At 41.9% G+C, this 72,089-nt stretch overlaps 1 protein-coding gene and 1 long non-coding RNA gene across 3 annotated transcripts; one reads left to right on the top strand and one right to left on the bottom strand.

The window, feature by feature from the left end:
• The first annotated feature begins 534 nt into the window (after positions 1–534).
• LOC106038448 (uncharacterized) lies at positions 535–12,235 on the top strand. Its single transcript, XR_001208615.3, has 6 exons — positions 535–2,152; positions 4,907–5,044; positions 6,765–6,881; positions 7,204–7,334; positions 7,634–7,834; positions 10,291–12,235. It is a non-coding gene; the product is annotated as an uncharacterized lncRNA (long non-coding RNA).
• Positions 12,236–35,391: 23,156 nt separating this feature from the next.
• On the bottom strand, positions 35,392–50,871 carry MED30 (mediator complex subunit 30). 2 transcript variants are annotated; one of them, XM_048071317.2, is made up of 5 exons: positions 50,794–50,871; positions 50,496–50,691; positions 49,127–49,285; positions 45,088–45,198; positions 35,392–35,631 (listed from the first exon to the last, which is right to left on the bottom strand). In XM_048071317.2, exons 2-5 carry the CDS (start codon positions 50,667–50,669, stop codon positions 35,536–35,538), a joined length of 540 nt encoding a protein of 179 aa, XP_047927274.1. In that variant the 5' UTR covers positions 50,670–50,691; positions 50,794–50,871; the 3' UTR covers positions 35,392–35,535. The 2 variants fall into 2 exon arrangements, with proteins under 2 accessions (XP_047927274.1, XP_013040504.2); XM_013185050.3 differs by lacking the exon at positions 35,392–35,631 and adding an exon at positions 35,638–43,237.
• Between the last annotated feature and the right edge of the window lie 21,218 nt (positions 50,872–72,089).

Genomic DNA, 72,089 nt, shown 5'->3' with positions numbered 1-72,089 from the left:
CTCTCACGTGGAAGCCGAGCCACAGAAAATGTTAAAAAGCAACAAAATCCTCAGTAGGAATTTGATATGAAGGGAGGGCATCTAAGCTTGCTGGTGCACTCATAGATTTTTTCAGGCACGCATCCAGTATTAGACTCAGACTCTTAATTTCCTTTAGGCTATGATTTCATGTGGCTTAGTTTATTCATAGGTACCCGAAGAGTTTGAAAATCTCATATAAATCCAGAAACTTCATAATGACCCCAGACATGTCCATAAAGCAAGCAAGCTCTGGAAAAGTAATAGCAACCATAGTAGCTGCGGATAACTTCCTTCAAGTCCTGCCTTCAGAGCACGCAGCCAGACAGGGTTAGCGTGGTCATGCAGTGCATAGGATATGTAGGATATATACATCAGGCCCTTTTACAGACTTGTGGTGACTCCAAGGTCTCCTGCGCTCTTCATTCCCACACCAGCCAGCTGTAAGTGGGCTGCGCAGTGTAATACGAGGTGTCAGAGATAAGCCAGGTTTCAGCTCCTCCAAATCGCTGCCAATGTGCAGCCACTGTTGTGCTGCTGACAAGTTCTCCCTGGTTCCTTGGCCCGGTTACAACTTGGGTAGCTACAACCTGCCTACTTAGAGTCTCCCCAGAGTTCCTGTTGGCAGCGTTCGTCTTTTTCCACTTCTTGTCCTAATGTAGTTGGGTTATCTCGCTGCGCGTTGTTAAATGCTACCGCTACCCATACCAGAGGTGGCTGCACGTCGGGTTTGGGTGAAGCGATCTCCCGTGAGGGCAGCCTGATCTCCCAGGCTTCACTCCTGTGAATAATCCACAGCCACACAATCAGGCTTCCAGAAGTCCAGCTCCACCCAAGGGCAATACGCTCGCAAGAGTAACATTGCTCGAGTGCCATGGAGATTTACGTGTGCATCTACACAACATCCTTACTGCAAAAGTGGAGCCTTTGTTTACATTTTCTGTTTTCAATTGACTTGAAAATAAACAGAACATTTGGGGGGAAAAAAGTGAGAAACTGAAAAGATTTGCCTTGTTTGTTCCGAAACTACCAAAAGCCTGGGGCTTTGAACGCTCTTGTAAACTGAGCAATGATCGCTGCCTTTCAGCTCAGGTGGAGTCCGGTGGAAGCCAAAATTAAAAATGCAGCCCACTGTGTAAATAAATTAAAGCCACAGCAAACACTCTGCTGTCCCTGTGCGTTTTGCACAGGCCTACATGCACACACTTAGATCCTCTCTGGAGATGGGGGGAATTGCTCTCTCGAGGTGCCCACCTCTCGTCATGCATCACAGACGAGTTGCTTAGCCCAGACACCGTGGAAGACATGGTCTGGTAAATGTTTTTTTTTACCAAACTGGTAAACCAGACACATTAGCATTTTGCATTTGTTTAGAAAATATTTTCGCAAAGCGCTTGGTCAGCATTCTCACAGGATCTAAGGGAGGGAGGATGGATTATCCTCAGGGCCACCTTTTGCTTCGCTGTGACTACGGGGGAAGACCTGACAAGTTGCTTCAGAAAGCTTTTAGAGGCGGAGGTAGGTAAGGCACCCCCTGCCCACTGCCTCACACCCAGCAAAGACTCCACTGCTCCTCTTGCACCAACCCAGGGAAGGAAATGAGGCTTGTGTTGGCCACAACGGGAACGGCAGCAAGATCTCCTTTTGAAAGGACTGTGCCATAGTGAAGGGTCCTGGTGCTGAGGTTGTTAAGGTAGGAAACTTTAGGGTAGGAAACTCTACAACTGTAGACCACTAGCAGGACTAGCAGACACTTGCTGGGCAGTATTTTCTTACTGTTATTAGAACGTTGGTTTTTTTTAGAGATACAGACACCAAAGCAAAGAGAGCGTTGTGCTTTGTCATACATCAGACTACACCTTTGTCTTCCTTCATGGGTCCATAACTACTCCCTCTGTCTCTCACTCTTCCTTCCCAAGGTAAATAGGAAGGAGCAGCTTTTATTCTTCACTTGGCAGGATGGAGTACAACCACCCTACCTGAGTAAAGAGTGGCAAAGACATCTAAATTTTCTGCGTGTGATGTAAATTAGAATCTTGATTTTTGCTTCTTGAGCAACAACACGCATCAGTCTCTCCCACCAGGAAATAGACACGATCTGTATGCACATATTTAAAAATCACACAACTTTAAGGTACGTTGTACATGGTGAGTTACACATGAATTTGTTTTCAGATGCAGTCAATATCCGTACTGGCAGGAGATTTTTAGGTTTTGATATACTGCTCTGATGATTGCCTATGTAGGGTGAAATGCATCCTTAAACACTGCACTGTCAAAGTAATATCCACAAATCATTCAGCGCCCATCACTGGCAGATAGTAAATATTTTATACCATATTGAAAAATAATATTTCTTCTTCTTAAGTATTGCTCATGTGTTCCCTTTGGGCAACTCTCAGAATAGCCTTTTGGGATTCATAAAAAACAAATAGTTCCCTTTATGCTTTTAAAGCTTTCGTCACATGGGCTCCCCAAAGCACTTCCATGGCAGCAATCCTAGTCACTTAGTTTGAAAGATGAATATATTAGGGGGCACAGAGAAGGAGTAAAGATTTTTTTTTTCTCTGTTCCTGCATAAAGATGTCACCTATGCCATGTGCACAGGACTGCCACTTGCATGGATGGCAACTCTGCAGGGATGCCAGAGAGGAATGGCCTTGCTTTGGGAAGACGCTTCAAAGCAGCATACAAAGAAAATGATCTGTGTGCCTGGGGAAGGCCATGAGGCTCAAGAGAAAGACTATTAAACGAAAATACTATCTTTTTTTTTTTTTTTCCTATGCTGTTGTTATTTCCTATATCCTGATCCATCTTTTCACTGCAGTGGTTGCATCTGAATTGAAATTATTGGTTTTGCTGATAATTTTTGCGTTAGATGACAGATACCCCGTGCATCATACTAGATCATACTGGCACTGAATGAGATTTTTCCAGTGACATTCAGGCTGCCCCCTGGGCGCTTCTGTCTTGCCCACATTTCGGGCTGAATGTTAGGACTGCATTGCTCAGCTTGGGGTTGCTCGCTGTAACAAGCAATGCCTGCCTTGTCAATCCCAAACCTGACAGTGTATTTAGTTCTGCCACTCCTCATGACCCGTGTGCTTAACAAGTCTGTTAAAACCTGCGGGCAGCTTGGCTCTGTGTTATCACATCACCGGTAGGTCCCAAAAGATGAGCTGGGGATACCTGCTGGAGAGCAAGCATTTGCTTATGACAGCCTGGCCGGACACCACGCGGCGGTGGGGCTGCACGGAGGTGTCTCACTCAGCTGGGCTTTTCTTCTTAACGTCTGAAAAATGCTAAGCTCGGTGTGGATGCACTACCAAGGCAGATATTAAATATCACCGTAGAAAATTAATAGGGTTCTGCAGGTGGAGAAGAGAAGATCACCAGCCCACAAATAATCCCTCCTGCCTCTGAAACGCTTCCCCTCCAGCGGCGGTGCAGGCTGACGTTGCCTGGGCAGTCCCTGCTCTTCGTGGGCTGGGGAGGAGGGAGCCAGCTGAGCCGTCTGCACGCTGCAGCCCTCATAAAGCTAAAAAATGGCACCAGAGCTGCGTGCTTCTAGCTGCTGCTACTGATGAGGCTGGCCCAGGTTTCGTTTGCAGTGCCTATGGTTTTGAGAAACAGCAGTGTGTCATTATGTCCCTGGAAGCTGGAGATTATAAAGGGGAGAACAGAAGAAATAATAATAATAATAATAATAATAATAATAATAATAATAATAATAATAATAATAATAATAATAATAATAATAATGTGGCTTCCGGAACCGTGTTTGTTAAAGCAGTCTGATATTCTGCCCTTGAGCTATTCCTCCAAACAAAATCTCCAGCATGTATTCTTCCCTTTCAAACATTTAATGGAGTGTTGAGCCAGCAAGACAGCTGGGAAGTTCGAGTTTCTGACTGCACAATGGCAGCAGTGTCTATGCTGTCAAAATTAACTCTGCATTTTTTCCTGCTCATGCTGGAAAGAAAAGATCTTTCCAACCTTTGAAAAATGTGCTGTGTGCTCAGAGTTTTTATATTCGTCCTCTAGTTTAGCTCAAACGAAGCTGGTTCAAACATTAAGTTGTAATATTATTCAGATAGCCAGTGTTATTCAAACATCGATCACATGAAGGTATATTTTAAACAACTGATCACAGGGTGTGTGGAAGGAGAAGCAGTGGGGTTCACTTCTTGGCTAATGAGGGGATGGGCACTGCATCAAAACCTGGAAAGAAACATCAACCCAGTCCTACAGATACATTCAAATAAAGCTGCCACAGTATCTGCTGTTACTGGCATTTACCAGGTGAATTCTGCTCTGGGTTGCACTGACCCAAGGAATTTAATCATGCTCTGTGGGTTTTTGCAGCTGAGTTTTTATTACACACTGATTTTTTGTACACGCCTAATTGCTGTTGAACCGTGGGTTTTGTGATCCTTTTATCAGCCAATGCACAAACTGCGTCAAAACATCTGACACGCGAAGTGGCAGGTTTTCACTTGAGCTGCTGGGCAAAGGAGGCTTGTACGGGGTCTCCTCAATACCCATTCTGACCTCTCTGTCTTTGGTGGTAATAGCACATGTTCAGCGTGAGCCCGGTTTTTAATATATGTGACCCCCTTGAGGATCTGCCCCAAAAATCTCAGGCTTCTCTGTGATGGAAAGCGATGTTTTTCTCTTTAAGGAAAGGAGGGAGGCAGGTAAGGAAGGAGCGAGAACTATGCTCCTTGGGTAGGGAAGGCAAATGTAAATGCAAGATGCCATTTATCATTATTTGATATATAGCAAAATACAGTAATTTCATTTAGCAGCAGGTTTTAAGAAGATTAAACATGCTAGGAAAATTGTTTTAAAATAACAATGTAACAGGATATTGTAAATTATTTTGCAGTAGGCTGTCATGCCATGTCACCATAATTCTTCAATATTTAATTAAAAACCACAACAACTTAATATTCAAGTCCTGTCAAGAAAACTAATTGGATACAGAGACCAGCTGCTGGAGAAGTTTGGATGTCAACTCCAAATGGTAATGTGAGTGGCTTGCACTGGCTTGTGGGTACACATTTAAAATACTCGATCACCACAGAATTACAGAAAATGCTGTGTTTTTATTATGAAGTCTTGACATTTTAGCCAGAGAGATTAATCTTTAATGACAAGATACACAAATCCTGTTTAATTAGAGGCTGATCTTTTTACGGCAATTCTCACTTTAGCATTTTGTGATAGGAAGCTCTCTCTTGGAAGAGCTGGTGCCTGCAGGTATCTGTGGATCTAGGTACACCTGCACAACCTTCAGCTCCCCCCCATCTCTGAGATTAAGCTATTTTACAGTAGGGATGGATATTTCAAACCATTAGCCCCCTGTTTAGCATTTTAAACCTTGCTCTGTGATGAGAGACCCCTAGATCAGCCTACGTGGCTGCAGAGAGCTGAGCTTGGGAACTGCAGGACCCAGGGCAGAAACGTTCCTGTTCTCTCCATTGGAGTGGGGCCAGCCCCATTGGCCAGGTTTTATGCTAAATAATGAAAGCCCTGACATTAAATGTATCACAATGAATTACATGCCTATTCAGGGCGATATTTTATAGCTCCACAGTCTCAGAGCTATGTATGCTTTTTAAAAAATAAGCTTTAAATTACAAGCGCTCCGAACAGCTCATTTAAACTCACCCGTACTGGGTATTGCAAGGTATCTGTATTTCAGTGTTTATCAGAAAACAGAACACTGTTTGCAAATTGCTCAGGAATAGGAAAAAAGGTTTAAAATGATGGAAACTGGCATAATAAGGATTTATAAATATTGTGTTAGTGGAGCAAGTAAGCTATGTAATTCTCCTACCTTTGCAGCATTATAAAATGCCCACAATAAAAGACACTCTCTTTTCTAGTAAATTGTTATGATTTTTTTTTTTCTCTCATTGATTTATACTGAAGTGCTGAACTCCAACGCTTTCATTGCCAGCGAGCAATTAAGATGAAAGCACTGTCCTTTCTGAGAACAGCATTCATCCAGGTGATGGGGAGATCTGACACTATGTTTTGGTCTTTTACTCAACACTTGTTTGCAAAACAATAGAAGGGAACTGTACTTGATTTCATTGCCTTAAAATTAACAAAGGGGAAAAAAAAAAGAGAGAGAGAGAAAAAAGGCTGGAAAAATTTATCTTGTAGAGAGATGAGAAATGGGCTTTTCAGGGAGCCAATGTCATGCAGTATGGAAGCTAATAAAACAAATGCGGAGTCTATGCAAATTCTGTGCGTTAGGCAAATTAGAGGCAGTTGAATTAATCCTGAATAAGTGACCAGCGCTTGTGCTGCTTCTGCCTGGGTTCTCCAGCTGCCTCTGATTTCTGGTTATGCTCTCCTTGCTGCCTAAGCAGATTCTTTTATGGCTTGATCCTGTGAGCACCTGAAGTGCTTGCAGGCATTAAGACTTGCTCTCAGCTCCTCTGAGACACTCAAGGACTTCAGCCTGGGCCCCGGGGGGCCTGGGTCTGGCCCTGGGGCATGCTGCGTGCCCTACTGAGCTGTGTGGGCAGGTTTTTGGCCCTGCAGCTCCCATCCAGCAGCTGGGAGATGCATGAACCTGTGCAGTGGAGGAGTGAGGGCAGCAGAAGCAGCTTGCCTGGCTGAGCACTTCATGAGCATCCTCTGGAAAGCAACACGGGGCAAGCTGCTATACCGAGTGGGTGACACGCTGGGTGGTACATTTTTTCACATTTCGTCACATTTTGTCTTGACAGTGCTTGGGCAGGGTCTGTCTGCAGCCCAGTGACCTGACTGCCATGGAGGGAGAGCAGCTCCAAGGATATTCCCAGCTGTGAATCCTCCTGTGCCATCCCTGTTCCCCACCGTGCAGGGTGAGCCCCCATGGGACTGGGCAACGAGCATCCTCTGAGCTCGTATCACGTATTATATTCACTGGAGGAAGAACGAGATCCTTCCAGGCTTGGATTTGACATCAGGTGGTGAACACCTCATTCTTGTAAAGCTTGTTCTGCCATAGAGAACAGCGTTCCTCTGTGCAAGATTAGTGTACGTCTTCCACATGTAACTCCTGCTAATTTAATGAATTATTTAGCAGCGCCACGCTCACAGGCTTGTGCCAACACGATAATAGAATTTCGTATCGGCTATAGGCATAGCCAGATGTTCACAATTTTTCTCCCTCTTTCCGCACAGATTTTATGCAAATTGCAGGAAAAGCAGCACTGCCATCACCACCGTCTCCCTTAATAAATCCCGTAATGGACTCCACGCCTCTACATCGCAGCCCACGAGGGACAAGCTGCCCTGTGCGAGCCTCGGTCTTTGTGAGTTAGAGATGCTTAGAGGTGGGGAGGAAGGGGCCTCCAGGGGCCATTTCGTCACTTGCCCATGCATGCTGGTGTAAATCGTGTGTAACTGCAGCTCTGCATTTACACGAAGGCGGTGTCGGGGGAGAACCAGGGCTCAGCGACCTCAGGAAGAATTAGATAAAGCTGCAAAGCTGAGGGGTGATCAGGAGGTGATGACAGAAGCATGGCAGGAAATTCTGAGCTGCAGCATGTGACTATTTTACAGAGCCCTTTTTCCTTTTATTTTTTATTTATATATTTTTTTTGTTTCCTAGGGATTTTTTTTTCCAGTGCTGGTACAATTTTATGGAATAGCTACAAAGAGAAGAGCTGGCCTCGCTCTCCCTGTTTCCACTACTCCGTCCCCTCCTTGGAGGATTTACTTGTGAATTACACTTCCAGAGCTGAGAAGAGATTCAAGCTGCGTGGTCGCAGTTATACCGAGCAGGGGACAGGGGCCAGCAGGACTGAAGTTGGTGGGTTTTGGTGTTGGGGCTGCTTCCACACAGCCGTGCTCCCTGCTTTGCCTTCTGAATGGCTGCAGAGCGGGACGGTGCAGCTGCAGCCAGAGCAGTTGTGGCCCAGGGCTGCTCAGCAGCTCATAATGGCATCCCCGCTTTGCAAAGTAATTAAATACGAGCTTTACTCGCAACAACTTCATCGCAGCACTTAAACTTGAGCACACGCTTAAATGTTTTCCTGAGATGGGTCCTTGGTTTGATAGCATTTTGTACAGGAGGTCAAAGTTAATAAGCGTCAGGCCCGCTGCACGACAGTGGGGGAATTACCCATTTGCAGAGATCTAGAAATGTCATTTATAATTCAAGTCTTTCCAGGGAAGGATAATTGTTCCATTTTGCATCGCTGTACAGGAGAAAACAAAAGTGGGTTATGTGTTTATGTGCTCTGCGCTTTTTGGTTTTATGTAGCTTTGCTTTATAAATTGCTCCAGGTTTTCAGAGGATTGAAATCCACCCGATGCCGTAAAATGCTGCCTATAAAGTCTCGCGTGCTGCCGTAGCCACTGGCTTTTGTGGAAATGCGCTCGCTCCAGACTTTCTCTGTGGTGCTGGTCACACTAAGTGCCTATTAATTACATGCTAACTTCATACCGCAGCGCAGGGGCTGGTGATGGATGGTCCCAGGCCAGCGGGATCCGTGCTCGCCGGTCACTCCAATCGCCTTGCCAACGCGGCTGCGTTTCTGTTTGCTCAGTTAATGAGGATCAGCGTTATGAAACACATGGCACGGATTCAGTATACATTACCAGTTAATAGAGATAATTGAGTGGAAGGAAAACTAGTTTCTGATGTCACAAAACGTCTCCTGTGATAAAGTGTTTGGGATATAATGGTTAACATTTCATTTAGCGCTTACGGAGATTGGTGTACGGGTTAATACGGATTGTTTGTGAAATTACAACGACATCATGATTGCTTGCAGATACTTTCCTGTTAGGTTGGGTGAAGCCTTCCTCTTCATTTTTCTTGTCCATCTAATCTTACAAATTCTCCAAACAGGCCATCAGACATCTGGTGCCAGGATTTGAGTATCTATTTTTCTGTCTCCATATCTAGAGTCCTGAAAAGATAACAAATTTTTCCTTTTTTCATTTTCTTTTCCCAGAAACCTAAGCACTGACATCAGTGGGAGCTGAAGACTGAGTGATATTACAAATTAGGCAGCTTAACTATGCTATAGCACATATGCATGTAGCAGATCAATAGAGAAGGGCCAAGAATTCATACCCAAAATATTTAACATAATTTCTGGACTTGATAATAGCACTATAGTTCCTGTAGTGCATTGTGCAGATTTTCGTTGGCACCTATTGACACTCATCTTCGTCACTATTAAAAATCTTGGCCCGGGTTTGGGAAAGCAGCTGGCAAACTACAATTGTTTACCTGGTTGTTTGACCACCCATCTTCTGATTTAATAACTTTCATCAATATGTATTTTTATTTTGGAAAAAACACACTCAACTGAGACAGCATTTTGCCACTTTCTTCAGAAAGTCCTCGTATCAGTTTAAACTGAAAAGATTTGTTTACTTGCAGGTATATTTACTTTTCTGGCATGGAGAACCTTGAGAATAAGAGGAAAATAAGAATACATTGGGGGACATAAACAGTACTTTCCTCTTTATATATAGAAATAAATAATGTCTGTGAATCCTCTAGCCTCCTACTTGAGTAGACTAAAACCCTAGAAGCTTCTTATATGCACTGGCTGACTAAAAATAGAGAGCATATATCACATTATCATTCATACAAAAACTGCCTGCACAGACTGTGTAGACCCCAAGCTGCTGCAGGCAGGGAGAATATTTTGTGGCAGTAACAGTGTATGTAGCTGTGCTCTTCCCTTGTTTTTCCTCAGAAATAGGGCCTTGGACAAGTTGCCCCTTCAGGCTGATGTGTTATGACCAACATTAGCTTCTAAAGCCTGAAAACTCAAGTTGCTAGTCAAGATGCTGGCAATTACTTCAGCAGTGGTAGCATTTTTTGAAGTACTAATCAAAACTACGGAGAAAGAAAATGTGCGAGACTAGAAAATAAAGCAGTTAAACTTTTGGCTTCGTACACTTCATGCGGTGTATGTTGCTTCATTTTGTGCACTGGCAGGCGAGTGCACGCCGTGGAGGTGTCCTGGTAGCCAAACAGGTGCTGCTGAAAGCACCTCTGTGAGCCTCCAGACTGCTGGCACATGTTAGTTGGGTGATGGAGGGACTAAGGAGGCCTCCGGAGGAAAAGAAAGGTGATTTGTTATACTGGGTAGAAAAATAACGAGGAAGTAGTTTTCTGGGGAGGGGAGTTCCAGGATGTGGACTGGGGCACCCACTGGGAATCACACGTGGTGTAGCCCAGCCTGAGAAGATGATGTGAGCTGGACTTCCTGATGTTGTGTTTAACATCTTCATTTTCTGCAGGAAGAGCCAGGGAATGATGCTGGACCTCGCCTCAGGTGGGCTGGCAAGTGCTCACACTGGCGTGCTGTGAAAGCTGTCTTCTCCAAGATGACATGGGTGGAAAGGTGACCAAGGATGGGAACGTTTTACGTGCTCCGTTCTTGGTGCTGGTGCACCCCGCTGCTCCTGGCTGGGTGGCACCATCACAAAGCAGAGCAACACACAGGGAGCCCAGCATATTACCAATAGCTCTCAGACCCACGCATCAGTCAGCGTGGAACAACCTCTGAAACATCTGCAGGGAAATGCCTGTTGTGAGGATGGCGAGGGCTAATAGGGGGTTCTGAAGCATCCACTGCAGCTGTCTGCAGCTCATCCAGTCTTTGCTGATATTGCCTGCTTGGGAGGAACGTGCAAAGATGTAAGAGATGAAAAGAAGGTTGCCATAAAGTACTAACAGTATAAAACCTCCATTGTCCTACCATTTCCAGATGTTTTATAGCATTGGATCTCCATTCGTTTAAGTGAACCTCGCTGATTTACTCTGGTAACCCAGTGCAGCATCAGTTCCTGTGATATCTTGTTGGTCTGAAAGAAGATGAGTAGCACCTCAGAACTAGAAGGACATAACCAGTCTTCTCTGCCTATGATCTGCAAGAGCTTTCTGCTCACTTTATGTGGGAAAATAATTCTGTAACAGCAGCCCATGCTGTTACAGCCAGGCTTGCCATACCTTGTGGAACATTAACCCAAGTACTACTTTTGAAATACTTGAGGAAATATGGGGAAATATGTCTCCTCAGATGAATCTCCAGAAAGAATTTAGTTCCTCCCTTTTCCTTCATTCCAACTTGGATCCTCTGTCAGATCTGGAGCCTACATATGTTCATGGCTCAGGGATGAGGGAGGTGATCAGGGTGCAAAGGTGGAAAGCAAAAAGAAAAAAAAAAGGAGTAAAAAACCACAAGTAGGAAGGAAGCTGTTGGTTGTACAGTCTGATCCATGCTATGGCTCATAATTATTACTTGCAACAGCAAATGTTGATGTAAGTGCTGCAGAGTGCCAGTAATTAGCAGGCATGCCTCTCCAACTGCTACAGCATGTGGTCAATGAGTTCCTGCCTCCAAGAGATGTTCTGCACTGTAAGAAAAGAGATTTATGCTACTGATAAACATAAAGAGATTGAAATACAGCAGGCAGCAGTGCCTATATGCCACGTTAGGAACGAGATTTCTCCTACACCTACACATTGGGATAAACAATCTCGGGCTGGAGTGCTGGTCGAAGGTGAGGCTTAGCATCTTGGTGCAAGTCGGAATATAATTCTCCATGGTTTCTTCCCCTCAGACACCCACCCACCTGTTCAGCTGCATCCGGGAAAAAGAAATCAAACCCACGTAACATGGAATGCTGTTGGGTGCCTTACTGACATTTAATTATGCATGTCCAACAGCATTGTCATTATGGCTAATGCCCTCCGCAGTTTCCACATCTCTGTTGTACAGAATTCTGTTAATTATATTTTCGGTCAAGTTCTTTCTGCCACTTATAGGCTTATACACATTTTACAAGCCCAGTAAATAGGGCATGAACAAAGAAAATGATAAAGTAATGGAATGAGATGGAGTGCTGTGCTTCCTGCTAATGAGGTAGCCTTTAAGCGGGAGGCGACATGGTGCCTGGCTAAATGGGGGCCGTGGTGGGGCTGTAACCACTTCACCTGGAGGTTTGCATATTGTACTGCCTGGTATGGTGTATAGGGAAAAGGGCCTAAATTCCCTTTTGTTCCTCGGTCCCCATCTGCCTTCGATGATGGTCATGGCTTTGTACTACAGACCTACCCTACGGCACATTGCTTTTCCAACATACTGAAATCTCAACCCCAAATTATGGACTCTCACCTGCTGAAAGATGTCCTTTAGAACTTCATGAAGATGAAGAATGTGTTGGATTGTAGAGTCCAAGTTGTGCAGTCACATACCACTCTGTCAGACAGCCTCCTGGTGATCTTTCATTAAGCTACAGCTTAAAATAAGTTTGCTATTTTCTTCTGTTAAAATGCAGATGCAGAAACTAACTCCTCAGCTCACTAGGTAGCTTCTTTCAACTTTTGGTCTAATTTTAGAAGATTATTTACAGACATGGGTTCTTACGCTAGCAATAGTCTCTACATTTAACTAGCACTTCTCTCTTGCTTATGCTTGCCTCTGTGATATTTTTACAGAGAACAACCGTATTCTTTCTCAGTCTCTGTTCTGTTACGCTAAACAAGTCAGCCTGGTTTAGTCTTCCCTCAAAAAAAAAAATGCTAAAATCCGTGAACATCCTACTAACCCTGCTCTGCCCCATTTTGAGTTGAATTCTTTCTTACCACACAGGAGTAGAATTGAGTATGGGACTCCAGGTACGTCTTACCAAAGTTTTATTTGATGGCACTGATTCTGCCTTATGCATGTGGGAACTACCTCACCTGTACACTCTTTAGCATGAGTGTTATGGGACAGGGGACTACCCACCCATGACTGGCCTCCAGCTTTAAAATCTATGAACAATTACACATTTGCCTCTTGCTCAGTTCTTGACAAGGGCACCATTTTTTTCCCTTCCGTATGAAGATCCAGATTTTAAATGAATAACACACTGACAAATATTTTAATAAACTACTTTCTGCTGTTTTGCTTTACACTGGGGAATGCACAGCTTCGAGATCAGAGAGATTTTTATGTATTCTTCTTAGTTTGGCTTCCTATGAGCCCATGCTTATGAAAGCACATGCTGCACATGTGTGCATGTGTATATGTATATGTGTAACTAATAAATTTTGAATCTCCTGACTAATTTCATCTGTATTTGACACAGAGCTGGCAATCTCAGAGGTACTGAATCCCTAGAATTTTAATGAAAATAGGCAGCCAAGTAGAAGAAAGAGCTGTGCTGTCATCTCCACTGAAGGAAAGGCTGCAGCACCAGCTTTGTCTAACCCTTTCTTATAAGCTAGAAAACCATTATGAAAAAGGGACACAGTGGTAAATAATTATTTGGAGCTCACACATTTTTATACGCTGTATAGTCAAGTCAGGACACAAATCCATAGGAAAACAGCCTCCATTAGTTCTGTTGCTCTGAGCTATTTGCTATATTTACGTATTTGCTCTTGCTCAAAGAACTGGATATCTCTGTAAATGCATATCCACCCTTCTGTTTCTGCTGCCTTGTAATGTGTCTGGAAATTGTGTATACGCCAGACACGCATTTGAATACATCACATGAATGAAGTCTTTCACACACACACACACACACACATCCTCTGCATCTCTGTATATCCCAGCTATATGAATGCTCCCTATTTTCATCCTTTATCAAACTAGAGATTTTATTGGTAACCATACAGACAACTACATCACCAGCACCCACATCTTCTCCCTCCTCACCACCAGCTAGTGGACATTCAGATGTATAGGCCGTGACCATATACAGGACTCAGAAAGAACAACCCACGTGAGGTTATATGCACTGTGGGGAAGTGGGGGATTTTGTGTCGCTGGGGCACAGCCACAGCATTGCAGAGTTTGTAGCTACCACAGAGGCTCTGACTGGAGACAAAAGTTGGCCACAGTTCACTCAATAGAACAATAAATACACTGTTAGTAACACACACCAGTTAACAAAACATCAGCCCAAGTTGCTTAGTACAGTAGTTCTCCAACTGCAGTGCTGCATATGGTACTGGGAATCTGCTCCAAGCGCTTTAGAAGAGAAAATAACAGTCCTCCTTGGGTGCTCAGTGTTTGCACAATAAGCGACCATAAATAAGATGCTGCTAGTAGACTCCATTTTCTCTGATTACACAGCTACCTGCCCATCTGTCTATCAATCACACAGTAAATCTTTCTTTCCATGAGGTATCTTAAGTCGTGCAAAATCAATATGCTGTCAGAGTACTTCGCTGCCTCGCTGGTGACACCAGCATGGCATTTCCCGGAGTGAGTGTGACTTTGTGCGGGAGGAAAAAATTCGCTCTAACTTAGGGCTGGGTTTAGTGCAGGTCTGAGAGGTCACATCCCCAGGGAGACTTTGTCTCTTTTTCTCTCTCTGGGTAGAATTTAGGCACCTGGCTCTGAGTAAACACGAAATACCCCGTGTAAGTGTGGTGTAAAAATCAGGATGTTAGAGTCCTTGCATTGCATTCATCACGAAATGGAGGGCTAGGTAGGCTGTTCTGGTGAATGCAGACTGAACTGGGACCTCTGAGTAGTCGTGCTGAATTTCTCTCCGAGGCTTGGACACTTCAGCTTGCCCAAACTATGGCACAGGCAGAATTCAGCCAGGTCGAGCTTCATTCTCAGTTTCCATTCACTCATATTGTCCAAAATTCCTTCAGTTGGGCGCACAGCATCGTCAGGGACAGTGATCCGACCACAGAATGGCTTTGGCTCCAGTTGACTTCATGTTCAGGATCCCTCTACCTGGCCTCTTTGTCCCCCCAGGGGCCTCCATCATCCCGTGCCTCAGCAAACACAGCCAGACCACAGCAATGACAGCGGCAGCAGCAAGCTCCCAGCTCAGCACTATCAGTGTTAAAACATTTACTGCTTGTGCAATCCTCAACAGCTCTTAACTCTGGCAAATCAAAACCAATTTTAACCGGAACACTCCAAGACACTTCTCTGCAATGAAGGCTATCTGTCTGACAAATTCAGGCTTGCTTCCCCCAGCTGTTTTGGCATTAAAGCTGCCTTTAAAAAAAAAAAAAAAAAAAAAAAAAGTTGCAACAGTTTTCTTCTTTATAGATGTGGAAAAGAACAATCATTCTCTTTATATCAAAAACTGGTGGTGGCTTCATGCCAGCAAATCAGATGAGATTTCAGTTCCAGGAGCAACTAAAAGAAATTCTGCCTGATCAATAGATGTTCACAGCGTTACCAGGAATTAGTGAGAGGGAGCTGGAATGGAAAGAACTGGCTGAGGTTAACCACCACTCCTAATGCCCTCTCTCAGGGCAGTCTGAACTTCTCAGGGCTGTGGGTGGATGTCGGTTTCGGGGCATGGAAATGGAAATCGTTGTGGTCTGTTGTGTCACTCCCGCATGTCATGCTAGGTGTGTGACTGAACTCTTCTTCCTCAAGTGCACCCAGACACTCACATAACTTGTGGGCAGGGCACCCAACAAGCGCTTGAGGGCTGAAATCAGCCTAAAATCTGTAAAATTAAGCTATTGCTTTGTTTAGCTTCATTGCCACATTTGTGGGTTCAATGTGTGTACGACCAAGCTGTGAAAACAGCAACCGAACACAATGATACCCTAAGATCTGATCAGCAGTGGGCTGGGATTAATTTCTGTCAGGATACCATCTTCAGTTTTAAACTGAAACAGGGAACACAGCATGGTCATTTCATTGATTGGATTAGAGAAAGCTTGAGCTGCCTGATCTGTATGATGACATTACTGAGTTGCATTTGCAGCTATGACAGAAACAAAAGAATTTTTTATCGGATTATTGGGTACACAGGGAGAAGAGAGAAGAAAAGGTAATATGGAGGTGAACAGGTACTAGGCTTGGTGCCTTTGTGCTTGGATTCTCCAACGAGAGCCGACTGCTCGTCTGCTGTGCTGCCTGCTACTGCCTTTCCAAACACCACGAAATATGTAGCCAAATATACATGGGAATTAGTTGCCATTCCTCATTAGTGGATGCTCACATTACACTTGCTCATCATCCAAATGAGAATATTTGTTACCTGAAAAAAACAACCAAACAAAAAACCAAACAAACCCAACCAAAGAACCCATTTGGAGATGAATAGGCCGTTTAAGGGGTATTTTATTTTTGTGAAAGCCAGGTGTTTAAAAACTGTGGTGTTGCATGACACCTACTGACAACCAGCGCATATCACAGTTCATAGTATATGGGCAACTGAGTCACTTGATTTATTTTTACTGGTGATTTATTTTTACATTTGCTAAAAGTATATGATTGAGAAGGAAGACACTGATGCTTTGCACCATATGAATATGTGACAGTGAGTGAGTAACTGACACACATATATGCATATATATATGTACTCTACCTCATGTTATACCTTTTTTACATGTTTAGTTTATAGACTGGTTTTAAAACCACTGTGTCCAGCAGCTTCACTGATTCATGATATTTACGGCTGAGGAAGAATGGTAGTAGCAAATGTTGTAGTCAGCACAAGGGAGCAACCTACAGGTTATGCTTTTGAAATGATAATATATTTTATTTATATGGTGCTTGTCAGTCATAGAAACCTCCTGTGAAATATTACTGAAATGAAACACAGCTAAAATTCCATATTAAAAAGACACAGTATGATTCTCCACTGCTTTTCCTGCTGTGCTTTTCCTTAGCTGAAATCAAACTGTGTGGAGAGGAACCCTATATGGATAATGGGGTGGCTCTACAAAATCACATCATCAACATTTTGCATCTGTTTTGCTCTGCCGTGTTTTGTTCTGTTAAATGGTCAAGAAAAATTCAGAGCCATAACTAACCCCAGAGCTGGGTTCTATCAGTAGAGTTTTATTCCCAGGTCAAAACACTCATAATTTTATCGGCTCTTTTGTGGCACTGGTAAGAGAATTGAAGGACAGATGGTCAGGTGCTTGGCATCAGAGCCCCACCAAAGACCATCACACTCCTCCCATTGCCACGTATCCTGATTTCACCAGACAGTTCATTTAAGATGGAGAGTTCCCGCATCACAGCTCAACCCAATTCAGCACCAGCGTTGCAACAGAAGATGCGGAAGGAAATGTATCTTGTGAGGATCATCAGCACCATTCAGACCTTAAATGAAGCCAACAAACAAACAAACGAGCTGTAATTTTATCAGGTGGAAACAGAAATCAGTGGAGTTATTAAGTCTGCAGCAGCTGGGAATCTGTTCTTTAAATAAACTCCACAAAACCACTGCTACAACTGGAGCATTTCTCAGCTCAGAAGGCAGAGAGTGGGCCCCATGCCCAAGGAAAAGATATCAACACTGTACATTTTTGGAAACATCATTTCCATGCTGCGAAATTGCCCATGTGCTAGACTTGTACGGATTTCAATGTGAAAGCTCACCGTCAAACCGCATGGCATCCAGCCCATACAGAGCTTTGAAGTGGATACTAGAGATAGTATCAAAATCACAGGGAAAATGGGACCAGTGGCTAATGGTACAGCCTAAATTGGTCCCATAATTCATCTACAATGCTGTCAAAATAAGTCTAGAGCGGAAGGAATCTCAAGTGTCATTGTCAGCTGCAGTTTTCTTCTAAGAAGGAAATACAATTGGAAAAATGTGTCTTATGGACAATCCAGTGCTGAGGTGAAAAGACACACAAAAAAATTAATTCTTTAAAGTTCTGAAGCTGACACCTCATACAACAAAAGTCCACACAAAACACACAGCTCTCTCTTTTGAAAGGCGCAGCATCCATATGCAGCGATGACATATTCATCAAAGCTCCCTAAACAGCTCTGTTTCCTCTGGTGCTGAACACCATCTGTGTACATCCCGTGTGTTTGCCTGACTTCCACAGACAACGAGCGCACTATCCAGAGCGACTTCCTCAGCCTCGATGAAGAATAGGCCCTCGCTGTTGCTCAGGATGACCCCAAATCAGAAGTCCCCAGACAAGCACGCTGGCTTTCTGCTGGAGGACGAGACCTCCTGTGACAGCAGGCCTTCGGCCAGAGGACGGGCCCAGCGCCGTGCCCGCACTGTGGTGACTGGGAGGGCTCCCACTGGCCCAGTGGCCACTGAACCAGGCCCTCGAGGGCCCTGCTGATGGCGTCAGTTCCCTGCCATGAAGGATGCCAGTGATGAGGCCAGCCAAGAACAGCGGGATAAAATCGAATGAGAAACACGTGGACTGAGCATGGGTGAGACTTTCCCACAGGTGAGGCCTAATTGACTGTGGCGTGATCCTAGCAGAGGTTATTGTTTGGTCCTTTAAAAGAAATGTGAAATAAAACCTCCAGGAGACTGTCACAGAGCTGGCTCTGCGTTGGCAAGGTGTCCTGCCCTGCTTTGCTTCGTCCTCGCACTGTTAGCGTCAGTTTACTCAGATGTCCACCTGCTTAATTATAGTGATGTGGCGATTTTTATTTTTTTTTTGAATTATAAACCATCAAGGAAGAGTTCCCATATTAAACATTATTTCATTAATTTAATGCTTATGATCTTATACCGATTCTCGAATGTTATTTGAAATGCCCTGAGGGAATATCATAGTGTTACGCTTACGCCAGGGACCCCCCCGAGCCCAATTCCCCTCTAATTTGCATCGTGTGACCCCACGGGCTTCAAATGGGCTGCACAGGAAGCGGAGGAGAGCAGATGCTGACCTTGCAGGTGTTCACCTCGCTGGACCCCACCAATTTATCCACCCCCAGACCCCAGCTCAGTCGGGAGGAGCAAAGCCAAAGGGTTGGCTGTGGGGTGGGACGGTGTTAGGCTTGCCTTGGGCCACAGATTTAAGTACTCGGCGGTGGTTATCCCAAGGGTGTTTTAAAATGACACAGAGTTTACCTGTGGTAGTTAATTTAGCTAACATGTTTATTTACCGGCTCGCTGGCTTTTTGTGTTTGGAAAAGATGACTCATCTGATACCTGATCCTGCCAATGTTTATTCTGCCAGTGGGCTCACTGCTTTCGAGAGTAATGAGAGTAATCCCACTCATATCAGGCCTATTAACGAGCATACCTTAACAGGATCGAGTCACGGGCTAGCTGTAAATAAAAATATCCACCTCCTTGCCCTCAACATTCATGGAATTACAGGGATGTTCATGTCATCACTGCCTGTTACAAAGTTTCAAAGCCACCACATCAGCTCCCTCTAGTTTTCCTCAGGATAACATTTTAAAGCATCTAATTCCTGTTTCTAAAGGGCACAAAACACCAGTGAGGGATTTCTCTACTGCTTAGTGTGAAGCTCTCCCAGGATTTTCTGCTGCACACCCTGTGCTGTTCAGGTCCCCTGTAAATTGCCTGGAGGTAAATAAAGGTCTGAGACAAACCGTGGCTGGTCAGCAAAGCAGAGAGTTGTCCAAGGTTGACAGAAATGGTGAGAAAGCAGTGGCATGCAAAAAAAAAAAATAAAAAATAATAAAAAATAATAATAAAATAACAAGATTGCTGAGGCCAGGAGAAGGGTATATGAGCCAGCCCACTGTGCTGCAGCCTGGTGGCCAGGGCACTTGGTGAAGGTGAATAAAAAGTCTCTTCTGCCACCGCAGTTCATTCTAGCATGCTGTATGGTGCCCATGAGTATGTCTGCATTGGTCACCTACAATGTGCCAGGGTGCTTCTAGGAAAACTGAAATTCAATCGCATGCACTTTTAAATCATCGTAATGGTTCCTGGAAACTTCCTTGGCTTGTGCCACCTCTTGGTCTGCCAAAGAGCATCCAGCCAAGGTCTAGGAGCAGGCATGGGCCAGGGTCCCTCCAAGCAGGCGGTCTGCTTGTGGCTTCAACACAGGTCACTCGATGCCAGCCAGCCCCTGTGACAGCACAGTCTGAGTATGTTTAAATTACCAGGGTGGCTGTAATCTCAATATGCCCACTCTCGTTTTGTGTTCTGTGCCTGGGATATCTAAAAACTAGCCATCGTGGTGCTTTTCTTGTAAGTACATTAATATTGCTCTTACTTGCCAGCTACATGAATGTCATTGAAAGCTTGGTGCCCTTGTGGAGCTGTCTGGGCCTTGGATTTTAAATTCCACAGAAGTTAAGCATCTAAAGTCCAAAATAGCCATTTAACACCTGTAGGTGTAAATGCAGTGTCACAGGGTTTGTTAAAAAAGGAATGACAAAGATTTAGCAGATATCTCCCATCAATGTTGTGTGCTTCAGTATTTTCTGAACTTGCACTTGGCATCATGCATCCACCAGGGTATCTTTGAAAACCTGCTTTTGATTCCTGGTAGGGTGACATTTGGATGGGTTTTGGTGTCTAAAAAGACATCTAAGCGCAGTCTGTGCCCATTCACAGAATAACCCAGCTCAGGCACTGGGAAGCATTTGGCCTCCACCAGTCAGGCCTTTTGTGAGCCGTGGCATGGCCCTGTTAAATCCCTGGGGAGGGCCAGCAAAGCCCAGGGGACTGGCCTTGTGCCCTCCCTGGCCGGCACAGGCAGCCTCAGTGCTCCCCCTGCTCCTTCAGTTACCCTCTGTTAATTGTTAATCACAGGCACTTGGGTGGCCCCAGACAAGCCAGTGCTGACTGTGTGCCCCTTGTGCACATACAGTTACAGGTTTTCATTGCTTTCCTTACACTGGGATACTACAGTGCTCAGTATAATGGGATAATGTGCTAAAATGAGATACCGGGGCTGTCTCTTCAGAAGGCTAGGCTGCCAAACATTACACCCACTGGATGTTAAATGAAGGAGATGACTAAGTGTTCACACAGAGGCTTTCTGTCGCTGAAGAGTTTGGCAGGCTGACGTAAATTGAAAGTCTGCTGCGGGCAGATTTCCTCCTACTATTTTTGATTTCATGCAAATAAGAATTGCAGGACGCCAGGCAGTTTCTACCTGTGACTGACATATTTAGTGTTGACAGTCCCACACTGTTTCTATACCTAAAAGCGCTGATTTAATAATCCACGCAGGGCAGTTGCAGATTGCAATATCTCATCCCAAACCTATCTCCAGTTTCCCTCCTTCCTGACTCCCAGGAGGCTGCATTCAGCAGAGCAGCATGGCGTGCTTTGACACATGCATGTCTGTAAAGCCTTGCAGTCTGCTGTGGAGTTGCCAAAAATAAAAAATAAAAAATGCAGCACTGCAATATTTTCTGCTAACAAGCCTTCATCCTGTGTGTTTCGCTCACCAGTTCTGCTAGATAAAAGCTTCCCCGTTAAAGGATTAGGGGCAGCTTAGTCAAACAAGCATTCCCTGTCTTCTGACTGATACAGGCAAGGATGTACCTACTGCTCAAAAGCATTTAGGCTAATCTAAAGCCTGGGAAGGAGGCTCAACAGGTGCAGTTCTGCTGGGCAAGGAGTGGGGCATTAGCTTTCGGTGGTGGGGAGGCAGCAAGCACAGCTGTGTGAAAGCTGCAGTGAGCCCCATGACAGGGAGAAGCAGGACGTGCGTCTGCTGCATGGGACTGAAAGGTCTGAAGTACCAGCTGCACGTACAGTGTCATCCAGCCAGCTTTTGGTTATGTGTGGGTGCTAGAAAAATTGCTGGAAAGGGTACTGCAGCAGTGCCTTGGGCATAAAGCATTCTTCTGGCCACAATAAGTGTCGGTCCCTCCCAAGGCCAGAAGCAATGCATGGGGATGGAGGCTGCGCCTGCCTTTGGGTAATGCTCACTCTTGGTTAAGTAGCCTGTGAGGCTCTCTCTGTTTGTCCGTGCCAGCCCAGAAAACTTCCTCGAAGTATTTTAGTACCCGGTACAGCTGTGGTCAAATGTGATGGTTTCATACCGTCGTGTGCCCCACAGCAATCAGACGTGAAACCAAAATCTTGAGGAGAGGAGACCAGCTGGGCAGGCTGCTGACCAGGTTATACAGCAGGCGATAACATTTCAAGTCCCATCACTACCCAATTCAGACCAGGACCTTGTACCCCCAAAACTGCCAATTCAGAGGCACGTGAGAATGCCCTTGCAAGTATTCTCAGAAGGAGTCTGTATTTCCCCATAGGGTTTCATAAACAAGGCTTCGGCTGTGCCTACCTGCCTACAGGCATCTCCAACAAGGAACATGCAACCCACCCAGCGGTGTGCCATGAGTTACAACCAAAAAGCCGAGCCTGCTTCACCCAAAACCTGTGTGCTCAGAGCACAGGAATTCGGCTATGTAGGATTTCAGTGATCAACACAGTGTGCAAAAGAAAAGTACAAACCATTAAGGGTCAAACTACCTGGGGGCTGACTAAAATGCCTTCTTTATGGTATCCTTTCATAGGATAGCTCTCTCCTGTATGCTTCAGATGCTCAGCCTTAAAGCAGTGACTCAGGGCTACGATACTGAGGCCAGAGACCTCAAGAAGTGTTTGCATTTTCAGTCCAGCTCCTATTTACATTCTTCCCTTGAGCAGCTGACATCAAAGTGGGAAAGAGAAGTGGGTGGCCCATCCCACGGCTGGTACTAATTATTGCAATTAGGAAACTTCATAAGAATATACTCTACATTCAAACAGAGCATCCAGTGTTTTGTAGCTTCACTAAGGAATTATGAGTGTGCATTTAACAAAAATGCCTGTGTTGCCTTTCATCACAAATACATTTACATCCATTTTGTTCAGCAGTTTAGGAATTACCAACAGCTCAGGAACAAAAATGCCACCCTGGATCCATCATGTGCATTATTTCTTCTGATCTACTAATTTTAAGCTTCTCCAAGAGAACAGAACATCATTTTACGCCAATTGCATCCACCACACCAATGAGAAAACACAGCTGTATCGGGCCACTGAGCCTCTCCTGGTTCGTGCAGACTGTATCCTTCTTTATTGACATTCAAAGCATTGACAAGAATCAGCCTACCTTGTCTCAGCTGGGCCCACTAGTTCATAAACTTCATTGCTCGATATGTCTCCTAGTGCCTGCTGCTTATTTTCCATGCTTCTTGCATCCACATATAGATATTTTGATACATTAATATTCTTCGTCTTCTCTTGCTGAGCTACTCCAGCCTCGGTCTTATTGTAGGCTGGCAGAACATGTCATATTATTTGGGTTACATGAAATTTTCTCTTCCTTCCTTCACACTTCATCCAATAAACTTGCCTGGTTTTGAAACCAGGATTTTGATACACTGTTTAGCCAGTGTAAGGTTAACCACAAATTGCTTACATCCAAAAATAATATATGATAATTGTGTTCTGTCTCAGAAATTGGCACACTGCATTCTCTAAAGGGAGAGAAATGAACATGTGAAAACATTTTTGGAAGAGTTGCTTGTCTATAACAAGTCAGTATGAAATCGATATAGAATTTATACTTTATGTCTCCATAAAGATTTATTGAGCTGTTTCAGGCATCATTCAGAAGGAAGCCTCTGGAGGCCCAAGAAGCAAGGAATTGGTCTTTGTTGTGCTTTCTACCCATAGGGAGCCAATAGGTCCAAATGTTCATTGTTGGACAGGAAGCACAGGTTGCCACTCCCGCTGAATTTCTTTTTGAAATCAGGGAATCGTGACCATCTTTCATCTTCCTTTTTACTTCCCGAGAAACTTCTGGGCATAGCAACACTTAGCAATTTTCTGCAAGGACTCCTATACATTAATTAAATCTCCTGAGACTCGTCTTACCCTGTCTGCGACAAGATCCAGACATTTACTAAATTACATCACTTTGCCATGTGCAACTTCTCACCCTTGTCAGCCATACAACAAAAATTGTGGTCATGCCCTGATCATTTCTCCTCAAGACTACCACAGCCTCCTCTTCATTTTCATCTTTTTCCCTTGCAACCTATTTCAAATGCTTCGGTAAATCATCCACCTCAACAGCGGCACCTCTGAATTCTTCCATCATTTTCCTTTGGCCTCCTGCATTAAATTTAAGCTACTCATGGTTTCCTTCAAGGCTCTGCAGAGCACTGCTCTGACCTATGGCACCAGCGGCAGTATTTCCTGCTCCCGTTCCCTCTCAGCCAGTACATCACACCTCGGTGATACCTTTATCGTCTTCTCCATGTTTCAGCCCATCCTCAGCAATTGAAATGCCTCTTTTGAGCAATTCAGTAAGGGATATACCTCTGTTTTTAACACATCCTTTCTGAAAACACATAATCCTCTGTTGACTGGTGCTCTTACAACCCTCCCTACTCCGATATGACATTGCCATTCAGACAAGGCCAAGCATTGCCAAAACGATGCAGTGATATCACATTCTGGCCACTCGAGAGCTCCAGGCTTGTAATTTATAATTCATTGTTTAAAAGCCAGTGGAGACAGCAGCATTCCTCATGCCTTGCGCAGTGCCAACCTAATTCTAGACTTCAGCTACTAATAAAGTGTAGAGGCCTGCAACGAAGCGTTATTATCCTTCTTATTTTACAAATGGAGTGGTGCTACATTTTCCAAACCAGAGACCCTTCCCTGACGTAATAAAAACAGAGTGAAGATCAGGGTCTCCTGAGTACTCCACAATCCTTAACTGACTGGCTGAAGCTCAGTCCAGGACACTTTTGTTCTCCTGCTGTAAAGCCTCATCTTATAGTTGGTCCTAGCTGTCGTCTTCCCTTATTTAGACCTAGAAGACAAGTGGCAGGGAAGGCTCATCCTTCCAAGGACTGGTGAAGGATCTCAGCCAGCTATTGAAGTCCTGTCAGGCTTTGCAGATGTACTGACTTAGCCAAGAATGCTTGTTTCCATCGGAAAGGAGTGTGCTGCTTTTTTTTCCAGCTGTTCAAAATGTGAACAATGGGAGCTTAGGTTTGAGATTTTGTGTGTGCAGCTGTTGGTATACAGGTGGGTTTGCAGCGAGGAGTTACAGGACTCTGTTTTTTAAGCACCGGTTATGAGTGTGTGAAGAAAGTGTAAGGTAGAGTGTGCGTAGTGTATTTTCTCTAATGGAGCATGTTCTGGCAATTTGGTAAAGGTCTGGTGAGAAGGTGTTGCAACCATGTCTCAGGCTCAAGCCTGTAATTAGAAATTCAGTCTCATAATGGCAGCAGTGTTACAGGACCATATGCAATGCTGATGGATGTTGCAAAGACTGCAGGAAAAGCCCCTGTTGCCATTTGAGCTGTCACATAGATTTAAGGGCCAACACATCCGAACTGCTCGTTGACGAGTGAAGCAGTTCATTGTAGCTGGCGACATATTTTGAAGGTGCAAATACCCAGGGCACCTTGCTTCTGCGGGCCTCCTTACACAGTACCACCTCTCTCTTTGTCCTTTGGCCATTGCTGCTGTAAGTGAAGGCAGTACTTGCTTGGTTCTTGTTGTGTAGCACTTTTTACTCTTCTCTTTTCTGGATGCAGCTATTTGATTTGCGCTCAGAAGCTGTATCTTCCAACAGATATAAATTATGTACATACTCTGTGTCATCTTTCAGTTTTTATGAAATACATGTTTGCTTTCTCGTTTTGCAGTGAGGTTTCTATGTATGCAGAAGAAGACTTGCATATGAGAGTGCACCTTCTGGACATAAAGGCGGCTCCTTTCAGATCGGTTTCATGCTGCTGCATCCCTCTTTGGATGTGACACCAGCGGTCAAAGACATGGATTTGGGTCTTTCATGGAAGTGCTTTTAATCACCAGCGGGATGGGAGTTGCATCTCATTGTACAGTCTTTTGTGCCTCACACAGAAAATGCCTGCCAGCCCCAGCTCCCAAGAGGGTGAGGGGAATAAAGGGTCAGTGTGGGAGTTTTGCCAACACTTAGATACTATCTGGAGCTCACAGCAGCTCAGTAACATTAAGGCTTAGCAAGTCTGTGATTTCCAGTAAGCAAAACCTAGGCATTTCATTTCAGTAATATAGACATCTACAGGGTGGGATGGGATCTGAACACAAGATTTGTAACAAATAGTTTCACCTTAGTTGCTGGACACAGCACTCAAAGGGCCAATAGAGCTCTTGGAGTACTCAAATTCCAAGTGCCCCACATTTCGCTTGGCATTCAGGTACATTAAACAAATGCAGTTGACTGTGTGCCTAACCAATGCTTAACAACAATGCAAATGACCAAAATTACATATAAATTTCATTACTTTCTGTGTTACGTACTGATGTAACACTATATCACAGGGTATGTAACAAATTTGTCCCTTTTCAGTTTTTCCAGTAAGATATAGGTTAATGAAGCAGCTTTCTGTCATGGAAACAAAGAGACAGAAACTTCTCTGTAGCTATTAAAGAAGACTCCTGCTTGAATGATTTTATGTTTGTAGAGTAAATTGAAGATCAGGAAAAGTTTTCTATTCAAGGAACCCTTCACATCACGGTTATCATAGAATCATAGAATATCCTGAGTTGGAAGGGACCTACAAGGATCGTTGAATCCAACTCCTGGCTCCACAGAGAATGACCCGAAAATCAGACCCTGTGTCCGAGAGCATTGTCCAAACACTTCTTGAACTCCGGCAGGCTCAGTGCCGTGACCACTGCCCTGGGGAGCCTGTCCCAGTGCCCGACCACCCTCTGGGTGCAGAACCTTTCCCTAACCCCCAGCCTGACCCTCCCCTGTCCCAGCTCCATGCCGTTCCCTCGGGTCCTGTCGCTGTCCCCAGAGAGCAGAGCTCAGCGCCTGCCCCTCCGCTCCCCTCGTGAGGGAGCTGCAGGCCGCCATGAGGCCTCCCCTTGGCCTCCCCTCGGCCTGCTCTGCTCTGGGCTGAACAAACCAAGGGACTTCAGTGAACACTTCCAGTGATGAAGCATCCACAACTTCTCCAGGCAACCTGTTCCAATGCCTCACCACCCTCAACTTCAAAAATGTCTTCCTTATATCCAAACTGACCTATCCTCTTTCAGTTTAAAACCATTGCCCCTTGTTCTGTCTCTGCAGACCCTGGTAAAAAGTCTCCGTCTTTCTTATAAGCTCCTGTTAGATATTGAAAGGCCATAATAAATTCTCCCCAGATTCTTTTCTTCTGTAGGCGAAATAACCCCAGCTCTATCAGCTTTTCTTCATAAGAGAGGTGTTCTGGCCCTCTGATCATTTCTGTGGCCCTCCTCTGCACCAACAGGTCCATGTCTTGTACTGGGGCCTGGGAGCTGGATGCAGTACTTCAGGTGGGGTCTCAAGACAGCAGAGGAGGAGAATCATCTCCCTTGACTTGATGGCCATGATTCTTTTGATGCAGTCCAGGATACAATTGGCTTTCTGGGCTGCAAGTGCACATCGCCAGCTCATATCCAATTTTTTATGCATGAGTATGCCCAAATATTTCTCTGCACGGCTGCTCTCAATCCATTCATCATTCAGTCTGTACTGATATTGGGGATTGCTCTGACCAAGGTGCAGGACCTTGCACTTGGACTTGTTGAACTTCATGACATTCACGGGCCCGCTTCTCAAACCTGTCAAGGTCCCTCTGGATGGCATCTCTTCCCGCTAGTGCATCAAGGGCACCGCTCAGCTTGGTGTCCTCTGCAGACTTGCTGAGGGTGCAGTCAGTCCCCCTGTCAATGTCATTAATGAAGATATTAAGTAGTATCGGTCCCAGTGCAGACCCTTGGGGGACACCACTCATTACAGGTTTCCATTTGGACATTCAGCCATTGACTGTAATGGATATGGCCAGCCAGCTAATTCCTTATCTCTCTAATAGTCCATCCATCAAATCCGTATCTCTCCAATTGTATATACGCTCCCTAAGCTGTGCCCTTCTGGAAAATTTGAGGAAATTTATGGGCCATAAAAGTCAATGTTCTTAGACATTGTTAGACCAGGAAGAGAGGCAAAATCCAGAACTGAAGACTCTTGCTTTTAAAGGCTTAAAATGTTCTGGTAACAAACTCCCCCACATTAAACTAGAAGGCAACAAACCAGGGCATTTCTGATGCTCTCAGATGACTTGATGCTACACAAGCAGAGGTCATCTCTGAAACGTACAAGATCCTGCCTACAAAGGATGCTTTGTGCACTCTCTCCAAAACAATTTTTATAGCAATTACTTGGAAATTAAGTTCTACTGTATTTGCCACCAGCCTCAGTGGAATAAGGCTTTCATCCACTTCATATCAGCTTATAGGGTTTCTTTTCTGTTTTCTTGTTTCTGGCATGATCCAGTCCAGAGAATAGCTGCAATCTGTCATCTGGAAGTAGATACTGAATGTACGTTGGGGGGGGGAAATAAAAAAAGAAGCCTGCCAAGTCTTACAGCCTTAAACCTTTGGTGCAGTACAAGGCTTACAAGATGATTTAAAATCTGCATGTGTAGGAAATGAGGAAGATGGGCTGACTCTACACAGAAAATGGGTTTGGGACGGACTGAGATTGATGGCTTTGTGACAATGACAGTAAAGTTAATAGCTGATATAGGCAGACAACAGACTCCATTTTAAATTTAAAATTGAAGTGTGTACTGCTGACGGCATCATACTGACCATTCATTGCTAGACCTAATTTCTATCTGGTAATGACTATGAGAAGCTGAATAGATTATGATGTGCATTACAGAGCACTTGGGAAATGGAATTAACTGCTTTGCATTTATTTATTTTTTTTCTTGTTTGAAACACAACTATTTAATGATTAGTAGAGGTGGCTATCCTTGAACAGTCCTGAAGGGTAAAGATTAGTCACTCCCCTGGGAACATCTTTGTCGCCTCTATTTCCTTTCCTCTTAGGAGACAGAAGGGGTGTAAATTGTGCTTGCAACAGAGTGGGAAGGCTGACACTGTTAAAATATAAGACTTCAACAAACCCTGGAAATGATTTATCACCATTCTCCTGGGCAGTTGCACTCCATGTTCAGATTTCCACTCTGCAGATAGTTCGTGCCTTTCAACAGCCTGTATCCAAACTTCAAATACAAATGGTCTTGGATCTGGACATGGAAATCTGCATACATTCAAAGGCAAGAGCTTTTCACATAATCAAATAAAAACCTGACCAAAAAAAAAATAATCTGAAACAAAGGGAAATCAAACCCTTCAGTCCTGTGTGAAGCAACCCTTTGCTCTCTTTATTCCTGTCATTATTCCCTCCGCTGTATGCTCCCTGCCCCTCAGGAACAGAGGTACCCATCAGTTTTGTACACCTCCACCTTTACAGACAGAGACCTTTATTGGCATACCCGTATAGGCCCGATCTACAGAAGTTCCCCGTCACTACGTGTCATTGAAGAGGCTTTTTAAAAGTACACAGAACATACAATCACCTTCAGGAAGAAATACTTGTGCCTCAAATGGGAACGTACCCAGTGCACACGTATGAGGTGCATGTTACTCTCCTTATGCCATCAGTTTGGGCTCCGTCATCGTAACAACCCCTTCTGGTAGGTGCTGTGCTAGCAGGTAGAAAATGGTAGTACATTCCATAATCTGTCCCACGGCTGTATTTCGGAGTATCAGCAGGCTGAAATTTCCCTGTTTTCCTTACTCCCATCTGTGATGAGAGCCTGCAGAACTCACAGGATTTACGGTTTATGTACGCTCTTTTTTTGTTCAACAGGAAAACTAGCTGAATTTTTAAAGTTCAAACCCTCAAATCTAAAAGACACATACTCTTTGCATGTATTAGTTCCAACTCCATTCTGGCTTCATAAAGCAAATTTAAATTATAGTTTTCTCTGCAACTTCAAGGAGCTATAAAATAAATAAATCTCATTGTATTTGGCTTAACTACCTTGGATCTACGTATCACTTTCAAAATCCTACAGCGGGGACATAGTTTTTATGAAATCTAAGCTACCAAATGGTTATGATGAGACATTGGGACTGTGGCAATAGTAAACACATGTTAAAAAAAAATAAAAAAATAATTTCTTCTCTGTGTGGAAAGTGCAATGCCTATGTTCTATTTCCATTCCTTGCTCTGTTTCTGCGATTGCTGGAGGGCATTTTAGATGCAGTTGCTCAGAGTATTCGAGACCTTTAAAAAAGTCTTCATTTCCTAGAAAGTAATTAAAACCGCCCACATTGAACAAAAAATATATGTAACCTATGCAAATGCTCCCCAAGCAGCATGTGGTTTACATAACGATTTATATGACAATGGCTACTTTATATCTGAGGCAAAATACGACCGCATTTTACACATGCTTGGATCCCCCTGTGCCTCTGCACTGGAACAAACGTGCTCTCCCAGCGTGGACTGTGACAAGAGCTCACACTGCACAGCATGCGAGTACTGCAGTTGTTTTTAATCTCCGGTGGTGAAGGGCGGATAAATAGCCTCACATCTCCCTTTAGTAAATGACCTCGCAAGTCCTGCTGGATCAACAGACGGGAATCAGGAATCAGTTACTTCTACAGCTTGGTAGCAAGATCACAGATCTGTTCTTCCCTAGGAAATGAACCAAAGCTAAGGGAGGGAGGCTGGGGATGTGGGGAGGGGAGGTAGGGAGGGAGAAACAAGCTGCTGCTTCATTTCCCTTACTGCTCCGATTCCTCTGTAATAGAAATCCCATGAAGGCACCTTAACCCGAAGAGGAATTTCAGCAGCAAATCATCGCAAAGAAGCCAGGAAAGCCTGTTTAATACTTGCAGGTGGCACCTTGTCCAGGTGCTCTCGGGAGCTCACCACCTGACAAACAGCCATCTGATTACACAGACACTTTATGACTGTAAAATCTAAAGGCAGAAAAACAAGTAAAGTCAGTTTAGTACACCTCTTGCTTTACCAATGCAAGATAGGATTTAATTTTTTTATTTTTTTTGCCTTTTCCCAATCCATTTTTCCAGTCTTTTTGTGCCAAATAGTTTTAAAATTTACAGGTAACCAAAGCAACACCTTCTAAACTCCTGGGGAAATTAATATTCAAGAGATGTCCCATCCCCAGCTCCCTGTTGGTGTTTGGTGAAATAACTTCAGTGGTTGCTCACCTTCTTTCGCTATTCTGTACTATAGGCGCTCCAAATCGCTCTAATTCTCTCTTCTCTCCTAAGCATTTACCCAAGATTTTCCCTATTTGAGCTTTCTTTTGGCTTTCAGAAGTTATTGTAATGATTTTTCATACGGTAGCACATTGGCATTCTTCTTTTTCACTGTGTGAGTAACGTGCTGACCCCAAAACTAATGCAGCATTTCATGCAGAATTACTGGTCTCAGAGCAGGAGCGCTCCCACTTACACTCCCTACCATGCAGTATTTGGTCATGCACCCCAGAACTGCAGTGGCTTTTTTCCCCTTCACTGCATCCCAATTATCTCTTTAATGCGGTTTAAAATGTGTTTTTTTCCAAATCCTCTTTCCCTGCCGCTATTTGAGGGCCAATTTGTGTGTCTAAGTTTTGATTGTTGCTGTTCTATTTCTTTGTATTTTCCCTTTATTTGAAAGTCTTCCCACTTCAACAATGTACTGCAGTAATGGGCTGCTTTCATGATCTTCTTTCCCCTATGACTGTAAATACCGGTAAAACCTCTACATGATGATAAAAACAACTGCATTGCTGTTCCCTGCTACTCAGACAACTTTAAAATCACATCCTTCTTCCTATTTTGGCAATCTGAGTTTATTTTTCAAGTGAGATTTCATGAGAAAGAGCACACATCTAGGAAAGGATTTTGTTGTAGGATATGTACGTAATGCCCTTGTTTCAGCCACTCCTTTTCAGTTCTGTTCTAGCGCATTACCCTATAGCCTTGTAGTAGGGGCAGTTGTCTGAGAAGGGAAGGTGAGAGCACGAGGGGCTGGAGAGGGACTAGCAGATCAGGCCTCTTGCAGGATTTGGGCAGAATAGCATGGGGTTTACACAACCTCAGCAGTGATTATCAGGTATCAGCTGCTAGGGGTGTGTATGAAAGCAGAAGTCTAAGTAAATAGGCAGCTGAACATCACAGCATATGATGAACTGAGATGCTCCTGGTGTTAAATGCACACAAAAAATGTGCCTCTGCTTATTTGCATCAAATACGTCTATATTTACTGGGCCTCATGCAGTGAAAAGCCCTGTAAAACATTTATTCTGCTTCTGACCATATTCACATCAGTGCATACAATACTCACGGCTCATAGTAGCGTTATTTGCTGCGTAGTGTTGTAACAGCTGCTAGAATGCTTTCCCCATGCAAAGTGAGGAAAAAAATCCCTTAAAATTTACACAGAAGCTAGATTTAACAAGATGAAATAAATGCAGCATAGTGAAACTTTAACTCCTACATTATATCCAGTTATCCATTACATTTTCTTAAATAAAAACCGGCATTGGTATACAACCTATTGTAACTTTCATTATCACCCATCAATACACATCAGCCAGCTTGCTGTATTTGTGTGTAAAAATAGAACAACCTCCAATTCAGAAAAAAAAAAAAAAAAACCTTTTATTTCAAAGTCATCCAGCACAGCAATGAAATCTTTGTTCTTATGAAACCAGAATCCCTGACCGTCTCCACCTAAATCCATTATTTACAGTGATGAATTTAAGTAGCACTTGTATACAAGCTCCAATTTCTCTATCAGTAAGAAATACTATGATCAGGGCAGGTTTTTCTATAGGACAACAAAAACAGCCATGGTTTATTAAAGCGCTCTGGATGTGGCCTTGCTGCCTCTGTGGAAGTCAAGAGGAAAGGTAAACTCTTTGCATCTTTCCTAACGCTGCATAAATCTGCTCTGCGCAGTCTTTTTCGTGTAAATAAACCTTGGACCCTCACACACTGCCTAGCAGGCATCTTCGTGTTGTCATGCTGAGTTCAGTTCACTTACTGAACTCAACGCTCAGTATCTGTTATATTATCTGGAAAGCTGCAGGATTAACGGTTTCATCTTGAGTCTGTGTTAACTTGGGGTACTCCTACAAACATGCTACAAAGTCCTCAACATCCCACCTCCACTGCCCCTGTTCCTTTCTGGGCCCTGAAAACCCCATCCAACCCCTCAAACATTTTTATATTCCAACAACAGAACCACTCAAGGTTTTGGTATCTGCTCCCAGGACTGTTTTAACATTAATCCAGCTTCTGCCTAATCTGAAACACAAGAAATAGTCAATGATATACAAATAAAACATTAAAAAATCTGTTATTGCTTTGCTGGTATTTGTAAGTATTACAGTTGGTGCCATTCCATTAACCAGCAGTTAAAGTTCATTTAGCATTAACAAAACATTAATTTTCAGCACACGTTGGTGCCCAGTCATTTCTTTAAGTGTTCCACAGTTGAAGTACTGCCACTTTTCCTAAACCTGTCATCTTCTTGACCAAATCCTACACTTACTCGTGGATGTGGTAGCACATGAATTATATACACTACCCTTACTTTCATCTGTGTAAGTCAAAGTGTATGGTTTTGGTCTTATACCTTGCAAAGTTCCCATTTTGACAGTATTTCCTGTGATAATTTACAATTCTGTCAATTCCTACACTTTGCAATTTAGCTACTGCACTATCTATTCTGGTAGTGGTTTAAAGTGTTTTCTACTCTCTCCCAGATGAAAAATTGTAGTATAAACCTTGGCTACTGCCAGCAGCTGCACGGAAGAAGCTGAATATTGTATCAGCCTGACATCTACTTGCCGTATTTGCACTCTCGTCCATGGTTTAGGTGACTTCTGGACCATTTATATGCAATAAAAAAGCCAACAAATTTTAGAAAGATTTAATGAGAAGACGTGGATATTAAACAGGCAGTAGAGGAAGGGACAGACTGATCTCCATTTTCCATAATTATTCCAAAACTATAAGAAAACGCTAAGTACTGAGAATTTTACCTCACAATTAAAATATTGGTTCCATTCCAAAATCCACCTGAAATATTTCTTAGGCTGGATGCATGCTTATGTGTACACTAAATAGAAAAGTGACACTGTACCTTGCAAATACAAAGACATGCCTACGTTGTAAGCAAACAAAACCAAAAAATCTCTGTTAGCAACCTTCATCTCATTTTTAAAGGCTTTCTTCAAAAAATTAATCAATTTTGTCTCTACCTATGAAATAACAATGACTCTCACGGATGAAGAAATCAGCCATCATTCCTGATTAACAGCAATGCTGTAGTGGACAATCTCTAAATGGCAAATGAACAGTTCTGCTGCTGGCTTTGCCACTGAGTAGGCTAACAAGCCTTCCATTTGTAAGGTGGAAGAAAAGTGACAGACCTTACTTGTTAGGTGTTTTGAGACCTAGTTAGATCTAGAAATTGTCACAGGTATCTATTACATTCAACACCAGGTAACTAACCAAGATGTTTTCTAAGTATGTATCCATCCATCTTTTAGATCTAAAGCCTTCAAAAAGAAAAATAAAAGACAACTACGTTGTACCTAACGTCAGGAAAAAGTCACACATTGTTAACCAGGTGATCAGACCTATTAATAGCTGATTACCTACCAGTGATTTTTTACTTCAAGGAGTAGGCAAATGGGCTAAAATTATTAAAAAGCAAAATAAAAACAAAAGACCACTAGAACAACAAACCAGTCTAAAATTTTTAAAACCATGCATCTCTAGTCAATGAGAATTCAGTACCAAAACCCCATATATCTTGCAAAAGGTTAACACTTAACTGGACTCTTTAGAAGGTTCTGAGCAAATCTTCCAAAGAAAACTATTAAGGAATCTAAGTGGGCATGGAATGAGAGTTCAAAAATAAAATATAAGAGGCAAGTCACAAGAATGGTTAGTTTTCAACGTGACAAATATTAACAATCAAGAGTTCTAAGGATTTGTATTGAAACAGTATTATTTTAGATATTTATTTATCCTTAAAAAGAGATACATAGCCCGCTTGCAGAATCTATGGATAATAAAAATTAAGAATATATTCTAGACTAATGGAAACCGTGAGGAATACCAGAGGCAGTACAAAGAAAGATGAAGGGTGATGACTAATTCAAGATAATGAACTGCTCGTACATGTCAATGGTTTTTGGGACTGGAAGGCATAGGAAAAGGATTAATGAAATCTTTTCTCAGTGTAATTCAGTAAACAAACGTATTCTAACCACACAGGATGCTATATGAATATTAGACCTGACAATGTCAGGAGCAGTACTCAAGAAATGGTAACCTATAGTTACAGAAGAAATTAAGGTTTGAGAATATATACAATCTTCATTTAAAATGACTTACTATATCCATGAGAAGATAGGGGTAGTTTTACGTAGCTTTTGAATTTTGCTCCAATTTACCTAATACTGCAAGCATGCAGTAATAGGCTATGGGATAAAATGAACTCAGGAGGCACAGTAGCCTATAATTTCTGTTCCTACAACAGGAAAACATAGGCCATCCTAATATTTGATCATTTATTTCAGTCCTGTAGCTTACTGGAGCTACTTTTCTCCATTGCAACTTTTCCTCTCTACTATAGATGTGGTTTGCACTGCAGAGCAGCATGCAGATTTTAAAAGCAGTGTATTTCAGTGTATTATAAAAAAATCCTGAAAGACTTCATTTATATAGTCCCAACTTGCATAGCAATCCAAATTATTACCATAAATTACAAAATTTATTATATTCACCCTAAGCGAATCACTCAGGTACAAGCTGTAACACGAATCTTTTGTAAAAACAACGCCAACACCATTTATCACAGAAAAAACATTTTAATATTGAAGATGTTTCAAATATTGCTTCAATATGGTTGTAGGAAAGAAAATCTTAAAACAAAATTAAGCATATCCAAACAAATTTGTATCTTTTCCAATTACAAAGTTCCATTTTCTTTGTTCAGTTTCGCATTGCCAACATGGCATTTATGTCCCAAATGAGATTCCGTAACTGATCCATGATCTGCTTCAGCTGCTGATTCTTCTGTTTCAGTTTCTGTGGGAAGATTTTATGAGAAAATTTTTGTGATTAGTTGCAATAGTACACTCGGAAATACAAAAAAAGTGTTACGAAATGCTACATGTATCTTTTTTCCCAGCTGTCTGAAGGTAACATTAGTGGGATAATACATTATCTTTAAAGTACAATCTCAAAATACAAGCAAGACTAATGACCTTTGCTAGAGAGGGAATGCTGATTCTTTTCACAGCAGTCTTAGCATCAAAACACTTGATCCCTTCAACAAGTGCAAGCCTGGGGGGATTGGCCCTCTCTTACCAAAGTCCAAAAGGCAGCACTTTATGTAGGGAGAAGGAATTGAAAATTCAGACCAAAAGAGGTCAGGGAACAGGAAAATTCATGTTAATATATGTTGTATAAGTTGGGTGCTCAGAAAAGTGAGGTATTAACAGTCAAAGTCTGAAGAAAGCACAAAGTAGAGAGAGCGCCAATCAAGCTTTTCCAGCCCTTCTGCCTGCGTGGGTCAATCCCGATGTGCTAAGCAATCCTGTCTTCCCACGTATGCCGAATTCTTTAGAACTGGATACTTGCTTTTGGAAGCAAAAAGCATTTGACAGAACAGCAGACTCACCTTTATTTGGGTGAGTAACCAGAACGCAAAAATTATGTCTCTACAGAAGAAAGATCAATGCATTAAGCCACTGCAGAATCTCCCTTACCTTTCATGTTCCACTATAATACACGTATTTATTGTCTGATTTATTCGTTTTCCTGCTCAAATCAAAGCTGTCAAGAACTAAGTTATGTGTATTGTTAACAACAAACCTAGGCCCTTCATTTCATTCAAATTTGATAAGATGTCAGCCTTCTCACATCAGAGATCAAACTACTTATTCATAAGGGAAGTCCAGAGTTCCAAGTAAAGCCAAAGCACAGGGAAGACTTGCTACCATTCAAAATGTTTCAGGTTTGACAGAACTTTGTTCTTCTGCACTACACAAATGGCAGTACATTAAAAGAATACCTCAGATCAGTAACGTAACCAAAGTAACTGTAACCGTGATAAAAAAGTAACAAAAAAAGCAGTATGCTGAAAATCAGAGTCCTGAATTTTGATGTGAACAACACACCAATATTTTTGGGATGCCAGGGTAGTCAGATGGAAAAGAAGTCCGGAGAGGAAAAAAAAAAAAAAAAGGAAGCCTATTCGCTTCAGACCTGTAAAAATGGTCTTCAGTAATACAGTAATCAAGAAAGGGAAACATCCCTGAACACAGACTTTGGTGAACACATTCCCTGGAAGCAAATAGAGACTACACTCAATTTCAGACTCCTGAGAAGCAGGTAAGACAGATGTAGGTCAGTTCACGTGCACTAATTTGGGAGTTCTAACCAAGCATTTGACAGACTAAGAACTATTTTAAAGGTAACTGTGCATTTATCTAATCCTTCTTTTCCAGTTGCTAATTCAAGACTTCACTACACACAGCACAGATCCAACTCCTAAAGACAAGAAGACAACTGAGAAGCACGTAGCTATGACAACATTCAAATGACAGAATTTTGTCTCCCTCCAAAGCCAATGACATAACATCTCGATGCTTCAGAAAGCGCAAGAGGGATGAGATAAACAAGCACTTTCACACCCGTGACATTTTAAGATATTTCTGTTTGCCATCCTTAACATTCAGTTTCAGAGAAATCAGCGAATGTTGCATCAAAACTACTAGTTTAATGCAAGCTGCCACTCACCGATACTGAGGGCATGTCATTTCACTATTTTTCAAAGCCTTCATCAATACAAATGAAGGCTGAACAATCAGCGATGATTATTCAAGTCGCAGGTAGAAAGAAGCACCATTAACCTTCGGTATTGCAGACTGTGTTCTCTCTCCCTCCCTTTCTAATTGTACTCTTACCTATTTTTATGTAGATATGCTCATATGAACTTTACAGAAGTTACGCCCAAAAGACTCATTCTGGAAGACAATTATTTTCATTTCTTCTGCAACTGTTATGAAATAGTAAATTACTTGATCTTTGCTCCATGCTAGACAAGGGAAACTTCACATTGGACTTCATTTGTTTTCAAAGGGTCTGTAAAGAGAAGTAGTATACAATTTCACCCTATCTGAAGATAATTTTAGATCCTTTTCTTTGGTGCTTTATTTTCTTAGCTCTTCTATTCTACTTTTTCCAGAGACAGGAAAAAAAAAATCTAAGACGAAGCACCACGTCTGGACTGCAAGACTGAAGAAAGAATAAATGGGGAGGAGGAAAGAGCATGGTATCCTAGCTGAAATGCACGTAGTGATCTTTGTTACCAGTCTTTGACAGACCATGGTCCCCACCACAAACTGCTACAAAATTGATAGCTTCTGTGCCACTGGCAGTGCTGGCCTCTGCTTCAGGTTTTGCTGAATCAATAAGAACATCTCAAATTAGCCTTGGGAAGAGAGGTGGAATGGCCTTCTTGGGGAACAGGCAAGTTCAAAATGGCCCTCTTGGGAAACAGTCAAGTTCTGTAAGAAGCTTCTGCTGTGGTGACAAATTTTTATTTCAACAGATTGCTTGCAAGTTGTCTCCCACTCTTTCCTCCTTCTCCTGAAATGACTTAGTTGAACTCTGGACCACCTCTCAGAAATAATGGCTGTACGAAAGAAGAAAAGGCACTTCATCCTACATACATACTGCAGCTTCTGTCTGCATCTGTTTTAAGACGGTATAGAAGAAATGTATGAGGCAGTTTATAATGAGTTTCACTGATCTAAATTCACCTTGTATCTGACAGGCAAGTTTCAGGCTGGATGTTAAGAGAAGGTTCTTCACTAAAAGGTGGTCGGGCACTGGGACAGGCTCCCCAGGGCAGTGGTCATAGCACCGAGCCTTCCGGAGTTCAAGTGTTTGGACAACGCTCTCAGACACAGGGTCTGATTTTTGGGTGGTCCTGTGTGGAGCCAGGAGTTGGACTCAATGATCCTCATGGGTCCCTTCCAACTTGGGCTGTTCTATGATTCTGTTGTTGCCTATCATGAAGGTGATCTCCCTGATCAGTCCTGAGAGGTTTTCTGTGGTGATACTAATTTTCAATGTGATTACCCCTACACTTTGACTGGTGCTGCAAATATTATTGCCACTTAGAAAGGACTGCACTCTTCAGCAACCGAACAGACCTTAGTAGGCTTAGGTCAGGTAGGGCAATTGCAAAAACACATACATAAGCACAAAAAGCAGTAAGTGAAACAAAGAGGGAGAACCATAACACATATCCAGACAATACCCATCTTTTGAGAAACTCGCAATAAACAACTTGACATGTTTCATACAGATTTGGATTCAGAAGGACATAGTAATTTCAACTTTGAAATCAATTTTTGACTTAAATTCATTTTTGGTCCACTTTCATTTCATTTGAAATCAGTGCTGTCTAGGCTAATCCACAGCCTTCTATCAGACATGTATCAAAACTTCCCTTTGCACGCTGATCCATCTCTCTCCTCGTATTAAGCTCAGTTATCTTTCAGATTTTAAAACCTAAACATCACCATGATTCATTCTGCACTCAATCTATTTGTTAAAATTCTCTTCTTCAAGCAAAGACAATAGTGTAAACTGTGGAAGAGTCAGATTACATTCCAGCTGATGCTTGTAAAAATATATCAAAGGTATGTGCCTGTGTTTTAAAGATACCTCTTCTGCTTAACCCAAAAAAAAAAAAAAAAGAATAATTCTTCTGAATACTGTGCCAGCTATAGTTTATACCTGCTCTGGTCAAGACCTGCAACAGTAAAGTCCAGCAGTGCATCCAACTTAACAGAGCATTAGATGTTAATCATAGTAGTATCTTTACTTGCATAAATCTCAGAGATTTAAAAATAACTGTTTGCTTTGTTGAATACCACCCTACTATTGGGAGAATTTGTATCCTCTTCTTTTTCATGAGTATTCCACTACTTCTGACCATTAAATTACTGTATGAAGTGATTGTTGAAAGTCTTATCAAGATGACAACAGCCTCTGCTTTCTCATGCAAGTCAAAAAGAAGAAATTTTTACAGAAGCAATGTTTATGATAGGTGAGAACAAGTACTGCCTGCCCTGGCAATTTATACTGTTCTTTTTTTAAGTGACTCCTTCATAGTGCAATCTCTGAAGTGAGGAGATGGGAAAACCTTTTTTTTTTCTTCAGTTTTATAGTCAGAAGACTTGCAATGTTACGTGCACAGAACAGAAAAAAGTGATAGAGAAAAATGCATCAGTACTTTGCTCAAACTCTCTTACAGCTGCCAGGTGACATTCTAAATCACGGCTACTCGATGTATACCAAGGCATGCTTTCCATTCAAATTTCACACATCCAGCTACTTATATATTTTTTAAGTGGTTAAAAAAAGTATTAATCACTGAAACAGTAACCACTGGACAATTAAATATATTAATTGTTCATTAACTACGGCTTTTTCTGATCACAGGCTGTTCATAGGCAGCTGTTTTATCCTTACGGAAATGAGAGATTGAGTTTTCTGCCTCTCTCCAAGCCATACAGGTGGAAGGAAACTGCTCACCTTCCTGAAAAAAGCAGAGGCACCACTGACAGCCTGTGCTCCACTACATGCTCAGTACTTTACGCACATTGAGCCAGGCAGCAATTTCATGTATCCACTGCTGTGTTGCTCAAAGAGGAATAAGAGTGTTCATTAAACTAGTCAAATGTTTCCTTTACAGTAATTATTCATCATTCAGCGATGAAGTCTGAGGCCTTATTTCCTTACGCTTACCTGTAAGCGATGTAACTTTTCATGGAATTATCCATTTTACGGTGCTTCTCCACCACATTCCTTGGTGTTACATTTCCATTCTTAACACGAAAAACCACACGGATGTGTAATGCCTACTTACAGGCATCAAAGTAAGTCACAGGAAGACTATGGATAAATATGGATAAACCTGGGATTCTTCTAATTTTATTTTATCTAATTTTATGAGGCGAAGGGGAGAGCAGGAAATTTTCTTTGCTTAGACATCGGTAAGGCTTTTGACACACAGTCTCTCGTAGTATCGTTGTGGCCAAGTTGGTGAGATGTGGTTGGGGTAGGTAGTTTATAAGGTGGCCAGTTTTCCACCAAGACTACTGAACTCCTAAGTGTTGCAATCCGCAGTGTTACGTCCAAGTGGCAGTCAGTTACTCCTGGTGTCTCTCAGGATTGACAGCAGGGCCAGTACTCCTAACACTCTCGTTAATGACCTATTCACACTTAATGACCTAATCACCGTATCAAGTTTGTGGGCAATACCAAACTGGGGGAAGCGGCCAATATGCTCAGTGCTAGGATGTCCAATTCAGAGGGAGCTCAGCAGGTGGGAGAGGCAGGCTGATGCCTATCTCAGGAACTTCAACAAAAGCAAGTGGCAACACCCCACACCTGAGACAGAATAAACTCCTGCAACAACAGTACAGGGCGAGGGCTGACTGAATACAAACAGCTTTGCAGAAAAGGGCCTGAGGATCCTTTTGAAACTTTCTGACACGCTGAATGTGATTTAGGCAATCTCCAGACCTCCTACTGAGCCTAAATTCTTCTAGGGTTCTGTCGTTGCAGACAGCCAGTTTGGGTGCCCAAACTGGCAAAGAACTGTGCACTGTGCAGATTAATGTGCTGAGAAGGTGCCCATGTAAACAATTCTTCCTCTCTCGCTGAAGGGTTCCTTGGTGTGCATTTGCATTTGGGGTGAAAAGAATTCTACAAATACAGAACAAATTAAAAATACATGCAAATACGGTGATGGATAGCTTTAAAAGAATAAAAGTTCGCAGCATTAAAAAAAAAAAAAGTAGTTTTCAGGCAAAGTTCTTCCCTGAGAAGAAAGCCTAGTTGCAAATTGCTGTTATTTTAAGGACTACCTCACAAAACAACATCAGCTCCAGTGCACAATGGTTTTGTTACCAAAAAAGCCCCGAGGTAAATTCATAACAACTTAACTCAGAAGCCTGTAAATTGTCTCTTCCCCTCTTAGCAAGATCACTGTTAACCACTTAGCAAAGATTCATTAAGGGTATCAGATGCGATTATTTTCAGGAGGGCTACCTGCAACGTGTCAGCAGTATTTTCACATCTTTTCATTTTCAGACAAATGTATTGAGACTACTAATTATGCAATGGTTTTCCTATGTACTCATTTGAAACCAGACCTGCAGCATCTGAAAAAAACAGACCTGTATTTGCTTTATTTCTAAACACAAACAGTAAAGAAAATGTAGCAACACAGATTACAGCATTCTCACTCTGAGATTTGATTTTCTGTCTTAAGTCCTGCTAAATGTACTACAAGACCTGAGCCTGACATCTTGAAAATATTACAGATGATGCCGTACTTGTACGGTTAGACACCTGTAGGCAGAAGATTATCTACAGATATGAAGACAATTGAGTACATTTTTGTAACAGCTGCCAATTGTTGCAAATAATAATCACCTTCAATAATAACTTGCAGGACTTGGATTAGTAGACCGATGCAACAACTAAACTGATTCCGGAACAGTAAATTATTTATTACAGAAAAAGAGTGAAACATCTCACCAATTTACAGCTCTAGAAAGCAAATACCAATAAAAGGAATAAGCAACAATTTTGGGAAGAACAGGAGAGAATTGTTTCACACAAAAGGTAGAGCTAGTTGGTGCTGACTAAACAGCTTTTTGTTTTGCTTTGGTTTTGTGTTGTTTTTTTCCTTCTAATAGCGGTGCATACTTACAAGCGTTCTGTTTAGTAACTGCTTGTATGGCAAAAGTCCCTTTTGATTTAAGCCTAATAGGCTCCATTTAAAGTTATAGTTGCTGGATATTATTGAATTGCTAGGACAGAAATTCATTACCTTGTAAACTAATCTATGTTTTTAATTAATGGACAGGGACTTCGTAGCCAAGGCATTAAACTTTCTGACCTAAAATGTAAGCCTAATGCAGCTGAATAAATAAGATGTCACTAGACAGTAAGCTGATATCAGAAGCTACTGCAGTATTTGAGAATACTGCTGCATCAACAGGTTCTTCTGCCCCAAGAGGGAGGAAGTAAAGGAAGCACACGATGGTCCCCCCCCACCTCCTCTGGACAACTGCTGGAGCAAAGCAGAGCTGTTACGTTTCAAGTCAGTGGTTCCTGGAAGGAGGCACGTCTTTGTGTGAGAATACATGAGCCACGAGGTTTTATATGATCTACTCGTTTCCTTTGTGCTTCCAACTGCAGGGGAGTGTCTTTCATACACACACAGGGCCACCAAAGAGATCAGACTTACTGGGAAGTCAAAGCAAGAAGGACAAAATTAAGTGACCCATGCACGGAAGGTCCAAGAATTCAGATGGGTTAGGCAATAATGCTTTTTTATACCAGTAGCATGAAAGACTGAAAAGGTAACTGCCCACCACAGCAACCAGGGTGAGCTGAGAGCGGGACAAGCAGCTGCAGGGAGAAGACAGTAGGTGAAGAATATAAAAAGCTTCTTCACCTGTCACACTGATTTCCCTGTCACAGCATTTTCATCAACATTTTATATTACTGAAATTTTGCTGAAAGAAATTAAGCAAAACTGAGCTGGAGATGGACGTTACATATTGCAGAGGACTGAAAAGCTGTCAGGAGTGCCTGCCTGTTAAGAAACAGAGAGGGCTGTTAAGTCCAGCAGCCAGTGAAAGAAATTAGATCAATTAACCTGATTCTACCACATTTTCTTTGCAAAAGTATGAATTGTTTCCTTTCTAGTCATGAAAAGTAAAGCACTTCCTGTTCTGTAATGGATTAAAATTTGGTCTTGGAAATTGGAGAAACAAAAGAACGGAAAAAAAAAAATCAGTGAAATCAGTGCAGTTTCAAAAAGAAGCAGTTTAAATTTCTGTTGCAGTACATGGTAAGTATTTGTCCACAAAAACACTACAGAAAGTTCAACTAACTTCTGAAAATTTACTGTTGAAAATCTGGTGTTAGGCATTTAAGTGTAAATAGAGGATTTCAGACCAGATTTAAGTGCCTGTTTGAATACATCCTTAATCGCTGATTTGCTACTAATGCTCCTGTAACCCCACCAACCTTTTCAAGATTTAAGGCTCATCATAAACATTTATGAAATTCTCTTCACAAGATCACACCAAGGAGGTTTAAAAACACATTAGCATACAAGTACAACAACAAGGGCAAAAACATGTCATAAAACTATCAAAAACACAGCAAATATGGACAGTTAAACTTATTAGCACTTAAATATTGCAAATAAATGTGCATAAATTCACAGTATAACATTACATACAATATAATATATACAACCCTGCTACATCAGCATGCAGCAGAAAGAATACAACAGTGAAGCTGACAACTGCTTTTCTCTACATTCACAGTCCCCGTTTTTGCTTGTACCATATGCATGAATTTTTCTAAATAGGTTTTAAAAAAATTGGTACAACTCTAATTGTTGAAGACAAATGAAAATATTGGAAATATTTAAAAAGACAAAAATCCACCAATTATTCTCTGCAAGAAGATTTATTTTAGACATTCACTTCCTTTCTTCTGTTGTTTTGGTAGATTATGCCTGCCTTTTAACAAGAATTTACAGATATTACAGCTACACAAATATTTAGAAAATCCTGTCTTTGTACTTTACAGACTGAAGGAACACTGCTCAATATTGTGGTCTGGTAGTACTACTTATTTTTAATCTCAATATTATATTAGCATTTACTATAGAATATTTATTTTTAGATTTGAATTCATCTTTAGTAATTGTACTCAAATGCGTACTGCCACTCGAAATAAAAATTTAACAGCATCTTTATCACATGTGGCACATTTTTTCTGAATGTGTCAAGATTCTATGAATGCTGTACTTAACAAAAGAAACGTTCTTTCCTGAACTGACAAAATATAGAAAGTAACCCTGAAAATTCTCTACCAATACATATTGTAATATTTACATACCTGATGTTTAATACTCATTTTTTATGTACTTGCACAATAAAAGTTTTGGAGTGAAGTAAGTTCAACAGGCACCTTAACTCTAACTCCATGAGGGTGGTGAGGCCCTGGCACAGGCTGCCCCATCCCTGGAGGTGCTCAAGGCCAGGCTGGATGGGGCTTTGGGCAGCCTGGTCTGGTGGGAGGTGTCCCTGCCCATGGCAGGGGGGTTGGAAGCAGATGGTCTTTCAGGTCCCTTCCAACCCAAACCATTCTTTGATCTGTACTACCAACATCTAGTGGGCTAACCATAAACTCAATATACCATTTCAGAAGAATATATATTAAAAAGAGCCACAGGTTAAAACTGTTATGGTATCTAAAATCTACAGCAAGAGCTACATCCAGAAGAATTTGTTTACTAGCGGCAATTCTGAAAGTTACATGCAAGAAGTTTGATGGTAGTCATCACACATACAGCCTTCGGTGCAGCAGGCTAGAAATCCAAGCAACATTTTCTGTTTTATGTAAGTCAATTTAAAACTTTCTTACCTTATTTACTTCCATGATTTCCCTTCTCTCTTCACTAGCAAAACGAAGCTGACTAGCGGCACCACGATCATCGTGCTTGGAGCCATCTTCTTCAACATACGGAATAAGTTGCTGAGAAGACAAGAAACATCAGCTTTAAAAAAAAAAAAAGAGGGAGGGGAAAAGGAAGAGAAAAAAAATGAAAACAGGAGATGTATAAATTACTAATATTTTCTCCAAAGGCTCAAACTTCCTGAAAAGAAAGGAGTGGAGAAAGCCTTCCTTCATCACCTCCAAACCAAAGGCCTAGACCTAAGTCATCTCACAAGTGCAGGCACAACCCAGTATTAGCTTTTTAAGATGTTTATCACAAGTAATACTTGTATTCTTGAACTCTATAGACTTTGTTTTTAAAATTTACTGTTCCACACCATGAAATAACACAATGGTGAACTTACCATTTTTGTCAATTATTTCAGTGATGCACTAAACATAATTTATGACTGGCTTTACACATGCAGATTAGCTACTTGGTTAATACCCTAATTATCACTTACTATTTTAGTGGGTGTCTGTTTGGCTATTCTTGAAACCAGACCCACAGTTACCTAATAGGAGTTTCTCCGTAAGGATTTTCCACTGGGATCTCCTCAGGCATGTAACACACTGTCTTTTTTTATAAGGTTCTACAAAGCCAACCTTTGATAAAGAATTTTTAAATGAATACTAATGTACGTTCCTTTCCATAACAACAAAACTGAAGGATCAGTAAATGTACTAGATAGAAAACAAATACACGCTTTGTGTCAAAACATTCGCAAGCTAACATCTTATTCAAAAAATAATTATAAGCTGTAACATTTTATATATAACATACATACTCAAAGTCTACAGTCTAACAGTCTATTTTTCCATCCTGAACTGCGAGAAGCTAAAACTGATAGCAAAATTACACCCTTGTTAATATACGTATGTATCACAGACAAATGAAAGACAAGTAATTCATGCAAATGAGCAAGAAGACATTAGCCCAAAAGCCAGGGGACGTGTCGCTCATCAAATACACGTTAACTTGTTGCTTAAGTTGAGGTGTAATATTATGAAGCCTTCAGCTGCGTCCTTCAGCATTCTGATGTGCTGTAACTGTGTGTAACTCACTGAAAATTGAATTATCTTCTACACAAGCTTTTATCAGACCATTCTCATGAAGCTTCTCAAAATGGACAAAAAGTACCATACTAAGCTTGGCCATGAAAAATTAGTAAAGGCTCACAACTTGTTGCATCTCCATACTATAAAGCAAACGTAGTGTAGCCAGTATGTACTCCTGGAAAAAGCTCCTTCTCTCACTTATGGAAAAATAACATACATCCAGAGTAGATGGAATGTTATCCCCTAAAAACCTCCCATCTATCAGAAAAGCTAGGAATTCAAACGAAGAACTACAATTAATACACAAATAAAGCAATTCTCTCTAGAGAGGGAATTTTGTAACGAGATCTGCTTCACAATCATCTTATAACTTGTTACATTGGTTAAAAGGAAGTCAATAAGAATACCTATTAAACTAATAGCATGTAGTAATGAAAGAAATATAACATTTTAATATCAATATTAATAGACTAAGGAATATTAATAGGCACTGATTTTATTGATAGAATGTAAGGACAGAATTTCTTGCCATAAACAAGATGCAAATAGGAAATAAGAGAGAGAAAACAACAAAACGTTTTAGGTAGTTTCTCAACTCTATGTGGAGATACCTCATGTAGGTTATGAAAGGTGTAACGTAAAACTAAGTTTTATAGCCTGGACATTCAGAGGGCTTGCCTTGGGATCTCTGCATTAAACAGCAAACTAGCAAACTCCTGCACACCATCTGCAATAAAACGGATAACGCGCAGCTAAAAATATACGCCTGCTATTGCACAGCAAATAGGAGTTACATTAATATACCTGACACCAATTGTTGAAGCAGATACCTGATTTTGCAGTTACTATAGACTACTCAGGAAGAAGTGCAGTGACAAACACTGACACTGATTAGCTGCGTATCATAGAACAGCTTGGGTAGGAAGGGACCTTAAAGATCACCCAGTTCCAACCCCCTGCCATGGGCAGGGACACCTCCCACCAGCCCAGGTTGCCCAAAGCCCCATCCAGCCTGGCCTTGAACACCTCCAGGGATGGGGCATCCACAGCTTCTCTGGGCAGCCTGTGCCAGGGCCTCACCGCCCTCACAGTGAAGAATTTCTGCTTTATATCTAATCTAAATCTACCCTCTTTCAGTTTACTACTCTTCCCCCTTGCCCTATCACTGGCTGCCCATGTTCCAGGATATGCAGAGATATGTTGGAAATTTAAGGGAAGAAGACAGGTTGAGGAAATATGGACATATATGTTACACCCTTTCATAACCAACAAAAGTTAAACAAAAGTTCAAAACTACAAGACAAAAAGATCAGTAACAAAGGCATTGCACATAAGTATTGTCAGACACCGATTGCTAAAGAATTAGACAGGGAGCCACAGAATAATTGTCTTGTTCATTGCAGTATCACACGAAGGTTAATAACTGGAAAAAAAAAAAAGGAAGAGCAGCATACATCTATTCCACTAGTGAGTCAGGAATCAGTTAAGTGAAAGGGAAAAGCCATTAAATAATTTGACTGATTAAAGAAGAGATTTGTTGATATTCTTCAAAGATAAGGTTAGAATGTCAGTCATTAAACAATATGATTGAGACTATCACTTAAAAGCCGAAATAGGAATTTAAGAAATCAGATCAAGATAAACGATGTGACACTTTCATTCACCCTAACTCATAAAACATGAGGAATTGGGCATTAACTTCAGAGCAGCAAAGACCAAGCAGATAAAAGGAAAAAGAAGTCGTCCAACTGTTGATATAAAAACTCTGCTGTGCATAAGGTTATCACTGAGACCTTATAATATAAAAGAGGAAAAGAGCAACCTCCCCAACCGTACGTGAAAATAAGACAGATTGAAAGCCTCTAAAGGGGATACAGCTATTAAGCTTTTGCACACAAGCCAACTCTAACAAACCATGAATAAAGTGTTTGTTTTTGTTGGTTTTTTTTTTAAGGACAAGTTATCTCACTCCCTCAGTTGTTGTAAGGCTCCCCCATAGTTTCTCTGAAACACACAGCAGTGACCGCTGACAGAAGGACATGAAGGACATTACTGGTCTAGAACGGTCTGCAAAGAATGGACTCCATTTCTTTATTCCTATGCAGTGAAGGAACTCAAATATAAAACATTACGTTGAAATGGTTGATACTCAGTGGGCAATCAGAAGTCAATACAGTAGCCTCTAAATCCAGAGGTCAGTAATTAAAGATCATCAGTTTTGGCTGATAAAGAGCTGTAAGAATTCAAATCATAACATAAAACAGGCTTAAGAGTATTACAAAGAATCATAAACAACTTATAAGGGGGGAAAATAAATTTTGATTTTACTAGAAAAAGCATTTTTATTACGAAAAACCTTTGGCCAATCCTACTTAAGTATTCTGCTGTTACCTTTCCCACCACCACTGCACTTTCAGATTTGGTTCACATTGGCTCAGAAGGTTAAGGATAGCTAAGTGAGGAAACTATGAAGGCACAGGCTGATGGGCAGAGCAAGGGAATAATAATCCTCATAACTCAGGCCACCAGGCAAGCAGGTGAGGGCTTAAAGCAGACTAAACCAACCTCTTAAAAAAAAAAAAAAAAGACCCTTTTTCCTAGGGGAAAAATATCACTGAATCAGAAAAGAGGCCTGAGGAGAAAGGAGGAAAAAGGCTACAAATTTAAATGAAGTTTGATTTCAAAATTGAACCTCTTCCAGGTGGTAAGAATTGGTGAAACTTTCACACTAACATCGCCATCTTTCAAACAGCTCCTAACAATAAACAGGATTCAGCCCACAGAAGTATTCCAGTCTCACTTAAAACCTGTTTGCTCCAAGCCTGATGCAACCCGTGAGAAGGGATGATATGCTAAACACAGCGCGGTGATTCTGAGTTGTTATTTGTACATATAGACGGCTACTTACTTCGATGGGAACAGGATCAAGCCCAGCACAGTTCTCATTGCATTTGTCATAGACTAATCTCAGTTTTCTAAAGAGTATTGATAGCTGGCGGAGGTGTTCCTGCAGCTTTCCCAGTCTGTCTTGATACGTTCCAGTGTGATAAGTAACACCATTTGGTAACTTAAAGGAAACAAAACCCAAAAACATTAAAAATATTTCTCTCATAGGAGTTAAATAACCTAAAAATAAATTTGAGGATTTTTTTGTACATTTTAAAAAAAGATAATCACACTATTCCCATAAAAATCACTGACATTTCTCTTGTTTTTTGGTACAATTCTGTATTTTCTCTGCACATCTCACGTACCAAATCACTACTCTCAAAGAGCTTCACGTATTCTACATGTTGGTCACTGTCAGTCCCTCTGGAACTTTCAATGAACGCCTTCAAAATGCTTAAGCATTGCTGTTACCTGAGTATTATACTCTGCGTCAAGAAACGATTCAACGTCTGGTCACAGTTCAGACAATCAAAGCAAATTCAAAGTTAGCAAATAACGTATCTGTACCTAAAATAATTACAAAAGGAAACTTCCAAAGACATGAAAATACATAGGGAACAGGGGGGATCACTTGCATGTTTATCTTTGAGGCTGAGTGCGAGCACTTCTGCTCTCAGCAGAGAAACGTGCCCCAGGTTTGTACGTTTTCTCAGTAAGTAACTACAACAAGGATTTTGTCCGCTTTAACAACATGAAAAACGTCACAAAGTTTTGGTGGAAAACATTATAGAAGAATGAAATCACTGATCAATGACAATTCCTCTAAAATTACTCCCCGGAGGTTAATAAAAACACAGAAAAGTAAATGGCATATAAATACACTTCACTATTCTTAAAGGAAAACATGAATATCAAGTGTATTTAGAGCACATTTACAGTGGGCAAAAATAACAATTCGTCATTTCTGAACATTCTCCATGTTCCCTCAATATACAGCAGCACACACTGCTCCAACCACCACTCTCTTTTCAAAGCGCTATGACTTTAGAATCATTAGGGCTGCAAAAGCCCTCCAAGGCCATCTGGTCCAACCACCCCCCTACCACCAATGTCACCCACTAAACCATGTCCCCAAGCACCACGTCCAACCTTTCCTTGAACACCCCCAGGGACGGTGACGCCACCACCTCCCTGGGCAACCCGTCCCAATGCCTGACTGCTCTTTCTGAGGAGAAATGTCTCCTCATGTCCAACCTAGACCCCCCTATGATCTAGTCATGCATGTAAATACCCTTAACTATCCCCAAGCAGACACACTTGGTAGTGAAAACACTAGGAAGGGAACTGAGGACCGCTAAACCAAGCGACCCCGGCAGCAGCTGCCTGACCTGCATGTTCCTGAGGAGCTGGAAGATCTCCATGGTTCGGAACACGATGTCCTGCACCGTCTCCTGCCCGATGCGGCACAGCGACGCCGTGTTCACCTCCCGCGCCGCCTGGGCCTGCGCCCCGGAGAAGGCCCCGGGGGGCATCGCCGCCCCGGCCAGAGGCGGAGTTGACATCTCCGCCGGCGGACCGCTCCCACTGTTTAAAATTAAGACGGAATGATTAAATTATTAATTGATCCTGTCATAACAAGCCTCGGAGCCCCCCCCACCGCCCCGCCCGCGGACAGGCCCCACACACCGCGGGGCCCGCCGAGGCCGCGTTGCCCTGGCAACGCGCGGGCGGAAGCGCTCGGCGGCACCCGGAAGCGCGGAGGAAGTGACGAAATACAAAAGGGGGAGGGGGGCGGGGCGAGGGGCGGGTGGTGCCCGTTGGGCTGAGGGGGCGCTGAGGGGGCCCCGGGTGCCCCGGGTGGGGCTGGGCTGGGCTGGGCTGGGCTGGGCTGGGCCGGGCCGGGCCGGGCGGGGCTGCGCTGCGCTGCGCTGCGCTGTCGGGGGCGGCGGTGGTGTGGGAGCTTGTCGTGGTTTTGGGGGCAGTTTTTGCGTTTGTCTGGATCTTACAGATAAATTAGAACCCAGGTGTGCCCGCCCGGAGTCTTGCAGCTCAGTTTTTGGGGTTGGAAAGTTAGGTCAGAGCCTTAACATGTCCACACGTGTAGCGCTAGAGTCATAAAATGGTTCCGGCTGGGAGACACCTCATAGACCACCCAGTTGCAACCCCCTGCCATGGGCAGGGACACCTCCCAGCAGACCAGGCTGCCCAAAGCCCCATCCAGCCTGGCCTTGAGCACCTCCAGGGATGGGGCATCCACAGCTTCTCTGGGCAGCCTGTGCCAGGGCCTCAGAGAATCACAGCATCATTCAGGTCGGAAGAAACATTCAAGATCACCTGGTCCAACCACCCACCTACCACCAATGCCACCCACTGAACCATGTCCCCAAGCACCACGTCCAACCTTTCCTTGAACACCCCCAGGGACGGTGACTCCACCACCTCCCTGGGCAACCCGTCCCAGTGCCTGACTGCTCTTTCTGAGAAGAAGTGTCTCCTCATTTCCTACCTGAACCTCCCCTGGTGCAACTTGAGGCCATTCCCTCTAGTCCTATCACTGGTTACCTGTGAGAAGAGGCTGACCCCCAGCTCCCCACAGCTTCCTTTCAGGCAGTTGTAGAGAGCAATGAGGACTGTCCTGAGCCTCGTCCAGCATCAAACGCTACTAAAATCTAGGTAGACAGCAACCACAGACGTTACCTCATCCCACCCTCTGAGTGAAGAATTTCCTCCTAACCTCTAATCTAAATCTCCCCTCTTTTAGTTTAAAACCATCCCCCATCGTCCTGTCATTATCTGATTGAGCAAAGAGTTTCTCCCCATCTTTTTTATCAGTCCCCTTCTAGTAGTAAAAGGTTGCAATGAGGTCACCCCAGAGCCTTCTCTTCTTCAGGCTGACCAGCCTCAGCTCTCTTTCTCTAAGCCTTTCTCTGTAGCAGGCTACCCCTGTAGCTAATGCTGGCAAGGGTTTGCTCATACCATTTTGATAGGTCACACTGATAAATTATCAGTTGTGTGTTTATAGATGGTATATCTGGACATAGACACACCTACATTAATTTTATACGTCTATAGGCATACCACTACATCTTGAATTGGTACTCTTGTTAACAGAGAAACAAAATAGGATAGAGGCCTTCCCCTATCCCAGTATTTATATGGCTATAAAACACTTCTGTGTTGTCTACCTTCTCTGCTTATGCTACACTAGCATAGTTGGTACAGTTTCAAAGAACAGACAATGCTTTCTGTGCAAGGAAAAAGAAACACCCTATAAAAGAAACAGGGAAGGGGTTGTGAGGACTGATAGGTATGAATAGACTATACAGTACCTACTGCTTATTGTCTGTCTTTATAATAAAAAGCAAATTTCTTCATAAGCAAAATTGGTGTCAAAGTATCTCTTTTTGCAATTGAGGTCTTACCTAAAACTCGGAGTGGTTTTGACAATAAGTGCCTGAAAATGCGGAAGAGGGCATTTATTGTAGTTGTATTGTATTAAAACTGATGTTATGAATGATCTTTTGTATGAAATGCATTGCATTTGTAATGCAGTTTAAAAAAAAAAAAGAATTGACTCATAATATACACCTTTTGTTAAAGAAGAAAGCAGTCAAGGAACACTCAGAACCGTACAAACTTGCTGTCAGAGGCATTTTGCTGCAGAAGGCATTTTTTTTCCCCAGAAACAGGTTAATGAGGAGAAACACCGCTCTATTCCCCACACTGAAGCTTTTTGCTGGCTAAATGCTCTTTACAGCATGCTCCTTTAGCCAAAGCACATTGTAAATAATTACAAAGTATTTTAACAAAATCTGAACATCAAAAATACAAAAGTGGTTTCTTGAACTGATTGAAAAAAAATTGCTCATAAAAATAAGAGGGAGATATTTTCAGACAGGAACAGAATATCCCACTGTGTCTGGCTAGACAACGCTTGGGAAAAGCAGCCCCCAGAGAGTTTCTAAGGGCTTATGTGAGGGCTTGCATCTCAGTTTACTGTACATTAAGGAAATGATGCAAGAACTGTTCAAGAGCTGAGCACAAAGGATAATGTTTTCTTCTTTTGATTGTATGCCCAAGAGCTCTGTTCACACTGCTTAACTTGCTGCTCCAAATCCGATGGCATCTTAAGTTCCCGAGAGCAGCGAGCGATTCAGACCACCTACTATTCAGGGCTGCCAGACACAGACTCCAGATACTGTCATATACCGAAGTGTGTGACTGCCGCTTGCAGTAGGCAGGGGAAATGCGGAGCCAAGTCTGCATGCGGAGGGTGCTGGAGAACGTTGCTAGGAGGCCTCACGTTCTCCGGTGCCAATTTGTGGAACTATCTAAGTCTGATTTTTCACTCCCAGACAAAGGAATCTCCTCCTTTCAGATAAGGAACGTTTTCTTGTTTGGATGAGAAGAAGATGAATAAATATTTTGCTTTCTAAAATAAATGGGTTAAGCTGCCTTGTCTGTCTTCAGTTTGGTCCAAGTGCTTTCATCTGGAAGGTGTCCAGATCAGGCCGTCCATCTTTCACATCCACTTCAATTTCCATGGCATCAGTTCAACCAGTGTCTTAGGATGCCGCAGCCCCTGCCAAACATGACACAGTGTCAAATCCCTGTCTTCTTTCTTCCTACACGGGGTTGTAGAGAAGCTACCAAAAAAAATAAAATAAAATAACAACATACGTCTACATGTAACCTGGTCAAAAGAGGTTTAAACTAAATTTGTAATTAGAACTCTTTAAAGAGTAACGAGGTCAGTGTCATGTTCACAATAATAATGGCTTATGATTTTATATTTTTTATATTTTAAGAGGTTCCAACTCAAACTGTGAGCAGCTCCAAAGTTTTCATGGCTCTGTTCTGTCAAGAAAGCAAAAAATCCTCAGTAGTAAGGCAAGAGGAAAACTGTTGTTTTCTTTCAAACAATTTTCTGTAACTCAGTGCCTGCAAGGCAATTTGAATCATTCTATTTAAAAATAAACAGAACTGGTGGAATTCCTGGACCATCATCTGTTTTCCTTGACTAAAGAAGAGCACGCTCCCTCCCAGGTCCCCTCGCAGTATTTCTTAGCAGCCGCGCTTCGATGCTGCTTTGAGGGTGACAGATGGGCCTGGGGGAAATGTGTTAACCAGGAAAGGACTTTCATTCTCAGTCCTGTCCCAGTCAGTGTTTATGTGCGGATTCAAGGAGAAATAATAGGACTTTCTGGAACCTTTGCCAACAATAAGCAGGCAAGGCACGATTTTGCTGTTACCAGGCTGTGACAGAGAGCAGCACCGCACGTAACTTCTTTAGAGTGTTTGTGGCCAACACAGATGGCAAAACTGGGTAGGGTTTAATTCAACAAAGATCGCGTTTATAGGCCAAAGGAAACATTTAAGGACTGTGATTAGGCGAGGTGGAGCGGGGATTTGCTTTTTGTGCCTGTGGGTTTTGTTTTGTTTTGTTTTGTTTTGTTTTGTTTTGTTTTGTTTTGTTTTGTTTTGTTTTGTTTTGCAGTGTTGGTTTCCCCACGCAAACAAGTATCTCCATGATCTGTGAAGGCAGCAATTTACAGGAAAGCAAGACCATCCACAGCACGGCTAGGTAGGATGGGATAAATTAAATCAGATGGGAGCCCCAGGCTTCAGAGCACAGGTCAGTACTCCAGGCCTTTGCTCAGCAGAGGCTGTGTACAGCAGTTTTCTGGACGGAGGGCAAGCTGTCAATGGAGCAATTATAACCACCCTGCCATTACGTGCTTCTGTCACACAGCCTCTGCTGCAGGCAGGAAAAGAACTGCAAGAGATCAATGTGGAAGCCTCCCTGATTGCTTCTTTTCTCCTTCATTCTCTGCATATCCCCTGTGCAAGCTTGTGTGTGTTTGCTATATGTTGTTGGCACCTTCTGCTAAGGCTGAAAGATGCAGGGTAAGCGTCGTGGCTCCTGGGTTTAATGCAAGTGGTAACCAACTTAAGTGGTTTGCCATAGCCCAGCCTCTGTGTGTTCACAGAGTTAACAAAGTGATTTGTAAAACTCTGAATTTCAGAATGGCTCTGTGAGGTTCCCTTACAGGATAGATACTCTCAGGACCCGCATTGCCTGCATAACTCGGTCACATCCATTTCCCATAATATGAGAACACAGTAAACTTTGCAAGCTTTGTTGCCTGATAGCTAAATCAGGTGAAGTGTGATAGTTCAGTGTACATTTGGGGGGCTTAAAGCATGCAGTAGCTTGTTTTTTTGTTGTCCTTTTGCAGTGGGTCCTGCAGTTCCATTTCTTGAGCATGGCAGGTATGTTCTCTATCTCTCCAAAGTTTTCTTTCTGACCTTCGTCTCAGAAATGTTGCTCCTTTAAACACCGTAGAACTTGTTTCATCTTCCCTGTTTTGGCGTGAAGATTGTTGAAATATCTTTCCCCATGTTTCACACGGTGGCCCATTATGGCTGGTAGTCTGCACTCTCAGTATAACTGTGACAGAAGAACAAAGGAAGAAATTAAAGGAAGTGCCTGATATATATATATATATGTATTTATTTATTATTTTTTTCCCCAGGGTATCCCAATTCAGCAGTCTCATTCTTACCATCTTCTTGCTTTTGCAGCCACCCAGTTGCTTGTCTCTGAAGAGACATCTGAGAGTCCCAACATGATCTCGGCATGGTGCCCTTAGACCCAAGCCCACTAGCTGGTATCTCCTTCGGTCGCTCACTATCCAGCTCGTCTCTCACAGCCTCCAGCTGTATCGGTGCTCCAAACGCTGACAGTGCAAATTATTCAAACACAACAGTGTCAAATTTTTCTTTTTTGCCCCAGAGTAGCTGTTGGCTGTGTGTGACTTCTTGTGCTGGACATTCAGCATATTCCCCCGGTCCTATTTTTCCTGAGCAAATGGTGTCTTGTGGGACTAGCTGTTTGGACAAGGAGGCTTTCCAAATTGCAGTTCATATAAACTGTACGTCTTCATCAGCCAGATGTGCATTAATGATGCCTATGGATGAATTTTCAGCATGCTCGTCTGATGGTTTCTCCTGGGGCTTGCACAAAAACGGCTTGGAAATGGAACATTTGCAAAGAAGCGGATGCTTGCAAAAGGAAGCATCACAATGAGATGTAAAATATGTGCACTGTAATTTATACAAGCAACTAGCTTCTGGAAAACTTGACCTCTGTCCAGCAGAGGACAGAAACATATCCAAAGAGACCACCGAAGCAGTGACTGGTACCCAGTGGGACAGAGATGGAAGGACTAATTATATTTCTGCAGCTGTTAAACCAATGCTGGTGACAAACGACTTTGTGTTGGATGGCACAGTAGTTAATACTGGAGAAAAACTAGTGTGCACCGTGGTTTGACTGCTTAAGTGCTATTAACATTATAAGCAGGCGTGCAAAGGTGTGTTTTTTTTCTTCAGGGGTCACTGCTAGTATGCAGTTTCCCACTGTCCCTCCGCAGTTGGAGCCACAGTTCCCATTACGGTTTTGACAGACGATAGTCGTGTGACTCATTCCGTGGTAGCAGAGAGATGCTGTGCTCTCTTCTTTCATGAAACATGTCCTCGTTGTGCGAGGAGATCCCTCCTGTGCTCTGCATTAGGTGGCTTTTTGTCCTAGACCCTGGAAGGCACAGCACCCTGTGGTTTCTCTCGTATCTGCCTCTATTAATGGTTTATTTCTCTCTCTGACTGAAAACCACTAGTAACAGGTGAAAACTTTCTCTCTGACTTTACAGGAACAAGCCCACACCACTGGCACATGTTGGGTGCTGCCCATCCATCAGCTGACTGCACAAAATATCTGTATTCCTGAATTACTGAAAGCCTCATCATTTCTTATATCTGTGGCAAGAGATGTTATCTTTTGCCTGTAACCTCGTTTTTATCAGTAAAATTAATTGTAATTTATTCAGTGTCAATTTGTTTAGATTGTGGTTTCTTTTCCTACAGGTTCTACAACCCTTCCTGCATGTGAATCAGATATTGCCTGCAAACTCGGATAGCATGTAAAATATGTATGAACAAGAAGGTAAGATCAGCCCTCCTAGTGTTACAGATCTGGTCCCGAGAGTTTTTTGCATTCTGGTCAGTAGTTCCACTATGCATGTAACTATTCATTGAATCATTCTGCCTCTGTTACCTCCTCATTTGGACATTCATTCACGTAATCTATTCATCCCAAGATGCATTTTGCTCATCTTATTTTCTTATTGGTAGCTTTAGAATGATTTAAACAATAAAAAGACGTGTTATTTAGCAGTGGCTAATACATTATGGTAGCAGCAGAAGACTCCAGGCAGGAGTATAACCTCATTCTGGTGTGTGAGTGCAAAGAACAGTCCCCGTCCTGAACAGTTTGCGATTCAGAGATTGTATATTTCACAGCAAAGAAGATAAATTAAAAAGGGACCTAATAGCTCCTGGGTAAGTTGTTTGGAGTGTCCTAATTTACCATGAAAGAAGTCAGCAGTATAGCTGGCAGTACAGGAAAAGTTATAGGGACAGGAAAGATATATAGCCTACATCCTGTCCACAAAAACCATCATCTCTCGATGTAAGTCAAATGCCACTTGTGTCTTCCCGATGATATAAGACTATGTGAACTAGGGAATGGAACAACAGATAGCAAAAAAACATAGCTGGAGGCAGATGTTTGAACACAAATCAACCCTCCAGGCTGATGCATCGTTGTGGGCTTCCTGGATTGACTCATTGACATTATTTATGCAAAACTTCTGGCCACGTTCCCTCTGTGCAATATTACAAGCAATACATTACAGAACAGGGTGGGGGGATGTCCTATATTTCCCTGCAGTTTTCCATCCTGTTCCTATACAACCTTCTAGATGTATCTCATAATTACTAGAAGCAGTATATTTCTCATAATAGCCTGGAATCTATATACAACATCTGGCCGTTTTTACTGACTGCCTTCCCAGCTAGTGCAGGCTTGGACAACGGCAAAGCTCATCATCTGCCTGATCTGTGCTAATTGCATATTAGATTGTAGGCTTTTTTTCTTGCATGTTGTATATCCTAATTTTGTTATGGAGTGTTGGAAAGTGTTTTGTAATTTAGAGGGTACGCTATGTGTGAAACATGCTCAGCAGACTCTATATAGCTGCAACTGTCCTAATAAACGTTCATCGGTCTGTTGTCTTGGTGCAAGGCCAGTTGGCATGGCCACGTGCATACTACTTGACTCTTAAACTTTGGAAAAGAATAGCAACATGCATACTGCCTACTGGGAATGACCATTGTCTCGTGTTAACTTCTAGACTGTTGGTGGAAGGGTGTTAGCTGAGCGAGGTAGTCTACTCTTCTTTTTCTAATGCAGTCTCACCAGAAGATATATCCATAATAAATAATTTTTTAATTTGTTCATATATCTATTATCTTTGAAATGCAAAATGAGATGGAAGAGGAGAGAATTACTAAAGAAAAAAAGCTCAGAATCTTGTATTCTGTGGCATTTTTAAGAGGATAATGGAGTTTGGTGAAGTTTTTGTTTTGTTTTTTTTTTATTGTTGTAGAGGCTTTTTAACATGAAATATAGCATGAACAAATGCTGTCTCCAGGAACTGTGTGAAGTGAGTGAGAAGTCTGGTGTTAGTTCAGTTTCACAAGTTTGTCAGTATCTGGAGCAAGGCTTCTTCCTGGAATGAAGATGATAATTAGTGATCTGAGATCTGAATGTGTTCTGAGGTTACAACTCAAAAAGGCTTATTAGGCGAGTGAGCATACTGTCAGATGCAGGATGACAGCATGAGGGTCTCTGAACATGCTAATGCTCCGAGTATTCAGATAATTCCTGCTTTGGATGGGAAAAGCATACTTTCAGTCATTTGTGAGCAGAGACTCGACCACAGACAGTGGCAGTGCTTTTGCTGAAAATAACAATGACAAAAGGAAAAAAAAGAGCCTCAGCCACACAGATTTCAAATATCAACCTCTCTGCTACTTTATCAGGCTGGTGTAGATGAGAAGTACAGTGATGTTCCTTTGATAGGGGCTGCCATTTGCTGTTGAGGATGCTTTAACAGGGACAGCAGAGGAGCTGTCTCAGCCCTAAGAAAACTCTCCTGGCTGCTTCTGTCTTTACAGTTAGGCAAAAAGCAAGGTTGCAGGCAGAGAAACTTTAAGGGTAGTGAGGCAGAATTCTTTAAAATTACTTGGTGCCATTGCAATGGATTCTGAGAAAATGCAGCTGTTTTAAAATAATGCAATGAATTGTCAAAGAAAAGGAAAAACAGGAAAGCACAAGCCCCCTACTCATGTTGAGACCTACTGCCAGCTCCTCTGAGGGGGGATCTTCAGCTCCACTTCAGAGCTAGCTGAAATATTGCTGCTTTAGTGAGTGACATTGTACTGTTTTAATATGCACTGGCAACGCTGACAAATCACCTTACCTCCATCAGTGACTGCTGTGACTGTTGCTTGGGCTGTTATTGTGGTGCACTTCCATCCTTAAGTTCAAAGAAGCCATAATGGGGCCCTCTAGCTCTAATTGCCTGCTTCTTGTAATAACAGGAAGGTTTGATTTGGAGGTTAAAAGACCCCATTAAAAAAAGGTAAAAATAAAAAACCTGTAAATGAAAATTCTAGAAGTCAACGAAGATGTTTCCTCCACCTATTTTCAGTCTCCATTGAATAGTGCACGTGTGGTGCAACCAAACAGAATTAGTTAGAAAACATATTATTCTTGCTATTTGTTTTTCATTGATTTTTTTTATATCTGAAATGGGAGGAAGAGGTGCCCTAAAAGTGCTCCTCTTTTGATGTATGATGAGAGAAGTAGCTAAAGACAGTCAATGGAAAAGAAGCTTTTCATTAAATGAAAGTTTTTGATGGAATGTTTCTGGCCAGCACTATCTGAATGACATATCACATAGCTTTTCTCAGTTTGAGAAAAAAAATGAAGTGAAACAGACTAGAAAGTGGCATCATGAGAAGAAGCTAATTAGTTTGATTGCTCAAGAAAAAAAAAAAAAAAAAGGAAAGGAAAGGAAAGGAAAGGAAAGGAAAGGAAAGGAAAGGAAAGGAAAGGAAAGGAAAGGAAAGGAAAGGAAAGGAAAGGAAAGGAAAGGAAAGGAAAGGAAAGGAAAGGAAAGGAAAGGAAAGGAAAGGAAAGGAAAGGAAAGGAAAGGAAAGGAAAGGAGAAAGGAAAGGAAAGGAAAGGAAAGGAAAGGAAAGGAAAGGAAAGGAAAGGAAAGGAAAGGAAAGGAAAGGAAAGGAAAGGAAAGGAAAGGAAAGGAAAGGAAAGGAAAGGAAAAGGAAAGGAAAGGAAAGGAAAGGAAAGGAAAGGAAAGGAAAGGAAAGGAAAGGAAAGGAAAGGAAAGGAAAGGAAAGGAAAGGAAAGGAAAGGAAAGGAAAGGAAAGGAAAGGAAAGGAAAGGAAAGGAAAGGAAAGGAAAGGAAAGGAAAGGAAAGGAAAGGAAAGGAAAGGAAAGGAAAGGAAAGGAAAGGAAAGGAAAGGAAAGGAAAGGAAAAAAGGAAGAAGGAAAAACACAACAAAACAAGCTAACAAAACTCCTTCAAGCATACTATTTATTGTTCAGGTAGGGATTTGAAATCTCTCCCATTATAGTGCTCTAAGGGCGTTGTTGGCACATGTGGCAAGTATTGTAGCTTAGGGGTAAGAAGTTGGACTTTTAAAATGTTATTTTAACTAGCACTAACCCTTTTTGAAAAGCATTAGGAAACACCACCCATGTGGTTATCAGCTAAAGAAAGGCTCAAACATGAAAACAGGTTTGGGCTCTTGATATGACGCTTGTAACAATAGTCCATGCATCACTCTAAGACCGAAGAGCTGAAAGAAATATATACCTAGAGGAGCAGAAGATACTCTGCAAGGAGCAGTACTTTACTGTAGACTTATTTTTCCATTTTTAATTTCTACAGGTATTATCCTCTCACTGCATAAGCTGAGGATCTTCAGAGCCATATGTCTTTATTTCTCATGTGCAGATGCCAAATTACCATATGTAAAAAAATGCATATGTAAATAAAACATAAAAAGGTGATATTTTTTCTAATTCAGAAAAATCTGTGAAATCCTTTTTTGCAGTCTTTACAGGATGAAAGTCTGGGTCTAGAAGGAGTGCTTACAGGTAAAAGTCTGTGCCCTGCTGCTGCTCCTGCAGCTAAGATGAAAAGAATTTTTAGTTTCATTTAGCAGGATTATAATTTACTGTTATAAGTTCCACGTGCTATTGGAAAATCCTTCTCTTGGACCAGTAAATACAGTTCTTTCAAGTACTCCTTTTTGTTCTGTCAGCCTGTGCACATCTTCCCATCAGAGACACAACTCGGCCAGCCCATCTTTCTTCTTCATCTTAATATTAAATGATAGAAATGTATTTAGGGATGCTGCTTCCATTAGTGCCAGAAGTGACAGAGCAAACATACCCTATTAAGAGGGCGTGGGAAGAGGTCCTTCAGCAGCCGATATCTGCTGAGTAATAGCTGCAGGCATGAGGAGAATTAAAAGCTTATCCTCAAGCATGAAAAGAAGAAAACTACAGTGCAAAGGTCAAGTCAGTGTTTCATCATTTGTCATTTAAGTTTAACTGTTGTGTTTTTTTTTTAAATCCACATCCTCTGATAGCATGAAATGTGGAGATTCTAAGTGACTTATCTTTTGTCTATATGGCAGCGTATGACAGCAGTGGCAGTATCCAGCGATTCATGTCTTCGGGGAAGTGGATAACAGGAGGAAAAAATGTATGTCGGGGTTGATGGAAATTGTCATGGTTCCACTGACGTCAAAGAGCCAGCTATCAGTGGCAGGGTGAATTTACATGAGTTGAGGATCTGTGCCATCCCGTGTTTCATTAACTGACAATCCTGACTGAAAACTAATGAGAGCGACACTTTAAAAATTTGATTCATACAGATTCGAAATGTGAGCTGCAGAATTTAAATCTTGGTTTGGGAGACTTCAGAATGTGGGATTGATGAACTTGGTCTAGCTGACAGTAAATAAAGGGCCATTTCTAAGATGTATGTGTTCGCGGGCGTAACTGAAATTCAGACTGAGAGTAGATTCTTCTTGTATAATCTAGCTAACACAAGCTGAGGGGAAGAAATGTGGCTTGTCAGGCCACCTAAGCACTGATGGGATTCTAATAATGTATGATAGAGAAAAGCCTTTCCCTAATTTTAATTCATTTTTACGATACTTTTGTTTGTGGTTAAAATTCTTCAGAATTAATTAACCCCATAGTTCAGCCTTCCATGACCAACATAGTTTAAAACTTGTAATATATCAGCTAAACTAATTAACACAAGCCCAAGCGATATATTTCAGATGTTAATCATAGCAAATCCACAGGCTAAATGGGGAAAAAAATGACATTAGGGGCAGGCCTACAGCTACTGAAGTAAAGGAAAAGACTTCATTGAGTCATTAATCGTCTAAACATCAGGTCTGAAATAACAATGCTTCTCAGACTCATAATCCCAAAGGGAGCAACAATCTTTCATCCTCCCAGAGGAAATATACTGAGGAGTCAGTAGTTTTCTATGCCTTGGTCTTCAGTGTTAGAATTTTCAGTCTCAAGATCTTGTGTTGCATATGGACAGTAAAGATCTTACTGGAAAAGTGGGGTTTAGTTCATCCAACCTGTTTTTCTCCAGATTTTTATCTACATATATATACCCCACTTCTGTTTTTTTCGTTGGTGCTCTAGGTTTGCAACACAGGAAGAACATGGGAACTGTAAACATAAACCAGGAATTCAGGCTGAGGGCAGTGCTGGCGTCTGTTATACCGAAAATACTGAAATAATGCTGTGTAAAAACAGAAGTTAATTAATCTATTAAATCCCTTTGCAGACCATACTTATATTCGTATACTGTACATACACATAATTGTTTATCAACTAACAGGTGATCCTATTGCATCACTTCAGCTGTGCATCTGTACCATGTTTTCGTTTTCTGAGGAAAATCCAGATTCAGTTTCCATCAGCATCAGAATGTTTTGCAAGTCTCTGAATGTGGACATAAATGACGGATGTGAATGCACGTGGAATATCCAATACGCAGAACTGCACCTGCTCTGCACCTATCCCCATTGCTCAGGGCCATATTAAGATCAGTGGAAAGCACTAGCAGTCTTGGTTTTACACATGGTCTGAAGGAACAGAGTCAGGTTCTTACTGGGATGCTTTTGGCAGATCCTTCTCTTCAACTCAGCTTCCTGAAACATCCAACAGGGGTAGTTAACAGTGTCTCTTTTCTTCTCTTTGTTTGTAACCATCTTCCCTAATCTACTTAAAAACCTTCAGCGACCATTTCGGTGCTAGCAATTCATAAGTCTACCTTTAATGAATCCTTCATCTCAGCTGGTTTTATTGGCTCTGATCCAGGGAAGTACTTAAGCATGTGCTTATCTTTGAGTTTATTGACATTCCAAACTCAGGCCAGCATCACACTTTGGAGAGCTGTCAAAATAATAACTAATTTTATTTTTGAAATTGCTGTGCTTTGTGCTGTAAGGTTGACACGAAAATCGGATTAGTATTGACCCTTCTAAATAAGGGATGTTAGAAAGTCATTCAGCACATAAGTGATTTCTGAAAAATTGAAGAAACAGACACCACAAATAAATTTTAAATCAGTTATATGCAGCTGAATGTCACATCTTAATAATGTATCCAACACACAAATCTACATCCAGGAGAGGGAGCTTATGAAAGCATATGAAACATATAAGATGTATTATTACAAATGCTGTATTGTACATTATATTTTGTAGGTGTGTATCTGTATCTGTACATGCCTGTGTATCCCTCTGAAATGTGTGCAGTCATCTGTATACAGGTATATCCAGTCATCCGTATGTTGTAAATCATTATATGCAAAATGTAGATGAAAAAATCGGTTCTCTCTGACCCCTCATGTATTTTAACTATTTGACTAGGATTCTGAGAATCGTTTGAACAAGACTGTTTGCCCATCTGTTTTCACACTAGAATGATAGCAACTCATGTCTTGTCTTGTCTGACGGTTATTTAGTAAATGTCAGCAGTATAATTGGTCTATAGCAATTGTGCTGCTGCTGATAATGTTCCCTATATACACCATGAGAAGATGCCAATATATGCTGGTGTGTTTATAACGGGGAGAACATTTTCAGAATGAACTTCACTGAAGTGTTCTTTAGCTAAAGGAGAAATTAGAAGTAGAAAATAACTTCGAATGAAACGTTCCTTCGGCAGAGATGTGATCCTGATTTGACCATATAAGGCAAGACCTAAATTTGAGCACAGCCTTCATATGAGCGTGAGAGCCAGGAACAGATTGGCTTCCTGGCGAAAAGCGAGTGAATTGCTTCAGCAGCCTTTCTTCATTATGTTGTTCCTGATGCCTTCAACTTTGTTATAGTGATAATTGCTGCTTCTGGATCTCTCTGTCTTCTCAACGCTGGATCAAGACTAGAGGTCAGCTCAGGCCAAAATGCCTGGGGCTCATGATCCTTGGGATGTTAAGAGCAGGATCTGAACTGGAAGAACCTTCTTCCCTACCATTTGATTTATAGGATGAACCGAAAACTAGTGGGGAATTTTAAGCCGTGGTGGATAAATCCACACCATTTTGGATCTGTTCTTAGAAAACAGCACTTGACCAGTGACTTACATCATGCATATTTCTGAATTCTGGAAATTTGTGACTGGATATGGGGTGTAGATTTGATTTTCATATTTACCTTAATCTTAATTATCATTGGAATCAAAAATTTCAATTCTGAACATTCAGGGCTTTGCAGCTTTCTCCTCCTCAAAGTCTCAAAAAGTCAAGAAGAGGAAGCATCAGTCCGGAAGGCAAAACTGATCAGAGACACAGCTGAACATAGTTTGCAGGGCAAGCAATTGCACATACTTGATGCTGAATCTATTCTGTGATAATAACAAATTCAGCAAATATGAAATATTTGTGGAATATATGCTGAATATAGGCCAAATTAAAAGGCTGTTGAAAATCATTCTCAAGTAAGCTTCCTGCTGGCTAGCAGAGGAAAGCTGGATGGATGTGGTTGACTGCTGGTACGTCTCTCCACTGCCGCTGGAGGATGGCTGTGTCCTCCCCTGCTTGGCCTGATGTTTGACAAGGGCTGGAGTGGTGCTGCAACCTTTTCTGCAGTAGAGGCACACGTAGTCCCTCTTTTATCTGACTTTGCACTCTTCAAACACAGAATGAGAGTGTTATAACATTTTATATCCTGAACAGAGACAGCTGGTAACAGATGGAAGAAGGGCATCGTTGTTTTTACCGTATTAAAGCTCTGGGATGGAGAGTGGGTAGTGATAGGATTTCCTTATAAATATTAGTCATCTGAAAGCTGTGGTGCACAGATGAAGCCTGTTGTCCAGACTTTCCCATCAGCCACAGGAGCGTGAAAGACAGTTGCAGCAAATGATGTCCCCCAGAGTGCTGGAGATGCTTCTCTGAAGAGCTTGGAGTGGACAGCTGAGTCAGGAAGGCAAACCCCATTCCCATTCCCAGTGGCAAATCTACAGGAAAAGTCTGAGGCTTCTGGTTGAAAATCGGAAGCAGGCGTCCAAGCTCTAGTGTCCTAAGTGCAACAGTGTTCTTTATTTTTAAAGATGAATGTTAGGTGACGCAGAAGCATGGAAGGAGGGAAGTCACCTGCTGAGGCAAAACTGAGAGTCATCAGTGTAGATCTGGAGCTTATTCCTGAGAAACGGTCTTCATTTCAGAGGGCTGAAATGCATCTGAAGGCAGTAGAGAATGTAAAGAAAGGAAAATGCGGCTGTGAGGCAGCCAAAGTGGGTTTAGTTAGCAGACAAGCAGGTTCTAATTGCAGTGGAGAGCTGAATGTGACAAAACAGACCGTCCCCCTCATCTTGCAGAGATGGCCTACTGTGCCATGTGGCGATGGCAGTTAAGGGAGTCTCATTTAAAAGAACAGAAATTGGGAAGCAGTCTCTTTGTGGGTCTGACTGATGAAGCCACACAGAAAGTAAGATCTCTGAAGGGGCTTAGTGATTTAAACACAAGACCTGCTGTCCTCCAAAGGACTTCAAAGGTGAAAGGCCATCATACCGAATTTAAAAATGACACTTTGGTACTTTGTCTTTGTTCTCAGGATGAATTGTAGGCAAGGGAAAGGAGAGTAAAGATGTCAAAAAAAAAAGTCAGTGAAAGAGTAAGAAAAGGAAAAGAATTGTAAAACCATTTAAGTTCATTTATGGTGAGATAGAACCTCCTTACAGAAATGTCTACAGCAACCCTCTTTAATCTGAAAATTTGTATGCTCCTGCATGAGCTGAAGTTAACAGGACTTGTATCCGAGTGAGATTTGACTTTTATGCAGGGACGTTTTCTTTGATTAGTTTTGTTCTCTTTTCTGGCACTGACTACCCTGCCATGCACTTAAATTATATTTTACTTCCTGTGAAATAACTTCTTCACTGCTTGTACCATAGATGTTCCCCTTTACAAAACAGCTGATGGTCCCTACATGCAGCATGGGTACGTGCATGGGTCCTTGGGTTCTGCCCAGTGTCCTTAGACACAGCCTTCCCTTCACAGTGTCTCACTGGCAGCTCTTTCAAACTCACCACTTATAACTCACACAAGGACTTCACTTCAAGGTGCCCGCTGTGGACTTCACAGCCATTGCAGGTCTTTCACTTCTCTTCTAGTGTAAGAAGAGGAGAGTGTGTTGGTAAGTCTGCGTTACTCTGACATGAAAAATGATATTTTCAAGGAGGTGATCAAGGAGACAGTGGAATTCATATTATAGAGTCCATGTGCATACAAGGAAAAAACAGTGTGTCAACAAAACTGTCTCAATACAACTATCTGGCATAGATGAGATGCAGAGACTAGTGACCTTAGTCACCTCACTGCGTTTGAGGACACAAGGGTCTTGTTTTTATCAGTGTCGTCACCCATACCTTGTCCAGCCTTTGTTTCACTTCCCCCATCTCGTCCCGTAAAACGCTTAATCTGTCTCAAGGATGTCTTAAGGTCACTAATGATACGGTTTGATTGAACTATAATATACCCAACCTGAAGTCTCTTTCAGGGAGTGCCGAGTGCTCCTCTCTAAACATACCAGCATTTTGTGAAAAACACCAGTGGCCAGAGATCCTGAAATCAAGTACTTCTGAAAGCTGAGTCACCTTTGACAGTTCTGCCCTTAGCCCCCTGGTTTCGGAAATTTGAAACGGCATGTCTGAGTCATTGGACACTAAACAAAAGATGCAATTTGTGCTATTTAGCATGTTTGCATTATTTAGCAGATGCACCTGGCAAAAGCCTACACTCTCATTGCATCTCCTGCCTTCCCTCTCCCTGCACTTTCAGTCCTGGTCAGGTAAGGGATTCAGTTTCCATTCCCGTGCTGCCTGTATTGACAGATTATTTCAGATGAAAGAGACGAAGAAAAGGGAACAGGAATTCAAAGAAGCAGCTTGGAACAACAAGAGATGCATATTGCCAAACGCCCAATCAATCACCATCAGCATCACTGAATCCAACATCTTTCTGCACTTTCGAATCATCATGGGCTTTATAGATCCCTCCTTCCCCCAGCTTCTAAATCTCTTTGTTGTCCTGTATCATTTTTCTTTCTAGTGGATATTATTTTCTTGGGTTTCTCTTTGCTTCCACGCATATTTTTATGCAGTCAGAAAAGATGTTTTGTCACCTGCAGCTAAGCTGCCAACTGAAACTGGCTGGCGAGTGCACATTAGGCCAGGAATCTGCAAGCTTCACTGGCTGCTAATAAAGTGGTGGATTGATGTTGAGATAGCCGGCCTTTTAAGTCCCTATATATAGAGCCAACCTTGTTAGCCTTATTATTTATTTATATTGTAGCATGGGTATATGTGGCACTTTACTAACAAAGAGGAGATGAAGTCCCTACACTGAGACACTTAGAGTCTAATTTAGATTGCTGTGACGTGTAAAAGATTAGGGAACACAAGCAAGCAAATAGCACTGAGGAGGAACTGAGTCACGGAAGGGTCCGTGAAAACAGTGAAGTTTTAACGCTGATGGCTTTAAGGACATGCTTCATGGTGACTGTGGGTAAAGTCGTTGCACTGCAGCTCCAGAAAGCTGAATTCAGCAGCTGAGTCTTCACCAGATTTCCCCTTCAAGACATTTGGGGCTTAACAGTGCGTAGCGTGAACTGCTGTTCTGCTTCAAAATAAGGTCTTAACTATGTGCTTAGTTTTAACTTTTGGCATCATGACTTCATTGGACCTGTGCCACCTTACATCAGCTGAGGACCCGTCCCTAAAAAATAAGAGAAAACACTAACTTTCTACAGTAGCTGGGTTCGGAAGAGACATCTGCAAACCTTTCTGCTATTTGTCTGATGTCACCAGGGTATTTGTTCTTTAGCTGGCACCTTGCAGACAATCCCCAGGAGAGACATGTCAGAGAGAGTAAATCAGTGTTAGCATACTTAATGCTTTTCAGCCTTAAAGTGCATTTTCTTCCGTTATTGTACAAGACACACAAACAACTTCAATTCATTGTATGAGTTTTGTGTGTGTGTGTTGGTTTTGTTGGTGGTGGTGGTTTTTTGGTTTTTTTTTTTGTTGTTTTTTCTCTTGACTTGTTGACAAAGCAATGAGCCAGCTCTAACACGGATCTCTAAGGTATGCAAACATTCCTTTCAGCAGGCGAAGGATTCGTTTATGACAACCTGTTATTCTTATCCCATTGTTCCACTTTCTGCCTTATCTGTTGATGCCTCTTTCTTCACATTAGACGTTCATTGCTGGTGGGCTGTGTTATCAAGTGCTCTAGGACATCTTAGCTAAGGGATGCATCTCTCTTGAGTAGCATGTCAGAGAGATCTTCAAAGAAGTCTTAACAAAGGATGCATTTGAAGGCAAGAGAAGCCTGGCTATTTTAACTATTCTTCCTTTTGATCTCTGAAAGTAGATTGTGAGTGTGACTGCTCTGTATTTTCCTGTCGGGTCCCTTGACTCTTTTTCTAAAAGGTTATGTTAGTTACTTTCTAGTCCAAAGGGACCCTTTCTTGTACTAAATGCATTTCTGAAAATGTCAGCTGAAACTCCCCCGCCTTCTATTGTTTGTTTTTAATATTCTCAGTTTCATATTACCTGAATCTTAGCGCACCATCGGTTTTCAGATCTTTCCAACTTTGGAGAGAAGTTTGGTGCTATTGAATGTCTTATTTGTCCTTATCACTTCGCGGTCTGACACAGGCAGTGTTTCACCTTTTGCATTTCAGAACACAGCTTATCACTTCATTACTACTGTTACTGTACGCTTTCCTACAGCTTCCGCTGCCCCTGTGCAACAAACAGGCTCGAAAATCTGTGTGCCAAGCTTTTGTTCTCTTGCTGCTCTCTGAATTCTTTGGTTTGGTTTTCGCTGCTTTAATTAAAAAGTAACAACAACCCATCACTTTAATTCTGTCTCAAGGTAGACTGAAATAGAACTTATTGTTTAAGACTCGGAAGCAGAATCAGCTTCCTTTCAGTTTTAGTGCCTGTTGTCTATAAATTGCCTGCTGTTGTTAAATTAGCATAACTAGAGCTTTACAGGAACTGAATTTCTTCAGATTTTAATTGTTCCTTTGAAATCTGAATAAAACAAAATGGCAAATTGAGAAGAAGCAATCCATGAATAAAAAGATTGCCTTTTTGGTCAGCTGACATATTTTTTTCCCACTAAAATCAGAAATTTGATGTCAGTTTTGACTTCCTTAATTCTCTAGAAATAGAAGATAAAATGCATTTAAAGATCAAAGTGGTTTGAAAAGGAGTACTAATGCACTTATTGCTCCAAAAGGGAAAAGTTCAATGTTTATGTTGTATCCAGGCTTCTCTTTTTTTCTTAATTGCACCATCTGGTCTAATAAAATATCTTCTTACAAACTGATTCAGTGATGGATATGGTTAACATATATTTTAAAATCCAAACTAGTGTGCTGTTTATAAAACTGTTACAGTTTTCCCTCAGTGATAATTAGAATGACTAGTGCTAAGAAAGGTGAGAAAGAGAGATGGATTTCTTAAAAGATACATGGGTGTTAGAGAGGGATGATGTACCAGAATGTGGGAACTTCAGAATTAAGACTAAAATGGCTGTAGGGATACAAGCAAATGTGTTTGCTTCACTAAAAACTAAATACTAATGTGGATTTCTTGTCAAGTCTTTTTATTAACCATTTTCAGGATGGTTGGTTATAGTGTCTGATGGGAAAATCTCTTGATGGCTGTAATCTGCCACTTTACTGTAGTCAAGTGTTTCTCTGGGACTGCTCAATTCCATTTCTGCCTGCTTCAGACATCAGAGACAACATATCAGCAATCTACATGGGTGATGTGGTTAATCCATCCAGAAGGGAGCTGAGAGAGATGGGAGTAATTTTAATGAAAGATTATTATTCATAATAAAAGTAAAAGCTGTTCATTCTTTTTATTAGGGCTTTCCAGTCAACCTTGAGCTGACTCCTAGTTTAGTAAGATATAGTAGTGACCAGTATGCACAGTTGAAATTAGAGAGACACGCACGGAAAAATCAATGTGTAAAACTGAAACATAGTACCAGAATTGGCTTCTTCAATTGGAGACAGTTTTAGCCTGTGCTTCTTTGCATATATATGTTTGTAGGAGAAAAAAAAATGAGGAGGAGGGAGGAACAGCAATTTTTCCACTTCACCATGGGGAGTTTGACAACTATGACAAAAATGACAGCATAGATGAAAGGTGGACTGATACAAGCGTGATTTCTAGTACTCAGTGTATCTCTGCATGGTGTAACCAAAGCTCAGGGAGTGAGTGTTTTAATCCAGGTCGCCTTGGGCTGACAGCTTGTAAATGAGTCTTTACCTGTGTCATGAAGGTGGGTGTGCATTAGTTAATATCTTGAAGGCACTTTGAAGTATCAGCATTCCAAATGCCTTAAATTAGGAAAGATTTCAGTATTTGCAGCTTCATATTATATCATTTTATTTAATTCCCATTCGGTCTTTTTCAAAGAGAAGACATTCCCAAATGGAAATACTTAACTAGCAGGTTCGCTTCTGGAGCTGTGCAACAGCGCTTACCCGTGTACTGCCGAGCAGCTGGCACAGGGAATGGACACTGCAGGACCTGGAAGTGTCTGTGCCAGGAAGAGTCTAACACCGGAAAGCTGCTGTACAAAAAATGAGAAGTGTCTTCACTGAAAGGAAAATTAGGATATTATTTAACAAAGGTCACCAACAGCTACTGAGTATCTCAATTTGAAAGGCTCTACCAAGTTTTAAAAGGACCCCCCCAACACACATTTTAAATAATGCCAAAAACAAGGGCTCTACCATTGTCTCACTGATCTCTGAATTTCTATCCAATCCAAAAGCATCACATTCATCTAGTAAAAGGAATATATTTTTATTTATGAAATATATTTTTATTTCATCAGTCTCAGAAAATTATCTTACAATTTCCATGTTTGTTATTATATGAAATCTGTTCACTTGTGTGATATGGAGGAATGTTAGAATACATTGTTCATGAAATATGATTCTTTTCTTTTCTATTTTAGTTCAAGTCTGAGTTTTATCCTTATGGCCCACAGTGTGGGAAACTGTTACACATATATACAGCAGAGTCTGTTTCCAAGCTTGAAGGGCTAGAAGAAACAAACCAAGCCAACCAGCCAAACACATGTTTTCAAGTATTAAAAAGAAATGTGTCCAAAGGGAAGGATAGAAATTCTTTACAAGACAAAGGAGCTGCTTCTTTATCCCCTGATCTCTCTTTTGAATGTAAAATCTAAGGATGTGAATGGGATGCAATCCAAAGGGGTGATTGCTTTTAGCACAGATGTATCTGAATTAGTTTTCAATTAACATGTTTGGATCTGAAAAGCTAGTTACCAAGTGCTTATTAAGAATTTTATCTGACTTTATGCAGCCGGTACCATTGGGCAAGATGCTGTTTGAGAACCCGAGTAAAGTCTTTATTTTGTCCAGCCAGAGAAAAGAGCACTATGAGGGAC

This window comes from Anser cygnoides, chromosome 2 (genome assembly GCF_040182565.1).
Source record: "Anser cygnoides isolate HZ-2024a breed goose chromosome 2, Taihu_goose_T2T_genome, whole genome shotgun sequence".
In the NCBI taxonomy this organism is placed as follows: Eukaryota; Metazoa; Chordata; class Aves; order Anseriformes; family Anatidae; genus Anser; species Anser cygnoides.
This window is presented reverse-complemented; position numbering and strand designations above follow the sequence as displayed.

Coding starts and splice junctions, on each gene's coding strand:
- MED30 (XM_048071317.2), bottom strand. CDS start 50,669: ATGTCAACTCCGCCTCTGGCCGGGGCGGCGATGCCCCCCGGGGCCTTC. Junction 49,286..50,495: donor AGCTCCTCAGGAACATGCAG/GTCAGGCAGCTG, acceptor GTTTCCTTTAAG/TTACCAAATGGTGTTACTTA. Junction 45,199..49,126: donor TTGATCCTGTTCCCATCGAA/GTAAGTAGCCGT, acceptor TTGTCTTCTCAG/CAACTTATTCCGTATGTTGA.